Raw genomic sequence first — 72,089 nt, 5'->3', positions numbered from 1 at the left:
AGCAGAGATTCAGAAGATGGAGCATCTCCAAAACCTCAACCTATTCTCCATTACTGCAAAACAAGTACTTATTTCATGTTCTTTTGCTTTTCACAATCAATCCTGATAATTTCTGATATCCTGACTAAGATTTACAAGATAACCATAGCTTGCTTCAAGCCGACAATCTTTGTGGGATCGACCCTTACTCACGTAAGGTATTACTTGGACGACCCAGTGCACTTGCTGGTTAGTTGTGCGGGGTTGCAAAAGTGTGATTGCAATTTCATGCACCAGGGTGTTACAGAGCAGATTAATGAAACTAGCAAATTTTAAGCCAATTATGTGACCCTAATGAGCAAAAGATCCCAAATGCAATTGAACCATGTAGTATTCATCCTAAGACCAAGACATGTACACCTAAGCCCACTTTTCCACCTGACATCATTACATTGAAGCCCACACCAAAGCCCATATCACAACCCAATTCCACTCCTCCCAAACAAAATTCCACTTCCATTGAATCATATTTCAACAAAACCTAATTACACCTAATCCCTAAATTCAGAAAGAGAAAAAATACACAAACTATTCAAACCTGTTGACTTCAAGTTTAACACTTTAACAAAGTCACCAAGAACATTGTATCTGTGACAAGATTTCATGGCAAGAAGGCAGTTACAAAGGCCAATTATTAGGGTTGATGATGACTCCTCTGATTCATATGAATTTGCAGAGGATAATTTGTACAAGCCACACTTGCGACATGAATTTTCAAAATTCAATAGTAAATTTGAAGTAGAGTCATCTAAGAAAAAGAAGAAAACTGTCAACACTTTACACAAGAAAAAAATTTGTTTATGAAGCAAATCTAAACTCCTAACAAATAGCTCAAACTCTGAGAAAGAGGAAAGATATGAATCTGATAAGCTGAGTCTTGGTAATTGAGTGATTTAATCATTATTTTATTATTTAACATATATTTTTGTCTTATGCATGTAACAATATAATATATTTTACTTAATTAATAATGTATAGATTCACTTTTGGGTGATTCTTAAAAGTCAGATGAGCTCAAGAATTCACCAAGTTCTAAGAACGATGCAGACCCAGTTATGAACCCAATCTTCAATGATGCTACCAAGTTTGGTAATGTCAGGTTATAGTTGGAGATGGAATTTATAACTAGAGAAGAGTTTCAAGAGAGTTATTACAAACTACACTACTCCACAAGATTGTAAGGATTAGGTATTTAAAGAATGACACAACTAGAGCTAGAGTTATGTGTAAATATAACGAGTGTACCTGATTAGTGTATTATTCTAATAACAAGAGCCATGCTTTTTGGTAGATTAATATGTTTAATGATGACTATACTTGTGAGAAAAAGATAAGAATACAACTAGGAAGTGAGTGATTGAAATCCTTATAAAGAGAGTTAGGAAACAATCTAATTTTAGGAATTGTGAGAATTTTTATTACTTCAAAAAAAATATAGAGTGCAATTATCTAGGATTAATATCACAAAATACTTAGGAGAAGCTAGAAAGATTATGAAAAGAAGCCCAATATGCTAAGTTTAGAGAATACGTAAAGGGGCTACTAAGGGCAAATCTGAAATCAACTGTCAATCTAGGTGTTAGTCTACAAACTATAAGAGATCTTACTTTTGAAAATTTCTATGTAAGTCTTGATGGTTGCAAGAAATTAAAAGGTTTGTTGGAGGTTATAGACCTTAATTAGTTTGGATGATTCATTTTTAAAGTTTTTTTATTGAGGATGGTTGCTGTGTACCATAGGACAAGATGCGAACAACATATTTATCCAATGGCATGGGTTGTTGCTGTTGTTGAGGATAAAGAATTTAGGAAGTGGTTGCTAGAGCTTTTGCATAAAGATCTTGGAGGCTATAGTAAACATGGCTGGTATTTCATGAGTGGCATGCAAAAGGGATGTCTATTGTATTTTTTGGAAGCACAATATATGAAATATTGAACTCTTTTAAATTAATGAGGATTGTGTATGAGACTCTTTTGAATCAATAGTTTTATTGTTAGGGACTATTTTGAGCATAATAACTGCCATGATGAACACTTAATGTTGGTGAGTTTTTTACTTGTATGGCCTCATATCGGTGTTTTTAGGAGGTTATGCTGGTGTACATCACAGGTTTTATGCCTGACACCTATGACATAACTTCCAAAAGTAATAAAAGGATAAATTGGATGTTTTCAATGGCCTAGAGAATGGGGGTTAAATCTATGGCCTCTTTTAAACTTGAACACTTTAACTTCAAACTGGATTTAAATTAGAGTAGTTGTTGAATCTATGGTGTTGGTTATGCAAGAGACAATTTTGTTTTGTCTCTTGATGATTGATCAATAACAAAACAAACACATTACTTTTGAATACACTGAGATGCTGTGATGTCTATGACATTGATGATATAGGAGACAATTTTATTTTGTCTCATACCAAATGAAAATAGAAACAGGGCAGAGAAGTGTAAATGACACAGCTATGTATTCTAGTTCAATCACCATGTGCAATGTGGCCTACATCCAGTCTCCACCACAACTGTGGTTGAATTTTCACTATCTTTCTCAGAGATTACAAATACCAATTTCCAAGGATTCTACCCAATCTATCCCAGGGACAAACTAAACTTCAAGTCTTCAACCTAAGCTTGATTTGGCTAGGTTCACTCCTAGACTTTTCAATCACTAAGTGCTCACCCAACTTAGCAAGGAAATCTTCTCAAAATCATGAATACAAGACAGAAATACATACAAAAGAGATTGACATAATTTTTTAGCTTTTCTCTATGATTACTCTCTTTGCTTTTTCTCTCAATGGCTTTTACTAATACCTCACATATTGGAGGTATTTTCTTGTGGAGGGCTACTAAGAACTAACCTGGGAGAATGGATCGGCGGCTTCAAAACTAGATTGGAGGACTGTGATGCTGATCAAGCTGAAATATGGGGGATGCTCCATGGCCTCCGTATGACATGGGACATGGGTATGCGCAGAGTGATAGTTGAGACTGATTCAAGGATAGCATTCCAGTGTATAGAAGAAGTTCAAACCTACAATAGGAATATCGTGATTAGAGAGATAAGAGAGATGAAGAAAAGGCCATGGAAATTGGAATTCAAACTTATCTATCGCGAGGCTAACCGCTGTGCTGATTGGTTAGCAAGGTCTAATGTGGATAATGAAGAGTTTTGCTTCATGGATCTTCCTCCTGAAGAGCTTATTCCACTTATAACGGAAGATTTGAATGAAAATTTTGTAACCCGTTCTATAGAGTTATGTTATAGTTAGTGTTTTTTGTCCCTTAGGCTTGGGCCCCTATTTTATACCAAAAAAAAAACCTCACATATTGCATTTTTTCATTAATTGAAAAACAAAGAAGGATAAAACTGAAAAACAGAAAATTCAATGTAAAACCATGAAGGAGAAGAAGGTATAGCTCAAAAATTATGAAGACCTAAATAGTGTGCTCACTCTCCTTACTTTAATTTCTGGCTATTTATCTTTTTAAATAAGAGTAAAGCTTCCAAAACTTGAGTTTGGTTGAACACCTTTGACTTTGTTCATCTTTCCCAAAATTCAGAGTAGAGACAGAGAGGAGAGATGAGACAGCAGCAGTGATTTATGGCTTGTAAAGTTTGCTTGAATCCTTACCTAGTTGTTTCTCTTTCTTCTTTTTTCTTTGACTTCAAAAATCTAAACCATTGGTTCATTCTTTGGCTCCAAGTTTCAATTGCAACCTTTGATTTACAGCAGAGAGAAACAACTTCCATTTCTTCTTCTTACCAAAAAATGATCAGTAGTGAGAAGTGTGGCTTCAACAAGCTAAAGTGCTTGCACAAAAATGGGACTACTATGCTGATTTTTCTTCTGAATCAACCTTTGATTTTATTTTTGCTTTTAGCACCAGCATCTGACTTTTTTTTCTTTTTCTTCTTTGATGCTTAGGCTTAGTGATCACTTTTTTCATTTTGATGGAATCCTTTTTGCTTTCAATGTTGCTTTCCTCCTTGGTTTGTGATCAGTAACATTTGTCAGGGCCACATGGGAATGAAATGTTTACAACTGGTCTTGGACTTAATTAGTTGTAATTTTATTAAACTTGGCCTGCACAAAATTACACACATCACATACACTTTTAGGCTTTCAACCCAAACTACTAATGTTTGTCATCATCAAATTATTATCATTTTTCTTTAAACTCAACATAAGCATATCAAATCCTTGTTGTGGGCATGTGTCAGGATAGCAACTGTCTCAGAGTTCAACAAAAATATGCAAACCCTGAGGAGTCTTAATGAGAAGGCATGAGCATATCTGGACAAAATTTCCAAAAAATCACTGACAAGTGCTTACTACAAAGAAACCCCAAAGAATGATAATGTTTGCAACATGTTTGAGATTTTCAACTCTACCACCAAGCCATACAAGTCCAATCCAATACAAACACTGTTGGAGGAGGTTAGGAGATTTGCTATGACAAGCATAGTTAGAAACAAACTCAAGCTGGCCAATCATGTGAGATATTTACCTCCTATACAGCATAGCAGACTTGCAAACTCAAGGTGCTGATGCTGCCACTCAAGGTGGAGATGTTGCTGCTCAAGGAGATCATGGTTTGTTCAGGTAATCACCTTTGTTCATGAAGTTAATCTTTTTTGGTATTACTGTTATTGTTGTTGTTGATTATTAATATTATTGCAATTATTATTATCATTATAGTTATTGTAAACCCCACAAAATAAATAAATAATTAGTTAATAAATTAATTATTAATAAAAAAATTAGAAAATTCAATTTTTATAGTTTAAAAAAGTAAAAATATTTAAAATATGAATTTTGACACTAATTTTAAAGATTTTGGCATAAAATTAGACCAACGAGCAGAACCGGTTGGACCGGACCCAAAATGGGCCGAAGGCCCAACCCATTCACTCTCTTATAAGTGGCTTCAGCCACTTCTCCCTCAACGAAAGGGAATTCACACTACTGAATGAAGAGAGATGAGAGAAAGGTTAGAGACGCTAATCACCATTAACTTTCATCACCCATAACTTTCAATCCGAAGCTTTGATTGACGAGCCGTTAGTGGCCATGTGTTCGTATTAGAATTCTCTTTAATTCTATTTAAACAAAGTGGTAAGAAATTTTCATTTCTTGCACAGTTCTTATCCTCCTCAATTTCATGGATTTTGAGTTTAGGTATCGAGGAATTGAATGCTTTTGATAGTTTAGGTGAACTCTAATAGCAGATAATCACTAGGTTTTGTCCAATTGATTCGTGGGTAAGGTAAGAAATTGTTGAATCCTTGTAAATTATTGAATTAGTGAAACCTATGATGATTATAGCGATATTATGTGAATTAGATTATGTGATTGTCGATTTGGAGTTCAAGTTGGTGGTTTGGAACGAAATTCAGGTAATTAGGCTTGAGGATTTGATGTTTGGAAGCTTGAGCTTGTGAAAGGAGAGGTTTTGAGTTGTTTTGAGCTTAGAGAGGAATCGACCAATGTATCCTCTTTTGTTAGTATCCTTTCAATACTTTCAGCTTCATGTTTTGTAACCCTTGGCATCACCCTGTCTTGAATATGTATCTTTGGCATCGGTTTCTGTGAGTACAACTCCTTGAAGTATTTTCTAGCTATGTTCTTTATCCTACTTGGCTCTTTTACCAATCTTCCTCCTTGGATCTCTTCAATCCGATTCTTCCTTCTTCTAATAGTTGTCTTGACATGGAAGTACTTTGTATTTTTGTCCACATCTTTGATATACTTGTCTCTTGAATTTTGCCTCTAATATTCTGCTTTGCATTTGTACCACACTTCAATTTGGTTTTACAAAGCCACCCTTCTGACCAGGTTTTCCTCCTCATTGATACCTTTCTTAATCTCCTTATCTGTCTTCTCGATCTCTTCTTCAAAGGACTTAATTTTTTCTTCAATATTTCCAAACTTTTCCTTGTTCTATACCTTTAGAGGGTTCTTCATATTCTTCATTTTCTCAGCCACTGTTTGACCTTCAACCTTATTCCATTCCTCTTTGAACATCTTCTTGAACTGATGGTGAGAAAACCAAACATCAAGGGCTCAAAATGGCTTTGGCCCTCAATCTTTCGACTTTTGCTATAAGATGAGAGGAACATGGTCGGACTTAGAGCACTTCACCGCTCTGACCTGTAAGTTTGGCCACTTCTAGATCTGATGAATATTGATACAAAATCTATCTATTTTACACGCACACCTCCCATTTCTCCAAGTAAACTCTCTCCCTAGTGGGATATCCACCACTTCCATGTCCTGTATTCATTGGTTAAATTCCTGCATTCCTACTGTATTTGCTCTCCTACTGCTTTGTTTCTCTAATCGCAACACTTCATTAAAATCCCCAAAAATTATGGCTAGTACATTTATCCTATTCTTCACCCCCAACCATTGTTGCCACACCTCACTTCTATCCCTTACTGAGTTAGGAGCATAAATTAGCCCCACAAGCACCAAGTCATTCACTTCTTTGCAATGTCCCACTAAACATAACCATCTATCTCCCTTTATTATCTGTTGGACTTGGAAAAAGGAATTTTTCCAAATACAGATCAACCCATTGCTATTGTTTACAACAGGAACCATTTTCCATTGGTATTCAATATTTCCTTAAATCCTACTAATTTCATACTCTTTTATATTATTAGCATTAGTTTCCACCAATCCAATTATTCTAACACAATTTTTACTAATAATTTTTCTAACACGCTCCATCTTACCTCCACTTCTCAACCCCCTAAAATTCTAGAGAACTATCATTGAGATATGTTATCAGATTCACCTACCTCTTTGTCACGCTTCTTCTTGTTTCCTCTACCTCTTATATAAGTTTTGTTCCTTGCAACGGTCTTCTCTGTCTCCACTTTGTCTTTGAGATACTTTTTGGCTACTCTCATTAAGCACCACGAGTCCCACCTTGCTTTCCAAAAGCCACGTTCTGCTTGCTTCAAAATTTAGGTCTTTAATCTCATCATCACTATAATTTATGTAAACAAATTCACTTTTTTTTTTCTTTTTTTCCTTTCTTCTTTCCCTTTTGTCTGCCAGTCATCATTCTTGCTTTCCCCCCAATTTTTGACTTTATTTTTCTTCTGGTGATTTTCTTTACTTTCTTTTTTCTATTCGTGCCCCCAATTTTATTATGCTTAATATCTCTCTGCTCATTCTTTTTAGTACTGCCTGCTTCCAACGCCACATTCTCAAAGCCCAGAGGAATAGATAAATTTGATGGGTTGAAATTGCTTTGTTGTGGTGATATATTTGCTCCATTAGGCCTGCTTTCCATTTCTTTAGCCCATATTTCAACTTTCTCTTTATCCCTTCCATTAGACTTTGATATACTACCCACTTCTATCTCACACAACACTTCCTCGGTCCTCTTATCATCACCAAAGGCCTGTGTTTTTGAGGGACTAGCCCAATCCAATTACCCCACTCCCTCATTTTTTGAATTTCTCGTCCAGTCCCTATCACGACCTGCTTTGTCCCTCATTCCATGCACTGATTGTGTTTCCAAAACCCTAGACCTTTTGTCTTTTCCAGCTGTAGTGTCTATAACCATCGCGGCTCCCACTCCATTAATCACGTTTAGCGATTTTGCTGAAATATGCAATGAGCCCTTTGTTATTCTCTTAGATTCTCCATGTCACTGAATTTGACTTCACCTTCATTAGTGTTCATCATTCTTCCTTCCGGATATGCATACATTACTCCTAACTCTCTCGCATAAATTTGATATTCCTCATCATCAATAACAACATTAGCAAAAGCTTGTCCCATTGGACCAAAATTTGAATTCATTAATACTCTAAAAGAATTAAACAGACTAACTTCATTTTCATCTACTGTGATAACTCTTCCTCACACCTCTCCAATTTTGATCATATTCTCCATTGTCCAACCATGCAATCGAAGCCCAAAGAATTCAATCTAAGATATTCTAAACCTATTCACTTCTCCTCTTGTCCATCTTCTCATTTCCAAGAAATGATTTAAAAGAAAAGGGATTCGGCTGCAACCTCCATATTTTCTTTTGAATCGAACATAATCAGCATCTTTATTAACCTCATCATCTTAACTTCTTCTATAGTGTACCAGTATCTCATAACTCTTTCCTTCATCTCCTTAAACTCAATAGGATACAATGCCTCTCCTATCAAGTTTTTCTCTAGTTTTTTCATTATCCGCTTATTACTATCTAAATAAATTTTAGATAATCCCAGGGTTTGCATATTGCTCCCCACATCCAAGATTCCATCTTTTGTCATACCTTTTCCTTGTTCAAGGGCATTCTTATATGATCTTATTCCTCTACTATTAGCATCTTCATTCCTTTTATTTAATATCATCCTCGTATCTTTTGCTTTGTTTTCTCTATGTTCCGCATCATATCCTCCTTTCATCTCCTTTGTCGATCTCCTTTTTATATTTTGACTCATATACCATTATTCTACTTTCCCACACAATCCAACCATCCAGTTGTCCTATAGCCCTTTGCGCCTCCATCTTCGATTCGTATCTGATGAAATCAAACCTCAACGGGTTCTTCTCCCTCTTTTTTTTGATAGGAACACATCAAGAACCTTCCCAACTGCCAAAAACCTTCCATAACCAGCTGACCGTAGTGTCCAATGGAAGATTATTATCAAACACGGTCACTGTCTTACTTTCTATCCCGTCGAACCATCTATGTGGGTGTTCGTTAGCTCTGCTCTCAACATCTCTCTGCCTCCATGACCTTTATTGTGCGGACGGTTAGTCTAGACGCCAATGGCTTTTGGATTTTCTTCTTCTCACCACTTGCCACTGATCTTTCATTTGCCCATCTCTCTCTAGTTTTCTCTCCCACTCATTCTCTCTCATTGCGAAAACAAATATAATCTAATTACGAAAACAAAATAAAGTCAACCTATTAGTATACATATTATATATTTTTTATCATATTCTTTGTAATAATATTAATATCATAATGTTCAATATTATACATTATAATATTATTCTTATAAATAATAATAGTATTATTGATCATAATATTAATATTATAAGTTATATTAATTAAATTATAAGTTATATTAATTAAATTATCTATAATCAACCAATACTAATTCCTAAACATTAATACATTAATATTAATCCCTAAACTCTAACTCTAATCCATCAATACTAAACCCTAAAATCCATCATTCTTTACTACTTCTTAAACTCTAAATCCTAAACCTACACACTAAACTTTTCAAAAAAATTCTAACCCTATATTGTTTTATTTATTTAATTTTTTTCATTGTCGTATCTTGTTTGCCTTTTTTTATTTGATTCTGGTCATGTGTTATTTTTCAATTTCATATTTGATGCACAAATTTTAAGCCCAAAATTTCAAATTTTATTTTTCTTTCTTATAAAACAAAAATTTCATGTCCTACTAACAATCACACACTCAGTGTATATATACGCTCCAACAACAATGAAACCAACCCTCATCCCTCAATGTTTTAAAATTCAACAAAAAAGTCAAAATGCCCAAAAATATAAGTCTCATGATCATCTTCAATAATTAAACATATTAAGCCTAATCACTCTCCTTAATTAAGAAATGCCTCACGTGATGTATAGTAAAAATAATATAAAAAAATACTGACAACCTTTAGATCTTGTTTCTATAGTGGACATTTGTTGCTTTATGGCTTTGACAACACATATATACTTGTGTTCTCCTTTGCATAATATATACTATTGTGTGTTTTCACACAAATAACACTGTTGTAATAGTTATTATAATGTTAAGTTGAAGTTGTTGTGTTTATAAATTCATCCTTGTTAGTTTTATTTTTTCACAATTTATCGTGAGGAATAATTAACTAAACTTTAGCTATCTTCATCATTACATAAGCAATTTCAAACATTACATGATCATCATCAACACACCCATACTATCTGCTTGTTAACTAGAAAATTTAACAACTAGACACCTAAACCAATTTCAACACTAATTACAAGACACAATAGCATCATTATCATCATCTTCAATGTACTAACACCATTCTCTAAATTTTGCAGTCTCCAACTGAAGAGGAAATGAAGAATATATCAAAATAAATTATGAAGATGAAGATTTAGGGTTAGACTTTTATAATTGAGAATGAACTAATTTGAGTTGAACTCATTGTTTGTTTATATCAGTGTGTTGTTGAGTGCTAAGTTGGTACTTAATAGCACACATCAGCAATATTAACACGACACATAACTTTTAAACTAACATGAATTTATGTTTGTAAGAGTGAGGGGTCAATTTGGTCATTTAACAAAGTCAAAGACTTAAGTGATGTAAGTTAGAAATTTCAAAAACTATTTAGGAATTTATCTCATAATAATTCACGGTATAATAGTTTTGTTTGAATTAATATTAAAATACTAAATCTAAAGTGAAATGGCTTGTATGATATACTCTTTACATTATTTGGATTGGTAATAACATGTTTTTCTTTTTTTTCTGACTTTTTGTAAAGGTTTATATTTGATTCCTCTTCAATATTATAGGAAATAAAGAGTAAACCACTATTTATAATCATAAAAAATTTAAACGCTAACAAAACTAACTATGAAAAAACTAAACTAATAGTATACTCATGAAAGTTGAATTCTGTTAAATAAAAATATCCAATCCTCAAATTTTGATTAACTGTTAAAAAAGCACTTTAAATTTATAGATTACCCTTCCGTCGTCATCTTCAACCTCTTGATACCCTATTTTTCTAAGAACATCGGAAAAAAAATCAAAACTCATATGTGAACTATCCCTATTAACATAACTAACTTTCCTTATACTACCCAAAAAATTTACATTCATCAAAATTCTATTCTTTAATTTGACAAGAAGCTAAGAGAATTTTTTTAATTTAAATTAAATAAATATATAAATTACATAAATACATAAAATGTGAAATATTTATAAAAATGGATACTCTTACACATCTTGGATACTGAGGTTAAGTTAAAAATTGAACATATCTCGGCCTCTAAGACCCCGTACTGTGACCGGGCGACATCGAGACATATCTTGGGTGCACCCGAGATATGTGTTATTATGGAGATTGAGGACTGAACACCTGAGATATGTGGCAACTGAGAAAGAGGTCTCAGTACCCGAGATATATATGACTTGGAATCTCAGCATCCGAGATATGTTCAGACGCATATATAAGGTCACAACAGTCAAGATTGCTGTGCATTTGAATAATTTTATGAATTTTGTTAGTTTTTAAATGCTTAAGTTCGAGTTCCTTAATTAAATATGACCCCTCAAAAATATGTCCGCAATAAAGACATCAATACACTCAATGCTACTTGGCACGTGGTTGGAGCTTTAGATTTTGAGGTTAGCATTTTTCCTTATTTTATTTTTAGTGAATAATTAGTTTAGATGTTTAGACTTTAGTAACTTAGTTAATGTGGTAGGATTTGGTGACAAGACAAAGTTAGGTAATTTATATATATTTAGTCAGGTATAGTATGGTTTGATATTTTGTATAATTAATTGTAACTAATTGTAACTTAAGTGAAGTGAATAAAATAGGTAAGTAATTGCAATTGAAGTTAAATAAATAAAATAGGTAACTATTAATTAATACATTAGAGAAATTAATAGGTAATTAATTGAAATCATGCCCAAATGTGATAGTTAGGTTAGAATAATACAACATGAATGATTTCATTTTCAACCCTGCTACGTTACCGACAGGGATCTGCCAACTTCTGCCAATTTTATTGGGCTGGACCTATCAAACAAAAAAAAGAATCCAATCATCCTAGTTTACCCTAATTCAAATTTTTCACTCACCTTTTCCACCTAGTTATTCTTCACCACCGCTGTATGTTTCCATTCCTCCTCTTTGGTTGCTGAACCTCCCTACCACGGAGACGCGTTGCTAACCTCCTTTCGACACCGTTTTTATCCGCTTGAAGAACGTTGCCCAGCGCCGTCTCTGCTCGAACCAGCGACGTTGCACCGCCACCACCATGATTCTGCCAGGACGCATGCAGTCCGCCACTGCCCTCACGTCGCACCGACACTTTTCTCCATCTTTCGTCGTGGGTTGCTGCTGCTCCTTCACTCCATTGTTCTCTAATAGGTTAGTAGATGCTTAGGGTTTTATCTAATAGATGTTAAATGATTCTCTGCACTGTCCTAGGATTCATAAACTACGATTAGTGGTTCAATTGAGGTGTTCTTTAATCTTTGCTGAATAACTGGATGCTCCTATTTTTAACGAAGTTTACATGTTTGACTTGCTGATTTGAACTGATTTTTTTATGGTATTGGTTCTACTTGTGATGCTGATTAATTTCTTAAAGGTTATTAAGAGGTGCTTCCTTCTCTACTATTACTAGCATCCTTTGATCAGGCTAGTTATGTTGAGTTCTTCTTATTCAGAAACTTCTAGGTGTTATTGTCTTCATGCAATAGACATTGATTTGTCTTCTTTTGGACCTTTTCTTTAATGGATGTATCCTCTTTTAAAACTTGCTTGAATGTGTCTTTAATTAATTAATGTGCCTTTTGTAAGATGTGTCTTTAATAGAGGTGTCTTCTATTTCAATTTCATTTTTATGCACTTTTTCATGGTTCAGATTATACGTAATGTTGTGAGTAACTAAATTTAATTGGTTTATCTCAATATTCCAAGTTTTTTGTTTGATTAATGGATGTTGCTATTGAATGGTTTTATGTCTTGTTGTAATTGTACCTTGTACTTAGTTGATGCTTCCATGGTGGTTTGAGAGTTTCTGAAAAAGGAGAACTTGAGACTTAGATTATTTTTTTTTTGTCAAATTAGTCTTGATTTGAAATTTATTGATTATAGGCTTTGAATGGTCTGAATTATGTAAAAGTATTTGAAGTTGCTCTTGGTATTGAGATTATGTTCCTCTTGTTGAATTTTTTTTTAACTGTGTGTTTAGTTGAAATGTGATTAATGGATAGACTAATTTTTCATAACTATATGTGGGCGGTTGTTTTTTGAGCTGTAATTCTATTTTAATTTAGTATTAATCGGAGTCTTTTGTTGGATGTGTCTTTAATAGAGGTGTCTTTTGTTTCCATGATTTATATTTTACGTAAAATTGTCAGTAACTGAATTTAATTAGTTTCGTTCAATGTTCCAAGATTTTAGTTTTATTAATGGATGTTGCTGTTGAATGATTTTATGTCTTATTGTCATTGTATCTTGTACTTAGTTGATGCTTCCACGATGGTTTGAGAGTTTTTGAAAAAGGAGAACTTGAGACTTAGATGATTTATTTGTCGAATTAGTCTTTGTTTAAAATTTATTGATTTATAGGCTTTGAATGGTCTGAATTATGTAGAAATGTTTGAAGTTGCTCTTGGTACGGACATTATGTTTCTCTTGCTGAGTTTTTTTTTTTTTAATTGTGTGTAGTTGAAATGTGATTAATGGATAGACTAATTTTTCATAACTATTTGTGGGTGGTTATTTTTTAAGCTATGATTCTATTTTAATTTAGTATTAGTTGAATTTTTGGCTTTTGTTAAACACTTGTTTAAAACTTATATGGATGTGTCTTCTATTTAAAACTTATAGAGATGTGCCTTTTGTTTAAAATTTGTTTGGATGTGTCTTTAATGGATATGTCTTTTATTGGATGTGTCTTCTGTTTAAAATTGGCTCGAATATGTCTTTAATAGATGTGTCTTATGATTAGAACTTCGATGTTGCTTTGAGAGACTTGTGGACTTTCTTTTGTTTCAGGCTTAGACTTTTCTTATTTGTTGGACTTATTAGTGCATGTCTCTATTGAGACTCTTGTGGAATTTTTTTCTGGTGTGGATGTGTTTTCTCTGTTAGGACATTGGTGTGTATATTTTGTATTTGTTAAATACTTGCACTATTACATTGCAACTTTGTCATCGTTTTCCTTTTTCTTGTGTGTTTATAGGGGAAGTATTCTCAAGATCAATGCTTTGGGCGGCCATCTGGCACGGAAGATGTTGTTCGCGTGTATGCCAAGGTATCTTCACAAGAAGCAGCAGATAACCTAGCTAACTCCATAGCTAAACTTGTGGACCAATTCTTGGGTTGACGTGCCTCTTCTCTGCGTTCATCATATATATAAGAACTTTGATTTTTCAAAGTTTTGTAATCTTGAAGTGAAAAAAATTTCTTAAGAATTTAATTTTATAGAGCATTTTACCAATTGTTGAGATGATTCTAAATAAAATGATTATCCATTATCTTACATGAACATGTTAGATCTGATTTTTCAATCCTTTGGATTTGGAAAAAAAATCCTATTGTGATATATTAGAACTGACTGATTTTATCATATAGATTAGCAACATTAAGCTTATTATACAGTTTTAGTAGAAAGATTATTGTTGAAGAAATTGTGAAAAACGTAACTATAGTCTATCTAATTACTTCATAGAATTTTAAATTATTCATAATATACTTTATGAATTTGTATTTGCAAATATGGGCTTCACCAGGGTATTCATAGCCAAAGATAGTACACAATGCTACCAGAAATTAACCTCAAGTTTTTACTGTCTACTTAAAAGTAACATTGGTTATATACTATATATTATTACAAATCGCCCCCTAAACAGAATTCAAAAGGTACTACTTGCACAAGTAATTCATACTCAACAAGCACCAGCCTTGTCAAGTGTATCCAAAGCTACCATAATTTTGAATCATTATAATCCTTAGTTAGAAAGGTAGGCTTTACTTCCATCAGTAAATGCTCTACATTCCATTTGGTTATACCAACAACAAGCATCCCAGCAGCCACTCTAGCTTTGATCCGTGAGATAAAATCTTATGACAACAAAATAGAATGAAAGTCAAATGCAAAAGTTGAATTATTGATACCACAATCCAATAACATTTAGGTAAAGAACAAAAATCATTATGGCATAGAAGAATGCAGACCTCAAATATACATGTGTGATACTTTGATGCTTTGAGAGCTTCAAGACCTTTAAAGTAGAAGCTGAAGAAACTAACTACTCTTTTATGGAAGGCATAAGCCGAAGAGTACAACTCCAATCATATAACGAATCATATCTTAATTGCTCATGGAAGATAAATAACAAAAAAAGCTAGAATTTAATTTTCAACATAAAAAAGTAACATCCACAAATCAGTGGATTATACATGCTTGAATTCAATTTTCAATCCAAAGAAAACTACATTTCAACATAAACAATATATTATAGACTTGAAAATATTGCTTATACCTTAAGATAATCACAATTTATGTTAATTAAAAAAAGACCATAACAAATTGACAGTTAAAGAGTTAAAAACACATTCTGAAACCTAAAACTTTCAATCTAATTTATAATATTCACATTTTTAATTCCGCCATTCATGGGGCAACAACTTCACAACAAAGGTCGAATCATATACCAAAAATGATCTCATACCTAAATTTTCATTAGCAACAATATAACACAAAATCAACAAACAATGCAAATTCCAAAATGAACCAACAACCAAAAAAAATAATAAAATCATAAATTTTGACACAGATCCACCGTCTGCCACATTCATCATCATGGTATATAATAGAAATAACATGTAAATTGGAACAACCAAAATAATTAAAAAATATTGATTTTTAAATTAAAATAGAGGAAAAAGAAAGAAATCGGAAAAGAAAAAATAAAAGAAGATGAATTGGCTCACCGAAAGGAAGTAGAAAGGATTGAAAAAGTGGACACGAGAGAGAGGGAGTGTGGTGTGGTGGTCGGTAGCAACGCGAATCACGAGGAGAAGGATGCTACAGTGGTCCTGCGGAGGAGGAAACAGCGCTTGCAAAGAGTGCGTTGCAGTTACGGGGGTTGGTTGCGGAGGGCACAGGCGCTCCGTAAAGGATCGTCGAGGTGTAGGCCGCGGTGGCGCAAATGCGGGCTTGGCCTTGGGTATGTGAGTCACGAATGGCGAAGATGCGACAGGCGAACGGCGTGGGTGCGAGTGACGCAAATCAACCGGCGGCGCGACAGGAGAGTAGCGACGTGCGTAGCGCACTGTAGAGGCAGGGATGCGGCGGTTTGCGTGATTGATGAGCGGATAATTTATACGCTTTTTGGCATTGTTTTTAGGATGATTAAGCTACTTTTAGGGATGTTTTCATTAGTTTTTATGTTAAATTCACATTTCTGGACTTTACTATGAGTTTGTGTGTTTTTCTGTGATTTCAGGTAAATTCTGACTGAAATTGAGGGATTTGAGCAAAACTCTGAAAAAGGCTGACAAAAGGACTGCTGATGCTGTTGGATTCTGACCTCCCTGCACTCGAAATGGATTTTCTGGAGCTACAGAACTCCAATTGGCGCGCTCTCAACGGCATTGGAAAGTAGACATCCAGGGCTTTCCAGCAATATATAATAGTCCATACTTTATTCGAAGAATGACGACGCAACTTGGCGTTGAACGCCAAGTACACGCTCCTTTCTGGAGTTAAACGCCAGAAAAACGTCATGATCCGGAGTTGAACGCCCAAAGCACATCATAACTCGAAATTCAACTCCAAGAGAAGCCTCAGCTCGTGGATAGATCAAGCTTAGCCCAAGCACACACCAAGTGGGCCCCGGAAGTGGATTTATGCATCAATTACTTACTCATGTAAACCCTAGTAGCTAGTCTAGTATATATAGGACATTTATCTATTGTATTAGACATCTTTGGTCTCAGTTTTGTTTTATTCTTCATCCTAAGAGACTATTGATCACGTTTAGGGGGCTGGCCATTCGGCCATGCCTGAACCTTCTGCTTATGTATTTTCAACGGTGGAGTTTCTGCACACCATAGATTAAGGGTGTGGAGCTCTGCTGTACCTCAAAGATTAATGAAGTTCTATTTTCTCTTATTCAATTCTCTATCTTATTCTTATTCCAAGATACTCATTCGTACTCAAGAACATGATGAATAATGATGAGTTAGATAACCCTCATTACTATTCTCACTGATGAACGCGCGTGATTGACAACCACTTCCGTTCTACATGCAACAAGGCTTGAACGTGTATCTCTTAGATTCCCCAACAGAATCTTCGTGGTATAAGTTAGATAGATGGCGGCATTCATGAGGATCCGGAAAGTCTAAACCTTGTCTATGGTATTCCGAGTAGGATTCTAGGATTGAGTGACTGTGACGAGCTTCAAACCTGTAACCTGCTGGGCGTTAGTGACAGACGCAAAAGAGGGATTCTATTCCAGTAGGGGAGGGAACCGACCGGTGATTGGTCGTACTGTGACAGAGTGCGTGAGCATTAGCTTTCACTGCGAGGATGGGATGTAGCCACTGACAACGGTGATGCCCTACATAAAGCTTGCCATGGAAAGGAGTAAGAAGGATTGAGTAGAAGAAGTAGGAAGGCAGGCGTCTGAGAGCTCTACAGCATCTCCATTCCACTTATCTGAAATTCCTACTAATGAATCTGCATAAGTATTCTATCCCTTTTATTTTATCTATTTTATTATTTGAATCTAATTAAGTATCATGTTTAATCCGCCTAACTGAGATCTACAAGGTGACCATAGCTTGCTTCATACCAACAATCTCTGTGGATTCGACCCTTACTCACGTAAGGTTATTACTTGGACGACCCAGTACACTTGCTGGTTAGTTGAGCGGAGTTGTGAATTCCAATAAAGAAAACCTCACACAGGTGCTGCCCCTTAGAAGCCTTCATCTCAAAATAATTAGAACATGGCAGTGCCATAAATAAGCTTTCATTCAAAATCCAAGAAACATATAATGTGATCACAATTTCGTCCACCAAGTTTTTGGCGCCGTTGCCGGGGATTGTTCGAGTATGGACAACTGACGGTTCATCTTGTTGCTCAGATTAGGTAATTTTCTTCTCAAAAATCTTTTTCAAAATTTTTCTTTTTATTTTTCGTTTTTCCAAAACTTTATTTTCGAAAATAATTAATAAAAATACAAAAAAATTAGAAAATCCTAAAAATCAAAAATATTTTGTGTTTCTTGTTTGAATCTTGAGTCAATTTTTAAGTTTGGTGTCTTGCATGTTTTTAAAATTTTTTCTTGCATTTTTTTTTTTCGAAAATCCATGCATTCATAGTGTTCTTCATGATCTTCAAGTTGTTCTTGATAAGTCCTCTTGTTTGATCTTGATGTTTTCTTGTTTTGTGTCTTTTCTTGTTTTTCATGTGCATTTTTGCATTCATATTTTTCATGCATTAAAAATTTCTAAGTTTGGTGTCTTGCATGTTTCCTTTGCATCAAAAATTTTTCAAAATTATGTTCTTGATGTTCATCATGATCTTCAAAGTGTTCTTGGTGTTCATCTTGACATTCATAGCATTCTTGCATGCATCTTGTGTCTTGATCCAAAATTTTCATGTTTTGGGTCATTTTTGTGTTTTTCTTTAAAAATTCAAAAATCAAAAAAATATCTTTTCCTTAATTTCCTCCAAAATTTCGAAATTTTGGTTTGACTTGGTCAAAAATTTTCAAAATTAGTTGTTTCTTACAAGTCAAGTCAAAATTTCAATTTTAAAAACCTTATCTTTTCAAAATCTTTTTCTTATCTTTATATGTAATTTTCGAAAATTCACTAATAATTAATGTGATTGGTTCAAAAATTTGAAGTTTGTTACTTTCTTGTTAAGAAAGGTTCAATCTTTAAGTTCTAGAATCTTATCTTGTAGTTTCTTGTTAGTGAAATAAATAATTTCAAATTATTTTTGAATTAAATCTTTTTATCTTTTAATTTATCTTTTTCAAAAAAATTTTATCTTTTTCAAAATTTGATTTCAAAATATCTTATCTAACTTGCTATCTTCTTATCTTTTTCAATTTTGATTTCAAATCTTTTTCAATCAACTAACTAACTTTGTGTTTGTTTCTTATCTTTTTCAAAACCACCTAACTAATTTTCCCTCTTCTATTTTCGAAAATATCCCTCTCTTTTTCAAAAATTCTTTTTAATTAAGTGATTGTTCCATGTTTTAATTTTAATTACATTTTATCTCTAATTTTCGAAAATCACTAACTCCTTTTCAAAAATTATTTTCGAATTTTCTCTTCTCTTTTATTCTTCTATTTAATTATTTAATTACTAACACTTCTCTTCACCTCTCTTCATCCAAAAATCCGAATCCATCCTTCCTCTTTCTTATACCCCTTTCTTTTTCTACTAACATAAAGGAATCTCTATACTGTGACATAGAGGATTCCTTTTTCTTTTCCTGTTTTCTTCTCCTTCATATGAGCAGGAACAGGGATAAAGGCACTCTTGTTGAAATTGATCCAGAACCTGAAAGGACTCTGAAGAGAAAATTAAGAGAAGCTAAATTACAACAATCCAAAAACCTCTTTAAGAGAAACAACCTTTCAGAAATTTTCGAACAAGAGAAGGACATGGCAGCCGAAAATAATAATAATAATGCAAGGAGAATGCTTGGTGACTTCACAAAGCCAACGTCCAAGTTTGATGGAAGAAGCATCTCCATTCCTGCCATTGGAGCCAATAACTTTGAGCTTAAGCCTCAACTAGTTGCTCTAATGCAACAAAACTGCAAGTTTTATGGACTTCCATCTGAAGATCCTTATCAGTTTTTAACTGAATTCTTGCAGATCTGTGAGACTGTAAAGACGAATGGAGTTGATCCTGAAGTCTACAGACTCATGCTTTTCCCTTTTGCTGTAAGAGACAGAGCTAGAGTATGGTTGGATTCTCAACCCAAGGATAGCCTGGACTCATGGGATAAGTTTGTCACTGCATTCTTAGATAAGTTCTTTCCTCCTCAAAAGCTGAGCAAGCTGAGAGTGGATGTTCAAACCTTCAAACAAAAAGATGGTGAATCCCTCTATGAAGCTTGGGAAAGATACAAGCAGCTGACTAAAAGATGTCCATCTGACATGTTTTCAGAATGGACCATATTAGATATATTCTATTATGGTCTCTCTGAATTTTCGAAAATGTCATTGGACCATTCTGCAGGTGGATCTATTCACCTGAAGAAAACGCCTGGGGAGGCTCAAGAACTCATTGACATGGTTGCAAACAACCAGTTCATGTATACTTCTGAGAGGAATTCCGTGAATAATGGGGTACCTCAGAAGAAAGGAGTTCTTGAAATTGATGCTCTGAATGCCATATTGGCTCAGAACAAAGTGTTGACTCAACAGGTCAACATGATCTCTCAAAATCTGAATGGATTGCAACATGCATCCAACAGTAATAGAGAGGCAGCTTCTGAAGAAGCTTATGATCCTGAGAACCCTGCCATGGCAGAGGTTAATTACTTAGGTGAACCCTATGGAAACACCTATAACTCATCATGGAGAAATCATCCAAATTTCTCCTGGAAGGATCAACAAAAACCTCAACAAGGTTTTAACAATGGTGGACGCAACAGGCTGAATAATAGTAAGCCATATCCATCATCTTCTCAGCAACAGACAGAGAATCCTGAACAGAATAATTCTAATTTAGCTAATATAGTCTCTGATCTGTCAAAGGCCACTTTTAGTTTCATGAATGAAACAAGATCCTCCATTAGAAATCTGGAGGCACAAGTGGGCCAGCTGAGTAAGAAAGTCATTGAAACTCCTCCCAGTATTCTCCCAAGTAATACAGAAGAAAATCCAAAAGGAGAATGCAAGGCCATTGATGTGATCAACATGGCCGAATACACTAGGGAGGAGGAGGACGAAAATTCTAGTGAGGAAGACCTCCTGGGACGTCCCTCAAGCAAGAAGGAGTTTCCTATTAAGGATCCTGAGGAATCTGAGGCTCATCTAGAGACCATAGAGATTCCATTAAATCTCCTTCTGCCATTCATGAGCTCTGAAGACTATTCTTCCTCTGAAGAGGATGAAGATGTGACTGGAATGCAAGCTGCTCTATACTTAGGAGCTATCATGAAGCTGAATGCCAAATTGTTTGGTAATGAGACTTGGAAAAGTGAACCTCCCTTGCTCATTAGTGAACTAGATACTTGGATTCAGAAAACTCTACCTCAAAAGAGACAAGATCCTGGCAAATTCTTAATACCTTGCACCATTGGCACCATGAGCTTTGAAAAAGCTCTATGTGATCTGGGGTCAGGGATAAATCTTATGCCACTCTCTGTAATGGAGAAGCTGGGGATCATTGAGGTACAACCTGCCTTGTTCTCATTACAACTGGCAGACAAGTCAGTGAGACAAGCTTATGGAATAGTAGAGGACGCCCTAGTAAAGGTTGAAGGCCTTTACATCCCTACTGATTTCATAATCCTAGACACTAGGAAGGAAGATGATGAATGCATCATCCTAGGAAGACCTTTCCTAGCCACAGCAGGAGCTGTGATAGATGTCAACAGAGGTGAGTTAGTCCTTCAATTGAATGGGGACTACCTTGTGTTTAAGGCACATGGCCATCCCTCTGTGACAAAAGAGAGTAAGCATGAAGAGCTTCTCTCAGTTCAAGGTCAAGAAGAGCCCACACAGTCAAACTCTAAGTTTGGTGTTGTGAGGCCACAACCAAACTCTAAGTTTGGTGTTCAAACCCCATATCCAAACTCTAAGTTTGGTGTTGGGAATACCACACTTAAATTGACCTGATCATCTTGTGGCTCCATGAGAGCCACTGTCAAGCTATTGACATTAAAGAAGCGCTTGTTGGGAGGCAACCCAATTTTATTTATCTAATTTTATTTTATTTTGTTTTGGTGTTATTTTTGTGTTGAATTAGGTACATGATCATGAGGAGTCACGAAAAAATCAAAAAAATTAAAAACAGAGTCAAAAACAGAAGAAAAAAATTTTCACCCTGGAGGCAGCACAGGCTGGCGTTCAACGCCAGTAAGGTGCATCTATCTGGCGTTCAACGCCAGAACAGAGCACCATTCTGGCGCTGAACGCCCAAAACAAGCAACAACCTGGCGTTTAACGCCAGGATGCGCACACAGAGGACAATCTGGCGCTGAACGCCAGAAACAAGCATGAAACTGGCGTTCAACGCCAGAAACATGCATAACATGGGTGATGAGCGGATAATTTGTACGCTTTTTGGCATTGTTTTTAGTATGTTTTTAGTAGTTTTAGTTGAGTTCTTAGTATATTTTTATTAGTTTTTAGTTAAAATTCACTTTTCTAGACTTTACTATGAGTTTGTGTGTTTTTCTGTGATTTCAGGTATTTTCTGGCTGAAATTGAGGGATCTGAGCAAAAATCTGATCCAGAGACTTAAAAGGACTACAGATGCTGTTGGATTCTGACCTCCCTGCACTCGAAGTGGATTTTCTGGAGCTACAGAAGCCCAATTGGCGCGCTCTCAACGGCGTTGGAAAGTAGATATCCTGGGCTTTCCAGCAATATATAATAGTCCATACTTTGCCCAAGATTTGATGGCCCAAACCGGCGTTCAAAGTCACCTACAGAAATCCTAGCGTTAAACGCCGGAACTGGCACCTAAATGGGAGTTAAACGCCCAAACTGGCACCAAAATGGGAGTTAAACGCCAAGAAGAGTCTCTACACGAAAATTACTTCATTGCTCAGCCCAAGCACACACCAAGTGGGCCCGGAAGTGGATTTTTATGTCATTTACTCATCTTTGTACACCTTAGGCTACTAGTTTTCTATAAGTAGGACCTTTTACTATTGTATTTTCATCTTGGTTCTTCTGGTTCCCTCCTTGGGGCCAAAACCAATGATCACTTTTGTTCTTATGTATTTTCAACGGTGGAGTTTCTACACACCATAGATTAAGGTGTGGAGCTCTGCTGTACCTCGAGTATTAATGCAATTACTATTGTTCTTCCATTCAATTCCGCTTGTTCTTTAACCAAGATATCACTTGTTCTTCAACATGATGAAGGTGATGATTGACGCCCATCACCATTCTCACCCATGAACAAGGTGACTGACAACCATTCTTGTTCTACAAGCATCTGAGGCTTAGTGAATGTCTCTTGGATTCCTGATTGCACGATGCATGGTTGATCGCCTGACAACCGAGTGCTCGCCTGACAAACGAGCCAACCATTCCGTGAGATCAGAGTCTTCGTGGTATAGGCAGGACCTGATGGCAGCATTCAAGAGAATCCGGAAGGTCTAACCTTGTCTGTGGTATTCTGAGTAGGATTCAATGATTGAATGACTGTGATGTGCTTCAAACCTGTAACCTACTGGGCGTTAGTGACAGACGCAAAAGAGTGATTCTATTCCGGTAAGGGAGGGAACCAAACCGGTGATTGGCAGCACTGTGACAAGAGTGCGTGCATTAGCTTTCACTGCGCGGATGGGAGGTAGCTGCTGACAACAGTGAAACCCTACACGAGCTTGCCATGGAAAGGAGTAAGAAAGGATTGGATGAAGGCAGTAGGAAAGCAGAGAGACGGAAGGGAAGGCATCTTCATGCGCTTATCTGAAGTTCCTACCAATGAATTACATAAGTATCTCTATCTTTACCTTTTATGTTATTTTCGTTCATCACCATTATACATTTGAGTCTGCCTGACTGAGATTTACAAGGTGACCATAGCTTGCTTCATACCAACAATCTCCGTGGGATCGACCCTTACTCACGTAAGGTATTACTTGGACGACCCAGTGCACTTGCTGGTTAGTTGTGCGGAGTTGCAAAAGTGTGATTGCAATTTCGTGCACCAAGTTTTTGGCGCCGTTGCCGGGGATTGTTCTTGTGTATGGACAACTGACGGTTCATCTTGTTGCTTAGATTAGGTATTTTTTTTTCAGAGTTCTTTAAGGATGAATTCTAGTGTTTCAAGGTGATGTTCTTATCATCACCAAAGCTGATTGATCATCATCAATTTAGCTCTTGAATGCAATGTCTTGCTGAAGCTTAGCTAGCTATGTCTAATTCCTTTAGACTAAAGCTTTAGACTAACATTGCATGATTCCTGGAATTCTCATTAAGAATTTTGATACCTTTATTTTCCTTTTCACCTAATTTTCGAAAAATAACCAAAAAAAAAATTACAAAAGCATAAAATCCAAAAATATGTCTTGTTTGAGTCTAGAGTCTCATCTTAAGTTTAGTGTCAATTGCATGTTTCTGTTCTTACTGCATTCATGCATGTGTCCTCATTGATCTTCAAGTTGTTCTTGATGATTTCCTTGTTTTGATCTTTGAATTCTATTGACTTAAGTGTTTTGTTATATGCATTCTCATTTTGTTAGTGTCAATGGTATACAAACTGCTAAGTTTGGTGTCTTGCATGCATTAAGTACATTTTGATTATTCCTTATTATAAAAATCCAAAAATATTTTTAATTTGTGTCTTTTCAAGTCAATAATACAGAGAATTGAAGATTCAGAACATACTGCAGAGGAATTATACAGAAAAAGCTGGGCATTCAAAAATGCCCAGTGAAGAAGACAGACTGGCGTTTAAACGCCAGCCAGGGTGCCTGGCTGGGCGTTTAACGCCCAAAAGGGTAGTAGTTTGGGCGTTAAACGCCAGAATGTGCACCATTCTGGGCGTTTAACGCCAGGATGGCAAAGGGGGAAGATTTTGTTTTCAAAATCAATTTTTCAAAGTTTTTCAAAATCAAATCTTTTTCAAATCATATCTTTTCAATCAAATGTTTTCAAAATTAATTTCTTTCCTTTTTCAAAGATACTTACTAACAATTAATGATTTGATTGAACATTTTTTGCCTTTTCTGTTGAGGAAGGTTTTATGTTTGAATCATATCTTTTCTTGTTAGGCAAGTCATTAATTTTTCAAATCATATCTTTTTAAAATTGTTTTCAAATCATATCTCTTTAAAATTGTTTTCAAATCATATCTTTTCAATCACATCTTTTTAAAACTAATCATATCTTCTTAACCACATCTTTTTCAAAATAGTTTTCAATCAAATCTTTTTTATTTCTAATTTCAAAATCTTTTTCAAAAATCACTTGATTTCTTTTCCACTTTTATTTTCGAAAATCAATTAGTGTTTTTCAAAAATGTTTTCAAAATCTTTTACTTAATTTTCGAAAATTACTTCCCTTCTTCTCACATCCTTCTATTTTTGGACTAACTCTATTCCTTAATGCAAAATTCGAACTCCATCTTCTTTGATAAAGTTCGAATTTTCTACTTCTGTCTTCCATTTTTCTTCCTCTGACACCTCAAGGAATCTCTATACTGTGACATAGAGGATTCCATATTTTCTTGTTCTCTTCTCTTTCATATGAGCAGGAACAAAGACAAAGGCATTCTTGTTGAAGCTGACCCTGAACCTGAAAAGGACCTTGAAGCGAAAGCTAAGAGAAGCCAAAGCACAGCTCTCTTTAGAGGACCTGACCGAATTCTTCAAAGAAGAAGAAGACATGGCAGCCGAAAACAACAATAATGCAAACAATGCAAGGAAGGTGCTGGGTGACTTTACTGCACCTACTCCCAACTTCTATGGGAGAAGCATCTCTATCCTTGCCATTGGAGCAAACAACTTTGAGCTTAAGCCTCAATTAGTTTCTCTAATGCAACAGAATTGCAAGTTCCATGGACTTCCAATGGAAGATCCTCATCAGTTTTTAGCTGAATTCTTGCAAATCTGTGACACAGTCAAGACTAATGGAGTTGACCCTGACGTCTATAGACTGATGCTATTCCCTTTAGCTGTAAGAGACAGAGCTAGGACATGGTTGGACTCTCAACCTAAAGAAAGCCTGGACTCTTGGGAAAAGCTAGTCAATGCCTTCTTGGCAAAGTTCTTTCCACCTCAAAAATTGAGTAAGCTTAGAGTGGAAGTCCAAACCTTCAGACAGAAGGATGGAGAATCCCTCTATGAAGCTTGGGAAAGATACAAACAATTAATCAGAAAGTGTCCCTCAGACATGCTTTCTGAATGGAGCATCATAGGTATTTTCTATGATGGTCTCTCTGAACTGTCCAAGATGTCTTTGGATAGCTCTGCTGGAGGATCTCTTCATCTAAAGAAGACGCCTACAGAGGCTCAAGAGCTAATTGAAATGGTTGCAAATAACCAATTCATGTACACTTCTGAAAGGAATCCTGTGAACAATGGGACTAATCAGAAGAAAGGAGTTCTTGAGATTGACACTCTGAATGCCATATTGGCTCAGAATAAGATATTGACTCAACAAGTCAATTTGATCTCTCAAAGTCTGTCTGGAATGCAAAATGCACCAAGCAGTACTAAGGATGCTTCATCTGAGGAAGAAGCTTATGATCCTGAGAACCCTTCAATGGAAAAGGTGAATTACCTAGGAGAACCCTATGGAAACACCTATAATTCTTCATGGAGAAATCACCCCAATTTCTCATGGAAGAATCAAGAGAGACCTCAACAAGGTTTCAATAACAATAATGGTGGAAGAAACAGGTTTAGCAATGGCAAGCCTTTTCCATCATCTTCTCAGCAACAGACAGAGAATTCTAAGCAGAATACTTCTGACTTAGCAACAATGGTCTCTGATCTAATAAAGACCACTCAAAGTTTCATGAATGAAACAAGGTCCTCCATCAGAAATTTGGAAGGACAAGTGGGTCAGCTGAGCAAGAAAGTTACTGAACTCCCTCCTAGCACTCTCCCAAGTAATACAGAAGAAAATTCAAAAGGAGAGTGCAAAGCCATAGACATGGCCGAATATGGAGAGGAAAGAGAGGAGGAGGACGCCACTGAGGAAGACCTCAGTGGGCGTGTACCAATCTCCTCTGAGTTTCTCAATGAGGAACAATGGGAATCTGAGGCTCAAAATGAGACCATAGAGATTCCATTGGACTTACTTCTGCCATTCATGAGCTCTGATGAGTATTCTTCCTCTGAAAAGGATGAGTATGTCACTGAAGAGCAAGTTGCTAAATACCTTGGAGCAATCATGAAGCTAAATGACAAGTTATTTGGAAATGAGACTTGGGAGGATGAACCCCCTTTACTCACCAAAGAACTGGATGACTTGTCTAGGCAAAAATTACCTCAAAAGAGACAAGATCCTGGGAAGTTTTCCATACCTTGTACCATAAGCACCATGACCTTCAAGAAGGCCTTGTGTGACTTAGGGTCAAGTGTAAACCTCATGCCCCTCTCTGTAATGGAGAAATTAGGGATTTTTGAGGTGCAAGCTGCAAGAATCTCATTAGAGATGGCAGACAATTCAAGAAAACAAGCTCATGGACTTGTAGAGAATGTTTTGGTGAAGATTGAAGACCACTACATCCCTACTGATTTCATAGTCCTAGAGACTGGGAAGTGCATGGATGAATCCATCATCCTTGGCAGACCCTTCCTAGCCACAGCAAAGGCTGTGATTGATGTTGATAGAGGAGAGTTGATCATTCAAGTGAATGAAGAATCCTTGGTGTTTAAAGCCCAAGGACATCCCTCTATCATCATGGAGAGGAAGCATGAAGAGCTTCTCTCAAAACAGAGCCAAGCAGAGCCCCCACAGTCAAACTCTAAGTTTGGTGTTGGGAGGCCACAACCAAACTCTAAGTTTGGTGTTGAACCCCCACATTCAAACTCTAAGTTTGGTGTTGGGAGGTTCCAACACGGTTCTGAGTATTTCTGAGGCTCCATGAGAGTCCTCTGTCAAGCTAATGACATTAAAGAAGCGCTTGTTGGGAGGCAACCCAATGTTTTATAGTTAACTATTTTCTTTTGTTATTTTATCTTTTTTGTAGGTTGATGATCATAAGAAGTCACAAAAACAATGAAAAAAGCAAAAACAGGATGAAAAATAGGAAGAAAAACAGCACACCCTGGAGGAAGAAGCTGCTGGCGTTTAAACGCCAGTAAGCCTAGCAGTTGGGCGTTTAACGCCCAGTCTGGCACCATTCTGGGCGTTTAACGCCAGAAAGGGGCACCAGACTGGCGTTAAACGCCAGAAAAGGGCTACAACCTGGCGTTAAACGCCAGGAATGGGCACCAGCCCGGCGTTTAACGCCAGAAATGGCTCAAAAAGTGGATTTTGATGCCATTTGGTGCAGGGATGACTTTTCCTTGACACCTCAGGATCTGTGGACCCCACAGGATCCCCACCAACCCCACCACTCTCTCTCTTCTTCTTCACCCATTCACCAATCACCTCAACATCTCTTTCTCTTCACCACTCACATCCATCCTTCATAAACCACCACTTCTTCCCCTTTTTGGCCGAACCACAAAGTCATCTCCCTCTCCTCCATTTCTTCTTCTTCTACTCTCTTCTTTCTTCTTTTGCTCGAGGACGAGCAAACCTTTTAAGTTTGGTGTGGTAAAAGCATTGCTCTTTGTTTTTCCATAACCATTTATGGCATCCAAAGCCGGTTCAACTGAGAAGGCATGACCTCAAGCCCATCACTAAGAAGAAGATGGAGCAAACAAGAAACCCTTCTCATCAAGAGATCCCTGAGATACCTCAAGGGATGCACTTTCCTCCACAAGACTATTGGGAGCAACTGAACACCTCCCTAGGAGAATTAAGTTCCAACATGGGACAACTAAGGGTGGAGCACCAAGAACACTCCATCACCCTCCATGAAATTAGAGAAGATCAAAGAATCATGAGAGAGGAGCAACAAAGACAAGGAAGAGACATTGAGGAGCTCGAGCACTCCATAGGATCTTCAAGAAGAAGAAAGAACCGCCATCACTAAGGTGGACCCGTTCTTTAATCTCCTTGTTCTTTATTCTTCTGTTTTTCGAATTTTAGTGCTTTATGTTTATCCATGTTTGTGTCTTATGATCATTAGTGTCTTAGTGTCTATGCCTTAAAGCTATGAATATGAATCCATCACCTTTCTTAAATGAAAACTGTTTTTATCACAAAAGAACAAGAAGTACAGGATTTCAAATTCATCTTTAAAACTAGCTTAATTAGTTTGATGTGGTGACAATACTTGTTGTTTTCTGAATGTATGCTTAAACAGTGCATATGTCTTTTGAATTTGTGGTTCATGAATGTTAAAATTGTTGGCTCTTGAAAGAATGATGAAAAAGGAGACATGTTACTGAGGATCTGAAAAATCATAAAAATGATTCTTGAAGCAAGAAAAAGCAGTGAATACAAAAAAAAAAAAAGAGAGAAAAAGAAGGAGAAAAACGAAAAAAAAAAGGGGAGAAAGAGAAAAAGAAAGAAAAAGAAAGAAATAAAGTTGTGATCCAAGGCAATAAGAGTGTGCTTAAGAACCCTGGACACCTCTAATTGGGGACTTTAGCAAAGCTGAGTCACAATCTGAAAAGGTTCACCCAATTATGTGTCTGTGGCATGTATGTATCCGGTGGTAATACTGGAAGACAGAGTGCTTTGGGCCACGGCCAAGACTCAATAAGTAGCTGTGTTCAAGAATCATCATACTTAACTAGGAGAATCAATAACACTATCTGGATTCGGAGTTCCTAAAGAAGCCAATCATTCTGAATTTCAAAGGATAAAGTGAGATGCCAAAACTGTTCGGAGGCAAAAAGCTACTAGTCCCGCTCATCTAATTTGGAGCTTAGTTTCATTGATAATTTGGAGTCTATAGTATATTCTCTTCTTTTTATCTTATTTGATTTTCAGTTGCTTGGGGACAAGCAACAATTTAAGTTTGGTGTTGTGATGAGCGGATAATTTGTACGCTTTTTGGCATTGTTTTTAGTATGTTTTTAGTAGTTTTAGTTGAGTTCTTAGTATATTTTTATTAGTTTTTAGTTAAAATTCACTTTTCTGGACTTTACTATGAGTTTGTGTGTTTTTCTGTGATTTCAGGTATTTTCTGGCTGAAATTGAGGGATCTGAGCAAAAATCTGATCCAGAGACTTAAAAGGACTACAGATGCTGTTGGATTCTGACCTCCCTGCACTCGAAGTGGATTTTCTGGAGCTACAGAAGCCCAATTGGCGCGCTCTCAACGGCGTTGGAAAGTAGACATCCTGGGCTTTCCAGCAATATATAATAGTCCATACTTTGCCCAAGATTTGATGGCCCAAACCGGCGTTCAAAGTCACCTACAGAAATCCCAGCGTTAAACGCCGGAACTGGCACCTAAATGGGAGTTAAACGCCCAAACTGGCACCAAAATGGGAGTTAAACGCCAAGAAGAGTCTCTACACGAAAATTACTTCATTGCTCAGCCCAAGCACACACCAAGTGGGCCCGGAAGTGGATTTTTATGTCATTTACTCATCTTTGTACACCTTAGGCTACTAGTTTTCTATAAGTAGGACCTTTTACTATTGTATTTTCATCTTGGTTCTTCTGGTTCCCTCCTTGGGGCCAAAACCAATGATCACTTTTGTTCTTATGTATTTTCAACGGTGGAGTTTCTACACACCATAGATTAAGGTGTGGAGCTCTACTGTACCTCGAGTATTAATGCAATTACTATTGTTCTTCCATTCAATTCCGCTTGTTCTTTATCCAAGATATCACTTGTTCTTCAACATGATGAAGGTGATGATTGACGCCCATCACCATTCTCACCCATGAACAAGGTGACTGACAACCATTCTTGTTCTACAAGCATCTGAGGCTTAGTGAATGTCTCTTGGATTCCTGATTGCACGATGCATGGTTGATCGCCTGACAACCGAGTGCTCGCCTGACAAACGAGCCAACCATTCCGTGAGATCAGAGTCTTCGTGGTATAGGCAGGACCTGATGGCAGCATTCAAGAGAATCCGGAAGGTCTAACCTTGTCTGTGGTATTCTGAGTAGGATTCAATGATTGAATGACTGTGATGTGCTTCAAACCTGTAACCTACTGGGCGTTAGTGACAGACGCAAAAGAGTGATTCTATTCCGGTAGGGGAGGGAACCAAACCGGTGATTGGCAGCACTGTGACAAGAGTGCGTGCATTAGCTTTCACTGCGCGGATGGGAGGTAGCTGCTGACAACAGTGAAACCCTACACGAGCTTGCCATGGAAAGGAGTAAGAAAGGATTGGATGAAGGCAGTAGGAAAGCAGAGAGACGGAAGGGAAGGCATCTTCATGCGCTTATCTGAAGTTCCTACCAATGAATTACATAAGTATCTCTATCTTTACCTTTTATGTTATTTTCGTTCATCACCATTATACATTTGAGTCTGCCTGACTGAGATTTACAAGGTGACCATAGCTTGCTTCATACCAACAATCTCCGTGGGATCGACCCTTACTCACGTAAGGTATTACTTGGACGACCCAGTGCACTTGCTGGTTAGTTGTGCGGAGTTGCAAAAGTGTGATTGCAATTTCGTGCACCAATGGGCGTTTAACGCCCAGAACGTGCATCAATGGGCGTTTGAACGCCAGAATGATGTATGAAGGCATGTTACATGCCTATATGGTGAAGGAATGGTATTTGTTTTCACCTCAGGATCTGTGGACCCCACAGGATCCCCACCTCAGGATCTGTGGACCCCACAGGATCCCCACCTACCTTTTCTTTTAATCCTAATCACACTCCCCTAATCCAAATCTCATTCTCAATGTCACACTTCCCAAAAACCTTCACCTATCACCTCAATTCCTCTTCCCAATTACCCCATTCACCATTCACATCAACCTTCTCTTCCCCATACACCCCACCTACCCCCACTACTTTCAAATTCAATTTCCCACCCATTCCCACCCAAATTGGCCGAACCTATACCCTCCCCCCTCCCTATAAATACCCTTCCATTCTTCATCATTTTCACACAACACAAACACCTTCCTCTTTCATATAGCCGAACCCTCTCTTCTCCCTCTCTTCCAATATTCTCTTCTTCTTCTACTCTTCTTTTCTTTTTTGCTCGAGGGCGAGCAAACTTTAAGTTTGGTGTGGTAAAAAGCCTAAGCTTTTTATTTTTTTTTCATTCACCATCAATGGCACCCAAGGCCGGAATTTCCTCAAGAAAAGGAAAAGGGAAGGCAAAAGCTTCCACTTCCGAGTCATGGGAGAAGGAGAGATTCATCTCCAAGAGCCACCAAGACCACTTCTATGATGTTGTGGCAAAGAAGAAAGTGATCCATGAGGTCCCTTTCAAACTCAAGAAGAATGAGTATCCGGAAATCCGACTTGAAATTCAAAGAAGAGGTTGGGAAGTCATAGCCAACCCCATACAACAAGTTGGAATTTTAATGGTTCAAGAGTTCTATGCCAATGCATGGATCACTAGAAACCATGATCAAAGTATGAACCCGAATCCAAAGAATTATCTCACAATGGTTAGGGGGAAATACTTGGATTTTAGTCCGGAAAATGTGAGGTTGGCGTTTCATTTACCTATGATGCAAGGTGATGAACACCCCTACACTAGAAGGGTCAACTTTGATCAAAGGTTGGACCAAGTCCTAATGGACATTTGTGTGGAAGGCGCCCAATGGAGAGTAGACTCCAAAGGCAAACCGGTCCAACTAAGAAGACTGGACCTCAAGCCTGTAGCTAGAGGAAGGTTGGAGTTCATCCAAAGATCCATCATCCCTACAAGCAACCGATCTGAGGTTACTGTGGATCGGGCCATCATGATTCATAGCATCATGATTGGAGAGGAGGTAGAGGTTCATGAAGTCATATCCAATGAACTCTACAAAATAGCTGACAAGCCTTCATACATGGCACGGCTAGCCTTCCCTCACCTCATATGCCATCTATGTTATTCAGCCGGAGTTATCATAGATGGAGATGTCTCCATTGAAGAAGACAAGCCCATCACCAAGAAAAGGATGGAGCAAACAAGGGAAGTTCCTCACGGCTCCCAAGGAGAACATGAGGAAGTTCATCATCAACAAATGCCTCATGGAATGCACTTTCCTCCCAACAACTATTGGGAGCAACTTAATACCTCCTTGGAAGATTTGAGCCATAATGTGGAACAACTAAGGGTGGAACACCATGAACACGCCCTCACTCTCCAAGAAATAAGAGAAGATCAAAGAGCAATGAGGGAGGAGCAACAAAGGCAAGGAAGGGACATAGAAGAGTTGAAGAACATTATTGGTCCTTCAAGAAGAAGACGCCACTAGAGGTGGATTCATTCCTTGTTCTTTATTTTCTTTCTGTTTTCGGTTTTTAATTATTGTGTTTATCTATGTTTTGTGTCTTTATTTCATGATCATTAGTATGTAACCATGCCTTAAAGCTATGAATAAAATCCATTAGTCCTTCACCTCTCTTAAAAGAAAAATGTTTTAATTCAAAAGAACAAGAAGTACATAATTTTCGAAATTATTATTGAATTTAGTTTAATTATATTGATGTGGTGACAATGCTTTTGTTTTCTGAATGAATGAATGAACAGTGCATATGTCTTTGGATATTGTTGTTTATGAGTGTTAAAATTATTGGCTCTTGAAAGAATGATGAACAAAGAGAAATGTTATTGATGATCTGAAAAACATCATGAAATTGATTCTTGAAGCAAGAAAAAGCAGTGAAAAAAAAAATGGCGAAAATTTTAAGGCAAGGATCCAAGGCTTTGAGCATCACTGGATAGGAGGGCCCAAGGAAAATAAATCCAGGCCTAAGCGGCTAAATCAAGCTGTCCCTAACCATGTGCTTGTGTCATGAAGGTCCAAGTGAAAAGCTTGAGACTGAATGGTTAAAGTCGTGATCTAAAGCTAAAGAGTGTGCTTAAGAGCTCTGGACACCACTAACTGGGGACTTTAGCAAAGCTAAGTCACAATCTGAAAAGGTTCACCCAGTTATGTGTCTGTGGCATTTGTGTATCCGGTGGTAATACTGGAAGACAAAATGCTTAGGGCCACAGCCAAGACTCATAAAGTAGCTGTGTTCAAGAATCAACATGCTTAACTAGGAAAGTCAATAACACTATCTGAAATTTTAAAGTTCCTAAAGATGCCAATCACTCTGAACTTCAAAGGAAAAAGTGAGATGCCAAAACTGTTCAGAAGCAAAAAGCTACAAGTCCCGCTCATGTAATTAAATTAATATTCATTGATATTTTGGACTTTATAGTATATTCTCTTCTTTTTATCCTATTTGATTTTCAGTTGCTTGGGGACAAGCAACAATTTAAGTTTGGTGTTGTGATGAGCGGATAATTTATACGCTTTTTGGCATTGTTTTTAGGATGATTAAGCTACTTTTAGGGATGTTTTCATTAGTTTTTATGTTAAATTCACATTTCTGGACTTTACTATGAGTTTGTGTGTTTTTCTGTGATTTCAGGTAAATTCTGACTGAAATTGAGGGATTTGAGCAAAACTCTGAAAAAGGCTGACAAAAGGACTGCTGATGCTGTTGGATTCTGACCTCCCTGCACTCGAAATGGATTTTCTGGAGCTACAGAACTCCAATTGGCGCGCTCTCAACGGCATTGGAAAGTAGACATCCAGGGCTTTCCAGCAATATATAATAGTCCATACTTTATTCGAAGAATGACGACGCAACTTGGCGTTGAACGCCAAGTACACGCTCCTTTCTGGAGTTAAACGCCAGAAAAACGTCATGATCCGGAGTTGAACGCCCAAAGCACATCATAACTCGAAATTCAACTCCAAGAGAAGCCTCAGCTCGTGGATAGATCAAGCTTAGCCCAAGCACACACCAAGTGGGCCCCGGAAGTGGATTTATGCATCAATTACTTACTCATGTAAACCCTAGTAGCTAGTCTAGTATATATAGGACATTTATCTATTGTATTAGACATCTTTGGTCTCAGTTTTGTTTTATTCTTCATCCTAAGAGACTATTGATCACGTTTAGGGGGCTGGCCATTCGGCCATGCCTGAACCTTCTGCTTATGTATTTTCAACGGTGGAGTTTCTGCACACCATAGATTAAGGGTGTGGAGCTCTGCTGTACCTCAAAGATTAATGAAGTTCTATTTTCTCTTATTCAATTCTCTATCTTATTCTTATTCCAAGATACTCATTCGTACTCAAGAACATGATGAATGATGATGAGTTAGATAACCCTCATTACTATTCTCACTGATGAACGCGCGTGATTGACAACCACTTCCGTTCTACATGCAACAAGGCTTGAACGTGTATCTCTTAGATTCCCCAACAGAATCTTCGTGGTATAAGTTAGATAGATGGCGGCATTCATGAGGATCCGGAAAGTCTAAACCTTGTCTATGGTATTCCGAGTAGGATTCTAGGATTGAGTGACTGTGACGAGCTTCAAACCTGTAACCTGCTGGGCGTTAGTGACAGACGCAAAAGAGGGATTCTATTCCAGTAAGGGAGGGAACCGACCGGTGATTGGCCGTACTGTGACAGAGTGCGTGAGCATTAGCTTTCACTGCGAGGATGGGATGTAGCCACTGACAACGGTGATGCCCTACATAAAGCTTGCCATGGAAAGGAGTAAGAAGGATTGAGTAGAAGAAGTAGGAAGGCAGGCGTCTGAGAGCTCTACAGCATCTCCATTCCACTTATCTGAAATTCCTACTAATGAATCTGCATAAGTATTCTATCCCTTTTATTTTATCTATTTTATTATTTGAATCTAATTAAGTATCATGTTTAATCCGCCTAACTGAGATCTACAAGGTGACCATAGCTTGCTTCATACCAACAATCTCTGTGGATTCGACCCTTACTCACGTAAGGTTATTACTTGGACGACCCAGTACACTTGCTGGTTAGTTGAGCGGAGTTATGAATTCCAATAAAGAAAACCTCACACAGGTGCTGCTCCTTAGAAGCCTTCATCTCAAAATAATTAGAACATGGCAGTGCCATAAATAAGCTTTCATTCAAAATCCAAGAAACATATAATGTGATCACAATTTCGTCCACCAGTGATGGGAGCCAGGACACTTTCGAAGCTGCGATGAGAAGAAGCGGAGACGTTTTTTAAGAGGTTACTATTTTCCTAATCCTTATATTTCAAATTCTATTTAATGCTAATTATTTAAATTTTATTTTTTTAATTTAAATTAATAATTAATTACTGTTGGCAAATCTTGGCAGATTCTAACTTGGTTACGAATACTTTTTCTTTAATTTTTTACATATTGCTTGATAGTTCTGTCTTTAGTAAGTGCTATTAATATTAGCAATACAAATTATATTCATAATGTATCTGTTGCATTTATTATCGATGTTTATCTACTTGTTTATATTTTTAGTAATGGTTAAATACAATTAATGGTTTAGACGAGATTAATATGCGAGAGTAAATATTATGGATATTGTATAGATCACAGTTACTGTTGCCACGCTATGTGACCCTAGGTCTCCCCCACCGGACATCCTATTGCCTTATATTAGGAAGACGGGATTTGGACATGCAGTAGAGTTAAGGAATTTCATGTTTGACAATTCCTTGATCTCTGCATTTGTCGAGCGGTTGAGACGCGAGACCCACACGTTCCACCTTCCATGGGGTGAGGTCAGCATTACGCTCTAGAATGTTGCCTACTACATTGGTTTGCACACTGATGGAGAGCTAATTGGGGGTTGTACCAGAGACTTCTAATGATGGCATGGACACTCCTTTGGAGTGGGTTGAGGATTTATTTAGCGCCAGGCCGCCATCACAGCCAAAGGGAGGGAAGCGGGTTTTTGAGGTGAGGATAACCTTGCTGAGGGACAGGGTTTCATAGATTCCAGGTGAGGTAGCTCCGGATACACTCTGTCATCACGCCCGGTGCTACTTGATGATGCTTATTAGGGGATTTCTATTCATCGACAAGTCTGCTACACTTGTCCCTTTGAGATGGTTGCCGCTACTGCGGGATTTCTATCGTTGCATCCAGTTGTCATGGGATCTACACTGCTTTGTCATACGTACCACTCACTGTGCACTGCGACAATGTGTGATGTGACCGTCATTATGGGTTGCATGTCACTTCTTATCTCCTAGATTTACCATAGGTTCCCGTGTTTTAGTCTGGCGGGATATAACATCGTTAGGTTCCCACTTGCAGCTATGAATGTACATATTGTAAATAAATTTTAATTTAACAAGTAGTAGACATTGGATGTGTGTTACTTAATGTAATTAATTAAATTCTGTTTGAATATTTTTATTCTGCGTGGGTTGGCAGGACTATGACAATAAAGTAGAGATCGTCATGATGGCAGGATCCAGACTCTACGTCGTCGCATCGATGGCCTCACATTTAACCAGGTACGACCTTTTTTGGTTTCTATATTATTTCATGCATTGGTATGTCGCTCCTAATTATGGTACTTTAATACTATGTGAACATTTTTTATGTACACCATACGAGGATCTCCAGCTACGTCAAATTGCGCCCAACTGGTTTATGAGTGAATTGCTTGCAACTACAGTAGTATTTAAGCCTATCTGACTCCAAAACTCTGTACTCCATATTTCGTCGAATACTGTAATTCTCCACCACTACTAGAACTGCATCATGGTTCTTGAACCTATGGCCAACTCGGAATTCCATCCCACCATCCGTATTGTAATCCTCCCCCTCACCGGCATTCAAAAGATCATCCGGTTGCATTGCGTCCAAATTCAAAGTGTAATAATGACTAGGAACTTCTGATAATCGAGGAATGGCCAAGGGGGAGGCAGGAGAAATCGACTAACACTGCCAGTGGGAGTCTCCGGCACATACTCATCAACGGAAGCAGCTAGATGACTTGGACCGGACAACATAAGTTGAATTACCCTCACTGTCGGTGTTGTTGGCACTATCATGAGACTGGGCATAGTGGATAGGTGTGGCCTCCAGGGGGACAACGTTAAGACTCGAAGGAGACAGCCCACTACCACCAACCACGTCACAGACTACAGCATACAACTCCATAATATGTTGTGGCATTAGTTGTACATGTACGTTGGACATGACCCTCACATGCTGATCCCCATCAATCCAAAATAACCTGTTGGTAAATCCACCATTCGGAAGTACGTGCAAAAATCTATATGCAACCTGTCCAACCTCTTTGGTACCTATTCCCCCCATATTGCTTAGTATGACCGTTTTTAGCGCATGTAGGATATCAATCCGGTTGATGCGCAACATGATAGTCTTATCAGACTCGAAAATCACTCCTTCATCACTGTGTTTTACTATCCTATTGGGATAAATCACAACAAAAAAGAATTAATTATTCTCCACCAAAACAAAACAAAAAGAAGAGGAAGAAAAGATTGACTTGTGAATTGTGAGAAGATGGTTGAGGAATGTGCTCTATAGATAGAGTTATTCTCCAATATATTTTAGGTGCAAAGACACCTAAACCATAATACACATATCTCAGGTGCTGAGATCCAAATTACACCATTGACTATATCTCGAATATTGAGACCCCAATCAGGCAAATCTTATATATCTTGGGTACTAAGACCCTTTTTTTTAGTTGCCACATGTTTTAGGTGCTGAGTTCCCGATCTCCATAATAACACATATCCCGAGTACACTCAGGATATGTCTCGGCGTTGCCCGGTCACAGCACGGAGTCTCAAACACCGAGATATGTTCAATTTTTAACTTATCCCTCAGCATTCGAGATGTGTAAGTCAGTAAGTGTACGCATTTTTGTAAATACATCACATTTTATGTATTTTCACAATTTATATATTTATTTAATTTAAATAAAAAATACGATGCTAAGAATGGACATAGCGGTTAAAAAAAGCATCCTCACACTATGCGTATTTTTAATTTCGTTATTAATTTATTTTTCAAAATTAGATAGAAAAATGTGATGTTGCTCTAAATTGGAATAAGTAGACAGAAACAAACCAATTAAGCTCATCAAAGGACAAGTCAAGCACATCAACACATTCAAAAACTGCATTAGAGACACCAAAATCATCAACGAATCCACCATTGTTGAACTCAATAAAATTGGAGATAGCCCTTTGCAACACATCAACCACATATCTCACTACCCAACAAATTTAGACGGGCCACTTTGAGACACTCTAATCTAACAAAATAATTATTACCATCGTCACAAGCAAGAAACACCACTACTACCAGAAAGAATAAAATGGATGTGATAGTGAAAGACGCCACAGTTGCCTTTTCTTTTTCGTCGTCTACATTAGAGTTTGTTGGACGGAACCTATGCTCTTTTGCAATTCCGATGATGTTAAGATTAGACCCTTTTGTGCTACCACATGCCCACATCCCTTATGCGCTCCATGCTTCTTGCATTCTGACTCTGCTTTAACATTATTGGAACCTTTTTCCCTTAGTGCCATGCTTTCCGTATCACTGACTCCTAAGTTTACTTTTTTAGCTAAAGGGTAACGATTTGAAGACATATGAGTACTTTGATTAAAGGTTGGATTGGATTTTCAATAATTTGGATAATCTCTACTCTTCCTAATAATTTGTCCCTTAAAATGGGTAATGGTAGTTTGTGTTAATGGGAATGAATTGATTTGAATTTTTGGATGCTTTAAGAAAAATTAGGTTTTAAAAGGTTGAAAAGGAGGATTGAAAGGTAATTTAGAAATTTAAATTGCTTTTTAACAAAGTCAACAAAAATTTGACGATTAGATATTTTTGTATAACAGAGATTGTCTTTTATAGGTATAATATTAGTTTAATTATTTTTTTGTGGTTAATTTCTTCAACGTTCAAATCTTTGATGATAAAAAATGATGATCTACTCAGAAATAAATTATATTTGAAGTTTGACATTAAGTTAATGAATAAATTATCAAAATTGTTCATGAAAGATTATAATGCTGACAAATTTAACCATAAAAAAATTAAAACTAACTTATAAACATAAAAGATAAGTTCTAGTAGACAAAACTATCCAAATTATAAAAACTTTTTAAATTACCCTCTAATCTAATCTAACTATTTCAACTCTGACTCTATCCTATCTCCAATTTAAATATCTTCCATCCACACATTTTTGGTAGAGCTCAACAAGTCTTTGGGTTGCAACTTACAAGTTTAAGATTAATATTCTCTTCAAGGGTAAGTGGCTTTAGTTTCTTCTAGGTGTGGTACAAAGGGATTGAATCAACGAAAATTGATAGGAAATCTTACTTTAATGGAAAATTGAATGAAGAATTTTTTATGTTGCCATTGATTCATTTTAGTAGTCTCATGGGACAAAACACACTAATTTTTACAATCATAAAATTTACCTATTAACATCAAAATTTAAATACTCTTTCATTAATCAAATCTAAAATACTTCTAAATTTATGGATGTGAAGAGGGTTCTATACGGGAATCGAATTGATTAGAAAGAAAAAGATTTGAAAAAAGAATTGAAAGATTAGAAATGAAATAGAGTTAGGGTTTAAGTGTTGTTAGATTATGTTAGAAAAGATAATTTATAATTTTTTTGATAAATTTTTAGAATATAGATAGTTTTGTCTATTAAAACTTATTTTTCATGATTACAAGTTAGTTTTAATTTTTTTATAGTTAAATTTGTCAGTTTTAATATTTTGTTCTTACGGCTTGGTTTGATAAAGCTTTTTGAAGAGGTACTTGTGCTTTTTAATTTCATATTGTGTTTGGTAAATAAAAAAGACCATACTTGTGTTTGCAGCTTTTAAAAGATCGGAGTACTTTTGAAAGCACTTAAGATAGAGTTTTTTAAAGTTGGATTATGTTTTTCAAAATTTAAAAGTCTAATATAACCTCATATGTTAATTAATTTTCAAATTTAATGCTTATATTTATGTCTATTATAATATTTTTAAATTTTAAAAACTATTTTATTAAAGGCAATTATTGTTGCTTGTGTTTATTTAAACCTATTTTTAATTTGATTTACCAAACATAAATACCATAACTTTTAAAAAATTATTTTTTAAAAATTAATTTTTATAGACTACTTTTAAACAGTAAAAGTTTACCAAACTAAGCCTGAGTTAATTATTGGGGATAAGTATTGTTTTGGTCCCTAACGTTAAGGGTCAGAATTGAAATCGTCCCCAACGTAATTTCCGATTTAGAATCATCCTTTTAATATTTTTTTCGTATTAAAATCGTCCTTTTAATTTTTTTTGGACAAAAATACCCTCACCACTACCAGCACAATTACCTCCTCCACCACCACCAACACCAACACCAACACCAACACCAACACCACCACCAATACCACTACTACCACAACCAGCACCAACACCACCACCAACACCAACACCACCAATACCAAACCAAGAAGCAGAAACAGATAGCAAGAAAGCAGAAGCAAAAAAGCAGGAAAGCAAGAAAGCAGAAGTAAAAAAGCAGGAAAGCAAGAAAGCAGAAGTAAGATGCAGAAGCAGAAAGCGATGCAGATGAAGTGGTAAAGCGGCAAGGAGGCGAGGCGGCAAGGTTGCGAGGCGGAGGCGGCGAGGCGGCGGCAGTGGCTCGCGTCTCCTCTCTCCCTCGCAATCCCCAACAGCGACAGCCATGGCGATGGCGACGGCGGCTCTAAGCATCGCCGCCGCCGTCCCCTTCCCCCCCTTTCCCCTTCCCCTCTTCCCTTCCCCCCACACACGCGTTGTTTTATTTTTTTAATTTTATAATTTTTTATTAAAGTAGGGGTATTTTAGGAATAAAATTAAAAAATTTATTAAAAGGAAGATTTAAATACGAAAAAAAAACGTTAAGAATAATTCTAAATCGAAAATTACGTTAGAGACGGTTTCGATTATGACCCTCAACGTTAGGGACCAAAACAATACTTATCCCTAATTATTGTAATAACATTTCTAACAATGTAATTTCATCTTTCTATTCTGTGGGCTAATTATAATTTTTTTCTTTTTTTTTTGTCGGGTGTCCCTTGTCAGTTGCCACATATACTACTAGATTAAAAAACTGAAATTAACTAAGAGTTTTTCTTAATTTAGTTTTTTTTAGGTTAAAAAAATAGAAAAAAAAAACTCGAAGGAGTTAACCCATCTAACTCGTTAGTCGTTAGCTCCCCCCACAAATAGATTTTCTTGTGTACTAAGGGGCCCAGACCAACCTATTTTTTTTAACTCAGAAGCTGGCTCGAACCGGAGTTGGCTCCAACCCGGCAGCCTGCCGTTTTACAGCTACACTAAAATCCTTGTAACTTGTAAGCAATGAATGAGTTTCAGTTCCCTTCCCTCGTCATCCTTCCACCCAGTGGCATCCACTAAAACCTCACCTCTCAAGCTAAGTCATGAGCACCCTCCAACTCGCTCTATCTTCTTCTGCTTCTTCCTCTTACTCACTCTTCTTCTCTCCCCTCTCCAAACGCAACGCCCTCAACTCTCTCCTCTTCTACAAACGACGTCGTCGCCTCCCTCTCTCTCACTCCCACTCCCACTCCCACTCCCACTTCACCCCTCACTTTCTCAGACCTCGCCTTCTCTCTTCAGTTGCTGCATCGGAGAATGGAGCCTACAACAATTCTTCTCCTGAGATTGCAAAATCTTTCGACTTCGCTTCGGAGGAACGTATATACAGTTGGTACACCTTCATCACTACTTGTTTTTTTGAGTATTGAAATGTCTTCAAAATGGAAACAATGATTTGATTACAGTTACTGGATTGGATGATAGGTGGGAGTCTCAAGGGTATTTTAGGCCAAATTTCGACCGAGGAAGCGATCCTTTTGTGGTATCAATGCCGCCTCCTAATGTTACCGGTTCCCTCCACATGGGACATGCCATGTTTGTCACCCTTGAGGTCCTTATTTTCTTTAAAAATATGTATTTATTATGTTTAAATTCATAAATGTTGATGCATAACTTCATGTAACAATGTACTGTGTACTTAAGTTTCAATTGACGCCATGGGAAATGTTCCATGTGACGCATCTACAAGTTTTGTTTGTTTGGGTTTATAATGCTTTCCTCTATTTCCATAGTTCCAAGCTTCCATTTTTTCCTGATTTTGTGCTATTTTGTTTTGCAAATTTAGCAAAATGATTGGTTCAATTTGCAAATTTTGGAAATTTATTCAAATAACTGGTACAGTTTTGTCAGCTTTGGTTTTAGTTTCTTGCATTCTTAAAAGTCTTCAACATATGCTTGCTTGGAATTTATGTGGACATGATGTGTAGTTGATAGCATTTCTGGGAAAACAAGAAGGAAAAAAGATTTTTTGTTCCTCTTTTTTATGTTTAGCTCTGCTTGCTTGACCACATAGTGATGCTATTTTTATAGTTTTTGTCATTTTTTATGTTAGGTGGTACTAAGTTCTTCTTGCTTTTGAATCGTGCACTACTAAAATAACAACTTACATTTCTTCTTGTGATTTTTCTTGCAGGATATTATGGTAAGATACCATCGAATGAAGGGAAGGCCAACACTTTGGCTTCCTGGGACTGATCATGCTGGTATTGCTACTCAGGTTTGTCATCAAACGTTCAAATAATGCAAGGCTATTTTTGTTTTTAGTAGTACTCTGTGGGATGTGTTACTAATTTCTTTTTGTTTAGTGGATGTAATGGTCTAACAAGGTTGTCTGTAGCATCCATGAAATTACGTATTTTCATAGCTCCAAGAAACATAGGTTCCTGGAATGTGTAGTGTCTGATTATTGGAACTACCTGTAATAGTGAGTTTGTTGTGTACCTTGGGGGGATTTTTATTAATATGCTTTAGGAATTCCAACACAACAAGTGGAACATGTTCTTAGTATTGATTCACTGAAGCTGTTGTTTTTCCACTTTGAATTTATTTTCTTCTTCCACCAGCTGGTTGTTGAAAGAATGCTAGCATCTGAAGGGATAAGCAGAGCTCAAATGAGTAGAGACGAATTCACAAAACGAGTCTGGCAGTGGAAAGAAAAGTATGTTTTATCTTGCATCTTTGCATATCTTTCTGCCATCTATATTTTGTTATTGCACAACCAATGAAACGTACGTTTTCAGTTTTTGTATAATAGCAATGTGTGTCTGTGCATACAATGTCATCTCAATGAAAAATATAAAATACAAGCAGCCTTATCAACAATACCAGGTTCTCTGAGTATCTGTTACTGTTGGCCAAATTCCCTTGAAGACATGGGCTGAGCACTGATGGGAGGTCATAAAGACAGTTCTACACTATAATTATCTAAAGATTGAGATGGTTTCTTAAAAAGTTATGCATTTTGTTTCAGCTAAATGGATCATACTTGAGCTTACTATTAGAGTTGAAGTACTTTCTAGCCTTCTAGGCAGTTTATTCCCTGTTGCGGGTACATGGGTGATATCCACCGAGTGTGTATTTAAGCGAGAAAGTTTCCTTTTAGTAGTGTTTTCTGAAGTAATTGTTTCAAGCAGAACTTCTAATCCAATGATAGAGTGTATGATAGGTTCCATAGGATTACTGCAGAGGATCTAGATCCCTCTGGACCTGTATTAACTGCCGTACCTACTGGAGGATAGGTTTACCATTTTGCCCATGTTTCTTGCTGAGCAAGCTATCCAAATACAATTCTATATATACTTTATTATGAGGCTAGAATAACAAAAAGATAATTTCACTCGTTATTCTCTCTCTCTCTCTCTCTCTCTCTCTCTCTCTCTCTCTCTCTCTCTCTCTCTCTCTCTCTCTCTCTCTCTCTCTCTCAGAGCTCGAAGCTTTAGAGGCAATGAATCCTCATGGCAAAACCACAAGTCTTTTGGAAAGGGCAATCCTCTATTCTTCTCCATTAGGATTTCCTTCAACCATCCTTTGGGTTTATCTTGTTTCAACAGTATGACAACAAGGTTATCTTTTAATCCGACATGGTTTTTCCCCCGGATATAAAAATTACATTGAACTAGGTTAACATTCAAGGCACTTGTATATGCCACGTGAGTATTTCACAGTTAAAGATGTCACCTATTATTGAATTGCTGTCTAGGATTACTAAAATGTAGACAGGCAGTAGTGTATATTTGGTGTAAAGCCCATGTCTTGATGTGGATTCTTTAAATGATATGATGAAGAATTAAAATATTGTTACATGATCTTTCTCCTTCATTTTTATGTTTTGTTCTTTGGATTAGAAGGGTTCCTTATCCTCCAAACTCCTTCCTAATTCTCTCTGCATCTTAGTAAATTATTTCTTCTATTCAAAAACACTTTCTACCTCCTTCTTTTCATATTGTTCATATTACTCTGTTATATATCAGGTATGGTGGGACCATCACGAATCAGATAAAGAGACTTGGTGCTTCTTGTGATTGGAGTAGAGAGCACTTTACCCTTGATGAACAGCTAAGTCGTAAGGCAGTTTTCTACTAATTGGAACTCTAGCTAACCTAGAAAGTCTATGAGCTTGTGTTGAAAAAATTATGGTGATCACAATAAGAAGGCAACAATTATTGTTGCTTGTTTTTTCTCTTTGGATAACTTAATTACACTATGTTCTTCAATAGAAACTTGTCCTAGACTTGTTATGCTTGGGAAGAAGTTCTTGGGTAGCAAAAGAATAGGGGGATTAAGAGAATTGGAGAAAACATTAAAAAGATTGAGTTGGTTTTGAGGAGGGGCATACTGCCCCATTACTAAATGCCAAGCTGTTTTCTAGTTAGTTGGGGAAGAGAATTGGGATATGCTGGGAAAGGGGTATTTTAAATTAGGGGGAAGTGTGTGTGATAGCTAGCATTGGATTGTGGACATTTGGGAGTGGCACAGTCCCTTTAAATCTAGGAATTTTCTTGAGTTTCACATCTTATTTCTCATGGATATCAACCCAAGGATGTTGATGATACTGAGGGTCTGCTTGGTTTCTAGTTTATTCACGTATTTTCTTTTCCTGTTTTCATTTTTAATGTTTTCTGTTTTCGAGCTTTTGTGAAGTAGAAAATGAAAATTGAAAAAGGAATTATATTGTTTTCACTACTTTCACCTTTTTCTTCACAAAATTTTGAAACCAAATATTGAAAATGAAAATAGAAACCAGACAAATCATAAGTTTTTCTTGATTTCTGGCACTTTTTATCGCTTTCAAACATTCTATTACTCTGTACTAGTTTCCAAATGTCAACATAATGTATCTAAAATTGTCTTGATGTTGTTTATCCTGCACCTCTAGCCTGTTGTTTATTCATGTTGCACTACGTACTGATACCTTGGCTTACAATTTTTGCAGAAGCTGTAATTGAGGCATTTATTAGGCTTCATGAAAAAGGCTTGATTTATCAAGGTATAAGATGAAGTTAAAATATGGTAGTAACATCACATTGGGTTCTAGTTCTTCCATGATGCTAGTAGCAAACTGTGGAATTGTGGAACAGTTTAAAAGAAGACTTATTAAATCTTAAGATACTTTTTTTATGAAAAAAAGTTTAACAAATAAAATGGTTAATCACATCTGGAATGTACAATATCTGTTATGGACTATTGATATATTTGATATTATGGATTAATTATTAGTCCTTCCCCACTAATAAATACTACCACATGCAGGGGGCTAGTTGTCATTTTGCTGTTATTTTCTTTTTATTATTGAAATCTGTTTATCCAATATCCAGAGTGTTGTATAAGCATAAAATTATCCAACTAGAGGGTCTTATATTATAGGAATGACGTACTGCTTGCTTGGATATGACAAGTCATTTTGAACAGTGCTCCTTATTATTGAACTTTCTGTCTTTAAGGATTGTAGTAAAAGAGTAACTTCTTAGAACAAGAGCTTGATTTTAAGCTTTTCTCATCAAATTGTTAACCTTGATTTTGGAAGCATCGTTTACTTCCGAATCAAAATTTGCTCATATGTATATTATCCTAATATAACACTTATCCTGATACATTAACTAATGGGGTATGATACGAATACCCATATGCTCCCCATTTCAGGTTCATATATGGTGAATTGGTCTCCTTCTCTACAGACTGCTGTTTCAGACCTGGCAAGTAGCTAGCTTTCATCTCGCTTGTACTTATGCATGATTTTGTCTTCAATGTGAGGATTGAGCTTTTCTTGATTTCCCCAGGAAGTAGAATATTCAGAAGAATCTGGACACCTATATTATATAAAATATCGCGTTGCTGGAAGGTATCAACCTTTTAGGAAATTGTGTTTTGTTATTCATCCATAACCCCACTTTTCTCCCTGAAGCATGTTTTAAACATAACTCTGGTCTAGCTCAGGTTTTGATAATCTTTATTTAAATTTTGCAATTTTCATCGAATTTGTGTGGCCCATTCTCTGCAATTAAATATCAAATATTTGGTTTGGAAGAATTCCCTGGTCCTTGAGTATGTCTGCTGAACCTGCTTAATGTGGTAATTGTGATCCAGAATGTGTGACTTTGCCTTTATTCTTGTATTCATTTTCTGAACTAGTGGAACCCGATAATCTCTTTGCATTTCTTCTCATGAGTATTTAGGGAAGTCTCAGCTCTCAATTTTCCTTGTCTGATTTGCAAAGTGGCTGGATTCCCTTGTTTAAGATGATGTTATTTTTTTATTTGTTTTTTACTTGCTTTTGACTTTCGTGTGTCTGAAAGTAGTTAGTTTGGTCAGAATTGCAAATATATAGTTTGAAATCTATTTCTTTCTTGGGGATGCATGATATTAAGAGTTGATTTGATGTCAGTCAATGATGAACCAGATTTAGGATCTTTCTATTTGAATTTGATTATTGTTTAATATGCTATTATTACCATATTTAGAAATGAGCTATATGTGTTGTTTATATTTTCACCTTTCTAGATTTCCATTACAATTTGCATTGATAATTTGATAATTACTCATTTTGAAGGAGTGACTTTCTGACAGTAGCTACAACACGACCGGAAACTTTATTTGGTGATGTAGCTTTGGCAGTTAATCCAAAGGTGGGATAGATTTTTTGTCATTGCATGCTTCTGCATCTAATAATATTTGTACCAGCAATAGCTGAGATGTATGTTATGGTAAAGGGTTGGTAATTGAAAGGCATTAGCATCAGCACTTTTGTGACACTGCATTTTTTCTTTATTTCTGGTTTATTTACTCTGAAGGTCCCTATAGTTTCACTCATTTTCATTTAGGTCATTGTAATTTAAATGTTCATAATCCTAAGATAGCCTTGGAACAATGGTTTAAGTTGTCTTTGTGTGACCTCAAAACCATGGGTTCAAGCTGTGAAATAAGACACTGATGCTTGTCTAAGGTTAGAGTGCCTATATTATACTCCTTTGTATGATTCTTCTCCAGACCCTATATAGTGTGGGATGTTTGTGCACCATGCTTCCTTTTTAGTTTAAATGTTCATAGTCAATCCAAAATATTGGACAAAAACTTTCAATCAAGTTTCTATAATTTAACTGTTTCTAATATAGTCCCTATGTTATATGAAGGTTTTTCAATTGGATCCCTATAATTTAAAAATTGTGATTAAATCTTCACCTTTTGATAGTGCTATTGAATACAAACAAGTAAATCTCTCACCTGTCTGAACACACATTTTTAGAGCTCACTGGTTAGTCTAAAAAGTCTCTGATATCTGAAAATCAGCATGAAGCTAATCGGTGAAGTTATGCTATTTCATGCTAACAAAATATGACATGGAAAACATCTTTTTCCTTATATTAGAGTTTTGGCTTCCTTGGAAACAGTAAAAAATATTCTCGTTGTTTGAAGACAAACCCATTGTTCAGCCAACATTTGAAGTTAAAAGAACTTGTCCCAAATATTACAGATATCTGATGAATGCCCAAATCTTAATGAACACAATTTTGGTAGCTAGAAAGGCACAAAGAGGTATGTTAGGAGATAATGTTTGATCTCCTCAACCTGTGAACGATCAGCTGTGTTAAAAATCTATTAGGTTACAAAAATAATATCAAAGCATAAACAACCGAGGACCTTCATCATGTGAACTGGAAACATTTACATGCTTAAAGCTTTAAACACAATACAAGTGTGTCCTAGAGTTATAACAGCATTTTGGTTAAGGTCTAAGGTTCTCATGATTGCTTTGATACTATTAAAACTACAATTAACTAGAGATTGAATTTGGAAAAAGGCTGAAAAAAATTGAATACCCTCACTGCATGCAAACAAGCTAATATGGATGGGAGATGTTTTAAAGTTGAAGAGCGTTCAGAAAACATATGGGGAAAGGATGCCTAATATATTAAATTTGCAGGATGAACGTTATGCTCAGTTTATTGGTCAGATGGCAATTGTGCCTCAGACATTTGGCCGTCATGTTCCTATTCTTGCTGACAAGGTATGAAAGCGCACTATGTCTTACCCCCCACCCCCCGCCCCCCTCCTTTTTTTTTTTACCCCCCGCCCCCCTCCTTTTTTTTTTTAAATATTACTCCAATGCTGGATAAATGCATACTATTGTAATCTAGTTTTTCTTTATTGTTAAAGATCTTCTATCATACGGAGTTTATGACTTGTATTTGGCTTTGGTGTCTGAGTGGTTTCTTGATAAAGTTGGTCCTTTGAAAAGAAAATATAAAGTTGACTTTTTTTTTCAGGGTCTTCTTGGTTGTATATACTAAGTTGTTTGAATACTTTATTTATTTATTCATTTGTATTGGTTTATTTCTTTTTCTTATATTTTTCTCTTGCCTGTTATGGTAAAGGAGGATATCTTGTCCTCCAGCATTGGTACTATTGCTTTCTTGTTTAGTCGAAGTTTCAAAAAGTAATATTTTTTTTTCTTATTGTATTAAGAAATTTTTTAATTACTTTGGATGTTTCTATAGTTTCATCTAATTTGTGAATAGGTCCTCAGTTGATTTTTTTTTAAATTTAGTTTTTTAAAAACATTTGTAATTAAGTGCTCGCTGACAGTTACTGTTCAATTTGTAACTAGGTACTGCTGTTGTTTTCACTATTACCAGTTTTTCCTTAACAAAATCTTGTAAACAAAAAACATTGAAAATGAAAATATAAACCAATTAGTCTCTTAAATCATGTCAACTGCTGTTTTTGTGCATCAGTTTGGCTTTGCTTCATTGTCTGATGAATATCAATTTCAGCTTGTGACTTTTTAAAGTCTTTTTGCTTCCCTATTGTAAGAATCATTCAGATTCTCATACATTGTTAAATTTTATTTCATTTCCTTGTTTACTTGCTTACTTATCAGAGCCCTTTCTTTCGTGTCTATGCTTTAAGATGCAACCTTGTTTTACGTTGGCTGTCGCAGGCCTAACACAATCCAACATGGCTTCAAGGACGTCATTGCGTCATGGCCATGTATTGGGATGCGACATTGTTTTGTGTTGGCAATCGCACACCGAACAACCCCTCGTTTTTCCGGGCTTGGGACCGGCTATGTAAACATAAGACGAGCTTTTTTTTTTTTTTTTTTTTTTTTTTTTTTTTTTTCAGAAAGTCTTAACACAATTTTTCACATATTTCTTTTAGCCTTATGCATAATGTTAGAGACATTGCTTCCCAGATAAATCGAATATGAATTCCATGATATTGGTTGGCTTTGTGTCACAGCATGTTGATAAAGAGTTTGGAACTGGAGTGTTGAAGATCAGCCCAGGACATGATCATAATGATTATTTTCTTGCTCGGAAGCTCGGACTTCCAATACTCAATGTAATGAACAAGGATGGAACACTAAATGATGTTGCTGGCTTATACAGGTATTTGCCAGAGATCCATACTAGCTGTTGAACATTTAGTCCTTTGTGATGGCTCTGATATTTGTATGCAAAACCTGTATTACTAGTGGCCTTGATCGTTTTGAGGCTCGAAAGAAACTATGGGCAGAGCTTGAGGAGACAGGATTAGCTGTTAAAAAGGAACCACATACTTTACGAGTTCCTAGATCTCAGCGTGGTGGAGAAGTGAGACAATGTTTTCATAATTAGTTTTTAATAATGAGTTGGCAATATGTTCATTGACTGATTAAATCTTGTATTGGATATGCTGCCTCCCACTGAGTGTTTTTCTCCTTCTTTCAATTAGGTGATAGAGCCTCTTGTCAGTAAGCAGTGGTTTGTAACTATGGAGCCTCTTGCTGAGAAAGCTCTTCAAGCTGTTGAGAAAGGAGAGTTGAAGATAATTCCAGAAAGATTTGAGAAGGTGTGTCTTGTTTACTTATATTGATATATACGTACTTGATTTACTTCTACAATCAATTGGTACATTATGGCGTAATTGCTTAACTGTTGTCCATCTTTTTTTAATGCTTTCTTTGCCTCAAATACTTGAATTCTGAGGCCAGAAGTGTAATTTTGATATCTTATTGGGTGGCTTGGTCAAACTATCCATGCTGTTATTCTTGTGTACCCTTTGATGAATTTATAGAATAACTCCTCCATTTTTCCCATATATCTTGCTTAGTCACCGGAGCCCGACCTTGCCAATCTTCAGTCTTAATACATTTTATTATTGTCGAGTTCTGTTCTTGCTTGGATGATACAAATTTCTCTACGTTTGTAACAGATTTACAATCACTGGCTTTCCAACATTAAAGATTGGTGTATAAGCAGACAACTATGGTGGGGACACCGGATACCTGTTTGGTATATTGTTGGGAAAAACAATGAAGAGGAATATATAGTTGCTAGGAATGCTGATGAAGCACTTGAGAAAGCTCACAAGAAATATGGAAAGGATGTAGAAATATATCAGGATCCTGATGTTCTTGACACTTGGTTTTCAAGGTATGTTTTATATGCAACCATGACGGGCATGTTGTGATTTCCTTCCTGAAGCATGACTAATCTGTTCTGAGATGACATGGAACCTTAAACTGATGTTATAAACAATGTCTTTGGTCTGGTTCATTTTTAAGTTTTGAATCCTGATCTATACATGATGTTATGTTTCTATCTTCCATCAGTCATATTTATGGGCTAATTATATTTATGTATGTTGTTTTATATTTGATCAGTGCACTATGGCCATTTAGCACTCTTGGTTGGCCAGATTTATCAGCAGAGGATTTCAAGAAGTTCTATCCAACTACAATGCTTGAAACAGGGTAAGTGCTTAGTACTAGTTAAGTGCCAATAATAGATAGGTTTCTAGTTATTTTTTAACAATAAAGGACTAGTCAGGAGTTGGTGATATATATACACACAATTTCATCTTGGGAAAGGAAGTATCGTCATTCACTACTTTTGGTAGTTCTCTTATATTATTTATTTAATGTGAAACAAGGAGTTCGCAAGGACTGAGGAAAATATGATTAAGGAATTGAGAGGTAAGAGATCCTTCATGGCATTAAAGGATAATTAACCCAAGACGAAAACATCAGTGGACAAAATCCCTTTCCATATTTGCTGCATGATCTATTCTGTATTGATCTGCATGAATACTTTTCCTTGAGTCTTTCGTATCATATTTACTTAAGAACTTAAAAGTGATGTTGCACTTAATTATTTACAGGCACGATATATTGTTCTTTTGGGTAGCAAGAATGGTGATGATGGGGATCGAATTCACGGGAACTGTTCCATTTTCTTATGTTTATTTGCATGGACTCATTAGGGATTCACAGGTGACTTTACCTTCACCATTTGGTTGTATTTTGAAGTTACCATAGTGTCTGGAAAATTGCCATTTTCCCAAAACTTTCTCAGTGGCAATGGCGATCTTCATAACTTATTGCTACTTTATGTAGGAAAGTTAGTATTTATGTAAGATCCAGAATGCATTATTACAATGAGCTCTGTTGACAACTTAACAAATTCTGTGTCAATTTTTATTAAAGATATACAGATTGCTGAACACTTAACTTTGATATGCCTCTGTTACTTTTCTATAAACATAATTTGGTTGAAGATTTAGGGACTATAATATCATTGTCATACATCATTAGAAAGTCCTCGTCATGTTATGTGGATTTACAGTTTCCCAATATTTTACACAGCCACGCTATGTGATCTCTTCCTTTCTTTTTCCAAGTTATTGTAACTAGGATCTAGTTATTATAGAAGCATCTATTTTGGTTAAACATTTGTACATGTTGCATGTTCTTCAAGGCTATGTTTGGATTTTATCTTTGAGACAGAAATATAGAGACGGGATTCACAATCTTGTTTGGTTTTGGAGGCATGGACATAAAGCATCCGTCTCTTTCTCTGTCTCTTCGTCTTTGTATTGTTGCCTCAGAGGCATAATCTAAATGCAGCCCAACAAATTAATGCAGCCCAACAAACTAACTCTCAGACAGTGCAAACTTCTATACATTGTTGGCATTTAAAATTTCAACTTATTTACCATTATAAATTTACTTATCAACTTGGTCTTGCTTGTAAGATCTGCTATTCCAGATTAATTTTTAACTTTGAACTAATTTCAGGGGAGAAAAATGTCCAAGACATTAGGAAATGTGATTGATCCCCTTGACACAATCAGAGAGTTTGGGACAGATGCTTTACGATTCACACTATCTTTAGGAACAGCTGGCCAGGTATGTTTTCTGATCAGATTCATGAGGATGTTTCTTTGCTTATCAAAAATGGTGATGGGACATCTGTTTCTTTCAGGACCTTAATTTATCCACTGAGCGGTTGACCTCGAATAAGGCGTTCACCAACAAATTGTGGAATGCTGGCAAGTTCATATTGCAGAACTTGCCTGATCAAAATGATGGACCTGCTTGGGAAAGCTTATTGTCTAACAAGGTGAGGAAATTTTCTTAGCTTCCATGCTATAAATGTTTGTGTCTGTATATGTGTATTTTGGAGGATGTATGTGTTTGTATCGAGATGTTGGCGTGTATATAAGTTCCGGGATAATACTATATATACTGGAAAGTGTTGCTCTGATTTTCATGAATATTAAGAAGTTGGTGAGTCCTAGACTCCCAGTATGTTCTAATCTGCTGACAGCTTCAAAAGTAGTGATTCACTTTTTTCCACTCAGTTGCTTGCATATGGATGGATGAATATCCTTTTGAAACTTTGACCTGAATATTACCCTTGAACAAACGAAGCAAGAAATAAACTACAGTTTGAATTTTTTAACTTCTTAGCATTGACATATTATTAGGTATGAATATTGTTGGCATTTTCTTTTTTGACACGGAATTTTGGTTTACTTTTTATACTGGTACTTTGATTCCAACTGTTTCAATTGATGTTTAGCAAATTTAAATGAGAACATTGGTTGTAACTATTCTTAGTTAAGACTGACTCATTTATTTATTTTCAGTTTGATTGTGAAGATTCTGTACTTAATCTCCCTTTATCAGAGTGTTGGGTGGTAAGGCACTTTATCTATAAATTTTTATCAAATTTTGCAGAGCTGCATGATAATTTTATTCAATTCCAGGTGTCAAAACTTCACTTGCTTATTGATTCTGCCACCGCAAGCTATGACAAATTTTATTTTGGAGAAGTGGCACGAGAAACATATGATTTCTTTTGGGGTGACTTTGCAGATTGGTATGTTACCCTTTATAGGTTCATAATGCTATGTATATTATGACTTTGAAATCCAAAAGATCTTAATACTTGTTTATAACATCCGAAATCTGTGATCTTGGCTTCTCCTCTTTTCTTTATGATTAATAGTCTGCAAATTCTTTAACCTTCTTGCTATCTTAAGGTACATTGAGGCTAGCAAAGCACGCCTTTATCACTCTGGAGGCAAATCAGTTGCTGCAGTAGCTCAAGCTGTTCTTCTGTACACATTCGAGAACATACTCAAACTTTTACATCCTTTTATGCCATTTGTAACTGAGGAGCTATGGCAGGTAACTGATATATACCTAACAAGCATGACTTCTTCACTTGTGATATATATATATATATATAGTGCTCTTCAGTTTAATAAAAATTAGTTGTGTTGCTAAGAAAGTTATCTGGTAAGTCATACATGGTTTACCTTCAGTTTTTTCAAATTGATATTGCATATTTATATTTACATTGAAATTAATCCTTTATCATATGTCAAATTTATTAGTAGCAGTCTATGTCAATATTTTTTCAATATCAGTGATCATAAGACGATTGTTTTCTGAAGTTTTATTTTTTACAATTAACAGGCACTCCCCAACCGGAAACTTGCCCTTATTGTATCACCTTGGCCACAGACCCAACTCCCAAGGAACACCAGCTCTATAAAAAAGTTTGAAATTTTGCAAGCTTTGGTGTGTATATTTGTATTTTGTATATTCTCTTGTATTTAAGGAATCAATTTCCGATTAGTAGTTTGATTTATGTTAATCTTGTTATATGCAAACTTTGTTTTAACATTTCAAGGTTAGAGCTATCCGGAATGCTCGGGCAGAATATTCAGTTGAGCCTGCAAAGCGGATATCAGCATCTGTGGTTGCAAGCAATGAAGTTATCCGATATGTAGCTGTAAGTGTGGTTTAATTTTCATTTTCTCATTTCTCAATAACCAGACCTAATACCTGTCATTTACTTTTTCTTCTTAGTAGCACTAACTGGTATCTTTTGCTTCTTGCAGGAAGAAAAAGAAGTTTTAGCTCTTCTCTCTCGGCTTGATTTACAAAATCTTCATTTTACGAATTCTCCTCCAGGCATGATGATTTCTGCTTGATTTCATCCTACTTGAATGAAGGCTGACATTGCATCTTTCCTTCACTTTATCCAATCAACTGTTTTTCTTGTTTCAATTAATAACTGGTTGCTGATTCAAATTTGTTGGTTTCTTTGGTGGATTGTTATTCAGGAGATGCAGATCAATCAGTTCACCTTGTGGCTGGTGAAGGACTAGAGGCATATCTCCCTCTAGCTGACATGGTTGATATTTCTGCTGAAGTTGAACGTCTTACAAAGCGCCTTTCCAAGATGCAAAAGGAATATGATGGATTCAAAGCTAAACTTAGTTCCCCAAAGGTATGAAATGTTCTCTACAACCTCCAGAATTTCTGAAGTGTGCAGATGTTGTCTTGCTACACGGTTCAATTGTGCAATTCAACTTAGTTGCCAAAGATTTCTGCTCTGCTATTTTGTTCCTATATTATTCTCATCAGATCTTGTTATTGTTAACTTGCTAGCTTTCATCAAATTATATTGTTAGTATGCTGGAATTTTCTACTATTGCAAAGTGTCTAATTGTATTATGGTATAATATTAAGTATAAATTCCTCTAGAATAAATGCAATGAAGTATTGGTGCCAACTACTGTTTTCTGTCCCGTTCTTCAGTTTGTAGAGAAGGCCCCGGAAGATGTGGTCCGCGGAGTGCAAGAAAAAGCAGCCGAAGCTGAAGAGAAGATCAATTTAACCAAGAACCGTCTTGCCTTCTTGAAGTCAAACATTCTAGTTTCAAATTAGGCTTGATCAGTCATCAGTGTGCTATGAGTTCAACTCAATGTCAATCATCTTCAACTTCATCTGCAGTAATGGTTACTCGATTGGCATCTGTTGTTGTAAGTCCTCCTTACATATTAGCTGGATATTTATCAGTTCCTCTAATTTTCATCAATAGAGTGTACACATTTTTCAAAACTTTGGTGGTTCCTGTGAACATTAAAAAGTAAAAACTAAGGAATTAAGTTGCCTCAAGGGCTGAACAAGGAACCAGCGCAACAGCGTACACCGGGACCTGCTATTATAAATGTACAGTTAGTGTTGCAAACATTATTTTTTGACTACACTGATGCAATAATTTTTTTCCATCATTTTCCTGGGAAATTTAAATATTACTTCTAATTGTGCTAGGCATTTATGCCGTTTTGTTAATACACTTTAGTATAAACCAGATGTAAACCTACGAGCCGGACTGAAATGAATTCATGTTTGGTTTAGAAAAATAATTCCATAGACAATATATTGATAATTGAATAAACTACCATTTGTATCCACCAAAGTTCTAAATGCTGACAAAATGTACCCACAAAATAATGAAATTAAAGTTGTACCAATGAAAGATCCGTTATGTGCGACAAAATCATGCAAACCATAAAAGCCTATCCAAAAATCCTAAACTACCCTCCTCTCCACCACTGCTACCATCATTCGCGCGCTCTCCAAGTCAACCCCCACCGCAGCCAACTCTCTCTCTCTCTCCTTCCAAATCAACCCAGGCAGCGTCAAAGAGGGCAGAGGGTTTGGCAAGCATGGCGGTGAAGTCGATTCTGCAGCTAACATAGAGGATCTTGGGCTGCGTTTGTTTAGTGTATTCTTTAATACATAGACATAGACATTGAAGACAGACACAATATGACACAAATTTTTTAAACTTGTTTGGTATACAAATACAAAACACAAGACACAAATCACAATCTTGTTAAATTTCAATATTACCCTTATTGCAATCTGTTACCAGTACCATCACTACACAACTACTATCTCAACTAAACCATTAACAATCAGCCACCATCTCAACAAAGAATAATTACCAATAACAATCTAAAACTAAATAACAAATTTAATACAACAAATATCAACAAAAAAAATCAATCTAACAAAATTAATACAAGATTATTTTATCAAAATTTAATAAAAATTCAAACAAAAAAATTAAATTATACAAAAAATAGTGCCAGAAAGAAGAACGGATCTAGAACATGGTAATAAAATACGGATCTAGAAACACAGTGCGCGGAAGAACGGAGAACGATCTGAAAAAATGGTGAAAGGCGAGAGAACAGTGCGCAGATCTGGATCCTCGACGAAAAGTGAAGCAGAGGCAACAATCGCAAAAGGTGACGGCGGCGAAGAGACGATCGTGAAGAGACAAAAAAAAAGTGAGGGAGGAGAAAAAGGAAGAAGGGATAGGGTGGCAGCGATGGTTTGGGTGGAAGAAAGGGAGGAGAGGCGGTGGAAGGAAAGGAGGAAGAGAGGCGGCAGTGATTTTGATGGAAGGAAAGGAGGAAGAGACGGGCGGCTGACTAGTGGTACGACGGGCGGAGAGGTAGTGGTGGTCAGAGTGACAATGGTAGTCTGTATTTTGGAGGTGGAAGGGAAAATGGATGAAAGGAACTGAGGAAGGAGAAGAATTTGAAGGGTAATTATGAAAATTAAATGTTAAAAGTAGTGTGTCTATGTCTCAAGTTTAGTGTTCCACCCCTCTCTGCTATACACAAATTTTGTGTCTTTGTGTGCGTTTGTGTATTCCTGTGTCTATCAAAATTTTGTGTCTAACTAACCAAATGGAAAACGTGTACTTCTGTGTCTATGTCTTGAGTAGACATACCCACTAACCAAACGCACGCTTGTTGTGGCCACCGACATAGGAGATCTTAGTGCCGTTAGGGCAGCGTTTGATCTCACTGCCGCCATAGCGGTAGAGAAACTTAGCGTCATAGTACTCCATGTTTTGATTTTTGTCTTTCTGCGTTTCTTGTGTGCAATCTAGAATGCACGTGGTGTATTTGGTAATGGAAGTCTTTCAAATATGAAATAACCCCCTTTTTTTTCTTTTTTCCTATCAGCAATGAAGTTACCTGGAAGCTTCTCTTTGCAGTGGGGGTCGATTTAGAAGGAGAGAGAGAGCCCTTTGGTTGTGGTGGGAGTTGATTTGGGGAAAGAGAGAGGACGATGGTAGTAGTGATGGAGAGAGGGTAATTTGAGATTTTTGAATAGTTTTTTAGAATTTAGATAATTGTCGTACAAAACTGATCTTTTATGGATACAATTTTAATTTCATTGTTTTGTGAAAACATTTGTCAATGTTTAAAACTTTTGTGAGTATAAATAGTAGTTTATTCTTGATAATTTAAGGTCTAATAACTATCTCAAAAAGAAAAAGAATTGTTTATAGCAAAAGAAAAATTTAGTAGTATAAAATACAGAAGTAACATGCATGTACTATTTATTTTAACGAAAAAGTTACACAACCAAGCGAAATACCTAACTAAGTTCAACCTAAGTTGTTATGTATTTTATATCTATGCCTCACTTATTGTGCATGCATTTTTTCTTCTACTTATACTCTTGCTCCTTTTCTTCTCTCTTTTTTTGTCCCTCATTTTTCTTTCGATATCGTTGACATTGTCACCACTACTACCACAACTTCCTTCTCTTCCTCCTCCTCGTCCTCTTTTATTATCATCATCATCATCATCATCATCTTCTTAACGATAATAAAAACATATCATTTAGTTGTAAATGACACATGATTTTTTTATGAATAACACAAAAAACTTTTGTGAATAATACAAAAATATTCAAAGGACCACAAGTTTAAAACTGACTCACTCAACCACAAAATACATTTAAATGTGTTTTAGATTCAAAAGACATATCAAATTGTTATAAATGATACAAAAATGATTAAATTTTTAAATCTCTTATATATTAGTTTAATACTACACAATAAATTTAGTGATAACAAAACACATTATTTAATTAAAAATGACAGAAATTTTTGGTAAATGATTTAAAAAATTAAAAAAAAAAACACAACCAAAACCTTAACCCACTCAACTTACAAAATACATTCAAATATATTTTAAAACTAAAAAATTACATCAATTTATTGTAAATGACACAAAAATGGCTAAATTTTTTATATATGAATTTAATACTACCCAACTAGTTCAATAATAAGAAAATTATATTATTTAGTTGGAAATAACATGGTTAAAAAAATTTCTATATCACCATTAAGAAATTTCGGTGTCAAAATTAAGAAATGTCCTTTACGGATAAAAAATTTCGGTGCTCATCATCTTCTTCTTGTTGTTGTTTTACATTTTAATAGTTCTTATAATCTTATTTCACCCTCTTAACAAAAATCTGTCACGGTAAAAAAATTTTGGTGTCAAAATAAAATTTTCTGTGTCATGGTTAAAAAATTTCGGTATTATTTTCTGGTAAATTATTCACAATATCATCATCATCATCATCATCATCATCTTGTTTCACATTCTCATAGTTCTTATTTCACCCTTCTTCTTTTTCTTGTTCTTCTTGTTTCACATTCTTATAATTCTTATTTCACCCTCTTAATAAGAACCTGTGTCACGGTTAAAAATTTCGGAGTCAAAATTAAGAAACTTCCTGTGTCACAGTTAAAAAGTTTCGGTGCTATTTTCTGATAAATTATGCACAATTCAAAACTCTCATTCTTCTTCTTTCACATCCTTATAATTCTTGTTTCACCCTCTTAACAAGAACCTGTGTCACGTTTAAGAATTTTTGGTGTCAAAATTAAGAAACTTCTTGTGTCAATTAAAAAGTTTTGATGTTATTTTCTGATAAATTCTGCATAACTCAAAACTCCCCATCTTCGGTGCTATTTTCTTATAAAATTTTCCTAACTCAAAACTTCCCATCATCATCATCATCATCATCATCATCATCATCATCATCATCATCATCTTCTTCTTCTTCTTCTTCTTCTTCTTTTCTTGTTCATCTTTTTCTTCTTGTTTCACCTTCTCATATTCTTTTATTTTTCCCTCTTAACAAGAATAAAATAAGAAAAAAAAAAGAAGAAAAGAATCAAACAAAGAAAAAGAAAAAATACATAATGCTGCCATAACCACCAGGAAGAGGAGGAGGAAAAGAAAAAAATGCAGCAACAATAGCAATAATAAAAGAACGACGATAAGGAGAAAACACGCAAAGAAAAAGAAGGAAAGTGAAAAAGAAATGCGTAATTCATACACTTGTTGTGTGAGCTATTTTTATTGGGTTTGGGCCAATTTAATTGGATTTAGTTGACAAAAACACTTGGATGTGTATTGGAATCATTATTTTAATAAATGGGATATACTAACCATAACTACGATACTAATATGGTCATATGGATGCATCCTTATATAAATCTTGTAAACTCTAGTAATACCCCTTTATTTTCCTGAAGCCTGGTTTTTGTAACAATGACCTATAAAGATGGAGACACGATTTAAGTTGTTAGAAAAATCAAGATGTTTTATGCTTTGTAATGAGTTCAAGGAATATCTGATAACCTATATGATAACAAACATTTGATTAAGATATAATTAATTGAGTATATAAATTAGATATTCGAAGTATTACATGAAATTTTTAATAGAATTCGAATTTCAACAAGAAATATATCAAAAAAATAAGCATTTATTGTAATATATTATTACCAAATAAGAAGACAACAAACAAAGAAAGATTTCATGTAATTAGATTTGGAAGATTCATTCTTGAAGATTGACCTTCACTATACAGTTGGCAATCCTACAAAGATGAATTTAAGAAAAAGAAAACAATCAAGTAGCAATCCATAATATATTCAAAACAACAATTGATTGAGGAATTTTCTCCAAGAATCAGATCATGCTATGATAAGAAGTTGCAGCACCATGCTATCAAGTAAAAGAAGAAAGATATTCTCAAATCAAGCTGACGGTTATAGCATTAAAATGTGCAATGACTACTACATCAAAAAGGGAATTGATTCCTACATGAAGAAGAGATTAAGCTTCCTATATATGAGGGAATCATTCAAGGAAGAAGCAACCAACTGAAACACATTGAGAAATACAACCTTTGCTAATTTTATTCTTCCTTTCTATTTGAATGTGTTCTAATTTCTCTATTGTCTAGAATTAAGTTCATATTGAGAGACACAAAAAATAAAGAGAGTTAGTTCACACAAAAGCTATTTTATACTTTTGTTTGAGTGATTGTTTCGAAAGTGTAGATTAGAGTCACTTGATTTTCCGTATCTAAGTTGGGTTAGCACTTAGAGGTTACTAAACTTGGGTAGCTTAGGTGAGTGCCAAGAGTGTGAATCTCTTGGAATTGGTGTTTGTAATCATTCTTGATTATACCAGAAATTTTACCAAGGTTCATGGTAAAGATTGGATATAGGTCTCATTGCATTGGAGACTAAACTAAGAAATGTCATTGGGTCATCTTTTTCTTTATCTTTGTTACTGCAAATTTGGAAAGAGATAAAAATCAAAATAATCTCATAATTTATCAGTTCTGCTACATAAACCGTAAATGTGGAGTACAAGGTCCATGACAACCATTGTGGCTTACATGTTGACCGAAGGACAATCATGTTATAAACCTCCTTTCTTCAATGGAACCAATTATTCTTTTTAGAAAGAAAGGATGAGAATTTTCATGCAATCAACTAACTATAACATATGGAAGTTCATTGTGAATGGCTCAAATGTTCCTACTGAATGCAACAATGAAGATAATGTTGTTCCAAAGGAAGATTTTGAATGAACGACTGAAGAAAAGAACAAAGTAGAACTAAATGCCAAAGCTATCAATATGATGCATTGCGCCATTTGCTTTGAGAAATTCAGAAAGGTCTCAAGGTACAAAATAGCAAAAGAGATATGGGACAAATTGCAGCTCGCACATGAGGGAACCGAGCAAGTCAAAGAAACCCGTATTGACATGCTTTTGAAGGAATATAAAATATTATTCATGATAAAAGATGAATCAATTAATGCAATGTTTGAGAGGTTCTCCATCATCATTAATAACCTTGATGCAATGGGAAAACACTTCTTTGAAGAAGAGCTCGTTAGAAAGATCTTAAGAAGTTTTACCAAATAATGGGAGATCAAGAGTACTACCATATCTGAAGCTAATAATCTCAATAAGATTACTTATGATGAATTGAGAGAAAAGCTATTGGCCTATGAATCTACACATCTCATCAATAACAACAAGAAAAGGGAGTCATGTTTAAATAAAAAATCACATAAAAAGAAGAAGAATATGAAGACAACTTATCCGATAATAACATGGAATTCATTGCTAGAACATTAAGAAAGCCAATGAAATAAAAGGGCAGAGGCTGAGGTTCATATCCAAAAATTACAAAGTTATTTGTTATTGCTGCAATGAATCAAGTCATTACAAGGCAGAATGTCCACAAAAGAATAAGGTATTGATGGCCTCATGGGAAGACTTAGAAGCGATGATGAAGGGGATAAATCTGATCGTGAAGCTCATGTTTGTTTCATGGCTTTTGAAAACAAGAAAATGAGCTTTTGAAAATTGAACTAGAAGAACTTAAATTGAAGCATTTGGCTGCTGCATCAATTGATCTCATTGTTGAAAATAAAAGATTGCATGAGAGAATCAAGAGTTTAAATAAAGACGTAGCAAAATTTGATCAAGGATTTAAAAATTTGGACAAAGTTCTTGCTAATCAAAGGCTTCTATTTATAAAATCTAGTATGGGTTATGAAGAAGAAAGAAAACAACATGTTTTCAAAAATGATTTTGAAACTTCTTCTAAAAATAAAAGAATCGAATCTGTTTTCAAAAAGAAGCAAAATGTTACTTCTTTCAAAAATAATAATCGTTACAATGTGAAATATTGAGCAAAGAGAAACACTTGCAGCACGTGTATTTGAGTTGGTCATTCCTCTGCCCAATGCTTTATTTTCGAAAAGAAAATTAGTGATAATGTTTATAAGATTTTTCATGATTATAATGCTCTTGGACAACCAAAAAAATTTAACATAAAAGGATCCAAATGAATTTGGATACCAAAAGTTTCATAAAAGAGGTTGCAGGTTTGCCTACATCTAAAAGAAAAAAAAATTGATATTTTGATAAGTGGATGTTCAAAGCATATGATGAGATAGTCAATTTTTTTCATCAAGCTAAATAAGTATGGTTGAAAATTTGTGACTATTGGAGTTGATGAAAAAGATAAAATCATTACAATGGATAAGATTATAGAATATTTGAAGGAGATACAACAAATGCATCCAATAATTAAGAGAAGACAACACCATTGCATCATTGTCACTTGAATTAGAAAATTCTACAAAAGACTTATGCAGGAGACAAAATTCTGAATCATTTTCTATCGTAGCAATATCCTGAAGCTAAGACCAATATTGATCTATTTGAAATTAATGTTCTTTTATATAACTAATGTTTTTTCTAGTTTTGTCTCTTAGGTCAATATGAGATTATCTGAGCGTGATGAATGGGATAATTTCTCAAAATAGTGGTATAAGTCTTTTCATGGATATCTTGGATACTATAGTCCTTTGTTGTTTTCTTAATATTATTTTTGTGGGTCGTGTGTGTTTTCTTAATAAAATGCCTCTAACAATTTCTTTTATAGGCCCTGATATTGAACATTTTGCTACAGATAGCTTATTACTTTATGTTCTCTTATCAAATGTTCTGATATTTTAGCATGCCTTAATGCTTTGCTTTCATCTTTATATGATTTGATACATGTATGATTTGCTTTTATGATGTTTGCTTTGATTTTATACAATGGGTTAAGTACGATTTTGGTCTCTTATGTAGAGGTCGAAAATTTTTTTTGTCCCCAACCTTATTTTGCATACAAACTCATCCCTAAAGTTCGTGTTGGTTTTAAAATGGTCCTTCGGACAATTATACCCTCAGTTCGTTGCTATCTATTATTTATTTTTTATCAAATAATAATAATAATAATAATAATAATAATAATAATAATAATAATAATAATAATAATAATAATAATAATAATCGAAACAAATAAAAAAGGGATTGTTGTGTGAAAAGGAGAAGAGGATCGTCTTCTTTGAAAGCTCAGAGGAGAAAAGCAGCGCTAGGGTTCAACAAAGCAGAGGTAGGGTTCAACAATGCTGCGTTGATGGCTTCCCAGAGTTCTAGATCATGTCGTGTTCATTCACCTGGGAAGTAGTTGGTATGCGGACATGGAGAGAGGCCGATTCTGTGAACCTCAACGACGAAGGATAACCCAAGCCGAAGATTTTGGGGTTGCGTATACTATGAGGAATGTTGTTGTTTCGACTTTGTGAGCATGATTTTGGGCATTTAGGTTTGTTTCACTTATGTTTCTGGGTTATGACAGGTTCAAGATGCTTGTGATTTTTTTCGTTGGGCAAATCTAGAAGTTAGAGGAGCTCAGCAGGATACTGAAATTACAAGAAGCAGGGGAAAAATTACAAGCTTAAAAATAAGATTGAAGGATGTTGAATGGAAGCTTAGGATTGTTGCTACTTTAGGGATTGTTGGATGGATTGGGTTTTTGTTTTGTTGCTGTAGAATCCATACAAGTTAAGGTAATCGTATGGAATGCACTTAAATTTCAGATGATTAGTTAGTCAATTTTAGGAGATTATTGTGTTCTTTTGGTAAATTTATAGGAAAATTTGTGATGTTACAATGGGTTTAATGGTGTATCATTTGTGAACCTGTTTGAATCTATGAATGAAAGTGATGTCTTAATTTCCAAGCTTAAATCAGAAGCTCTATATTGCAATATGTAGGGATGAGATCTGTAAATGTGGTAATGACCTAATGACCTAAAGGCCAAATTCAATTCAAGACAACTTAAAACATTGACCATTCAACCCATGGATAACACAATTCATAATCCAAACCATAGGTTACAGTAGATGTAATGTCACTTAAACAAAAAACATAATCCAACATAGTGTGCATAAAGATAGTTCAAAACACTCAACAACCTAGAACCAAATATCAATATCGGAGTCTTTAACAAAACATTGTTTCCAAGTTTAGTAACAGAGTCATAACAAAAAAACCATAACAAGCAAAATCTAAAGATTTCCCCATTCACTAGGAGGTAATTTTGCCATTAGCTTGAGTTTCTGCAGAGGGACATGTAGTGCACCAGTCTGAATGACAGAAAAATGCCTCTTTCTCTCAATTAGTTGGCTGAGTGAGTGTTTCTTGTTAGAGGAGGTTGCTGCTACTGCACTTTTCTTCTTGGCCAATGATTGGGTTGAAGGTGCTTTAGGGTTGGACTGAGCTGGTGCAGCACCTGATTTTTTGGGCTGGGCTTGGATCTTGGGCTATGTTGAGGCATTATTGGGCTGAGCTGCTAATTTCTTGGGCCTAACTGCTGGTTTCTTGGACTGACTTGTTGGAGGGTTAGGTTGTGAGAATGAAGTCTTTCTAATTTTCCCTCTCTGAACTGTTTGACCAAGGGGTTATGAGCATGAAACTTTCCAACCTGTCTTAGGACCTTTGCCAGCTTGTTGTGTTGAGGTTTGGACCTAACAAGGAAACAACAATTTCATAACAAGAATCACAATTAAATACATAAACAAAATGTGACATAAATACATAGGATAAACCAAACAGAACACTAAAATATAATGGCACATACACTTTTCTTAGGCTTTGTGCAGCCCCCTTCTTCTGTCCTACAGCACCACAATTAGAGCATCTTTGAATTTGACCCCTCCGGGAGAGGTGAGTCTGGCTTCTGTTCTCATCTCCGGGACCTCGCTTCCTCTTTTTCATTGGTCTGTGACTTGGCCTCCCATATGGAGGTGGCATGACATCATCATACTGGGTTCTCTCCTATAAATCTGGTCCGTTCAGAGAGTGTATCACTTCCTGGTAGCACTTCAGTTAAGCATCCTTCTTGTAGTAGTCATCCACATAGGATTCCAAATCTAGCCCTTTGAAGGTGATACAACTGATGGCATGAAGACATGGTATCTCGCTCATCTGTCACCTCCTGCAAGAACACTCAGAAGTAGCCAGATCCACAACAAATTTATCTAACCCACACATCACCGCATATTTACTAGCAACTGACCAATATGGCCTCCAGTCCCTAGCTAACTTTTCCTTTTTCTCCAATTTCTTCCTAATTATTGGCATGATATTTTTCTGGTATAGTTGAATCCTATCTCTATTGACAGTCCATCTAGTAATGAGATACACCCTAATGTCCTCTAACATAGTTACAATGGATTTTTCTCTTACCTCAACTATGACAATATTAAAACTTTCACTCATGTTATTAACAAGGGTGTCACATTTTGAATGAAATGTAAATCTAAAACGGGACCAAAACCTAGGTGGAATGCTGTTTAAATGTCGAAATGCCCCCTCATTCTTTCGTCTCAGTTATTTCATCTCCTTCTCCCAATCCTTCCAATAATTTGACCTTGCACACTGCCACATTCTGTTCTTCAGCTCCAATCTAGGAAATTTCTTCCTGAAATTGTTTTACAGATATCTCATGTAGAATTTGTTCTCCACCCCTGGTATGACCTCCTCAAAATCTAGTAACAACTTCTACAAAACGAAGATGAGCATGCCAGTGTTAGTCCAGTAGTCATTGTATCTAATTTGAACTAATCGTTATTGTTAAAACACCACATTAATGTTAAATTTATCATTACTTTTGCTTATCAGACATGAAGATGCATCTTCCAATTTTTTTCACCACCAAATCATCAGCAAGATGGTGAAGAAACCAAACCCAGAAGTCCTTTGTCTCTGCTTCAACCACTGCATAAGCAATCAGAAGGATTTGGTCGTTGGGGTCTTTTTCTATTGCAATCAACAGCTGGTCACCCTGGGAGTCTTTAGGAAGCATCTGTCCAAACTAATAAAGGGTCTACAGTGTTGGAAGCTTTTCTTGCATGCATCAAAGCATACATACAGTCTCTGGAATACACAGTAGTTCATCAAGTTTGGGTTCTGGATCTCCTGAGCAAAATCTAGGGACTGAATCACTTTGAGGACAACGGATGACCCTGGATTCGCTCTTAGAAGTTTAGCACAATAATCGTTAATCCTCTTATATTTCTCCCTAAATGCACCCTGAATCTGGCTTAGTGGCTCTTGCTTGGTTTTTGCTGCCATCGATTTGGTCACAATCAGATTCCACTTCTTGTGTGCCTTTGCCACCAACTCCTTTATCTTGATTCTTAAATTAGACTTCACCTTCTTCTTAAACTGCTTGCCTAGCCATTTGGAGTACATTATGCCAACCTTGTGTATTTGCATGCAAGTATATTGCAAATTCATGCTCCTTAATTGCCATGTTGACTCCTTCCCAACTCTGTGTGCATAAAGCCAAAAAGCACAATCTTTCTAACAAAAAACCCTCACCAAATCACACTTCTTAAACTTGATACTTCTAGCTGTATGAACTGCATAAGCCAACACAGTATCCTTAAATTCTTGCCTAGATGCATAAAGTGTTTCTACCTCCCATTTGTAGTTGGTCATGTCCTTTTGAGGTTTATGTACTGAAAACCTTTGACCCCTACAATCTGATCCACCATCAGCATCCTCCTTAGGATCATCAGCTTCTAAGTCATCTCTACCAATCATATGGTCTATTTCCAATTCATCACTATATACCCCTTCCTCATCACTTAGCTGACTTGTCCCAACCCTCTTTCCCTTGGCAGCAGTAGCCATCTTTGGCACAGAATTAGTTTCCACAAATCCACTGTCATATTCATACTCTTTCCCAATATCAGTGAAGTGTATGTCATTTGCACTATTCCCTTCCTCATTGGATGGAGAATATTCAAGGTCATCATTGTCTTCATCACTGGTTTCATGTCAATCTCCTCCAATCTGTCCTCCACCTCCTAACTCTCCTGAATTTTCCTTATTATGTGCCCCATTTCCCTCAACTGCTTCAATGACAGGGTCATCAAAAACAACTATATGAAGACCCGCACCATTATGTTCCTCACTTTCAACACCCCAATTACTCCCCCTACGTCAAAGTAACCAACTTCTGGAAACCCTTTCGCATCCCCAACATCATGGACCACAAACAACTCTACCAATCCCCTCATCCCAGCTATTTTGCACATTTCAATCACATCTGAGTCACCTTTCAACATCTTCAAATTATTCTTCGAATCATCCGCAGTTAGATCTTTATACCATAATGCTGCAATGTTGGACTACAAGTATCCAAATTCCAAATTGTCTTAACTCTTCATAGGCCTCAAACACAGACTACTGATTGCCATCAATGTCTTTGATAATTGTAGTTTGCCCCTTCAAATACTTAAATACCATGTTTTCATATCCGAATGCACCCCCATAATGCACCCTTATGTTAATGTACACTATCTTCTGCTCAAACAACCCTGTTATTCAACACAATACATTACTATAACAAACAAGAAAGAAAAGAAATAGATCATCACAAACCCTAGCTTTATCTACAGTCAATGCAACCCACATTATTAAACCTTAAACAACTCAAATGCAGCAACATTGTTGTCAAGCTCAAACCACCCAAATGCAATAAATAGTTGACATGAAGCGACAATGTATCGAAAGTAACCATACCTCAACAACTACTCTCTGCAGCGATCAACATAAGTCACAAATGTCACACCGCACCCTCGGTGGAACTTTCAACAACTAAATCTCTTCAACCACTAGCATAGACTCTCTTTGTAGGAATGTTTTTGAGAGTTTCACACAAACTTTTCAGATACTAAGTGTGTTCAGGAACATTGTGAGTTATTTGAGGAGGAGGAAATGATTTCGCAAGAATGACATTAAGGGAAACAAACCAAAGGGGGCGAAATTGTCTTTAAAAAGTTTTTTTTTTTGTGGAAAGGACCATTTTAAAACAAACACAAACTTTAGGGATGATTTTGTATGCAAAATAAGGTTGAGACGAAAAAAATTTTTGTTCTCTACGTAAGGGACCAAAATCGCACTTAACCCTTATACAATTGATTGAGATGTTTTAACACATCATGTCTTGATATATCTCTATGTATTCTCACTGTTGCTATTGCTGCTGCTGGTTTTATGTTTTTAAGAGACTATTTTAGTTCTAATCTCTTGTTTCTATTATGTTGTTGTATGACTGTAATGGCTATTTTCTCATATGTCTTTAGACTATTTAGACTAATGTTGTAATGCAAATGCTTTGTTTTCCTTTCTTGATGACAAAAAGGAGAGAAGATTGAACCTATGTTTACTTGATGTTATAATTGTTTTAAGCACATAGATTGGGGGAGCTTGCTACATTATCAAGGATGCTTATCTTATTCCCTCTGTATCAATCAGAATGTTTGTCATCAAAAGAGAAATTGTTGAATTTAGAGAATATCTAATAAACTTGATGAAGACAAACATTTGATTGAGTACATTAATTATATATTCCAAGTGTTATAGGAAATTCTTAATAGAATCTGAAACAAGAAACATATCAAGGAAATAAGCATTCATTTTGATATATTTTTACAAAATAAGAAGGCAACAAAAAAAGAAGATTCTATTTGATCAAATTTGGAAAATTCACTCTTAAAGATTGATCTTCATTTTATAGTTAGCAATCTTCCAAGGATGAATTCAAGAAAAAGAAAGCAATTCCATAATATATGCAAAACAACAATTGATTGAAAAATTTTCTCCAAAAATCAGATCATGCTATGAGAAGAAGTTGCAGCACTATGCTATCAAGTAAAAGAAGAAAGATATTCTCACATCAAGCTGACGACTGTAGCATTAAAAGGTGCAACGGATACTACATCAAATAAGAAAATGATTCCTACATTAAACAAGAAATTAAGCTACATATATATGAAGGAACGTCCAAGGAAGGAGGAACCAACCGAAACATATTGAGAGATATAGCCTCTGTTAATTTTGTTCTTGCTATTTCAGTGTGTTCCAATTTGAAAGTGTACTAGGATTAGAGTGCACTTAGTTCTCCTTATATAAATTTGGTTAGAGAAGTTACTAAATTTAGGTTAGCTTAGGTGAGTGACAAGAGTGTGAGTATCTTAAAATTAGATGTTTGTAATCATTCTTGATTATAGTAAAAATTTTACAACGATTCGTGGTGGAGACTGGATGTGTATCTTATTACACTTGGAGATTAAACTAGGATATATTGTTACGTCATCTTCTTCCTTGATCTTTGTTACTGCATATTCAGGAAGAGGCAAAAATTAAAATAATCTCTTGATTTATCAGTTTCACTGCATAAATTATAAAAATATTTATTACTTCTGTTTTTTTATTTAATCTATTTTTCAGGTCATTAGAAAATCTTCACTTTATATGCTGTAATTAAAAAATTAACTAACTTTACAAAAAACATATTGAGAAACACTTATTGGTATGCCTTTTGACATGCGAGTATAAAATTTCTACTCCTGTTAAAACAATTGGAGGCATAAATTTTAAGAGCTTGAACAGCCTTATTAAAAGCTATAGTTATGAAATTCTACATGAAATGTACATTTTGCTAGAACTATGCATTTATCATTAAGATTGTTATTGTGGCTATGACATTTTGACAAGGCCAATACTATGGTGCTGAAAGGGAAATTTTTCAGTTGGTGCTGAAAGTATGTGTCATAGGAGAAAAGGCAACACGTGTTTACCTTGTTGGTAAAGTCCAGGACAACTCTGCAGTATGCCCAGAGAGTGCTATATGAAGTAATTAATTAGTTGATATCCAACTCATGTGTTAATGAAGATGATTATGATCTTGGGCCTTTTTTGATGATCCAGTAACAATTTGGTAAAATAATTAGGCTGACATTATCGTTTTTTTTGTTGTATTATTGAACAAAGATGAAGTGATTAAAATATATGATGGGTTGTATTGGTGATGGAGTTATAAAGGAGTTTTTTTTTAATATATTTTTAGAAGTTTTTTATTGAGTTGATAATTTTTTGTCAGTTTGACATAGTATGCATTTCTTTTTTTTTATTGAGGGAGATGGTAATTGTTAATTTAGTTATTGAAATTGTCATGACAAAAAAAAATAAAATTGTTAAAAAGAATTTATTTTACTAAGCGTGTGTTTAGATTGAAGTTTGTAGAAGAGAGCTTGCATAAAATTGATTTTGATTAAAAGTGAGCTGAGATTACCGTAGTTTATGTTTGTCAAGTTTTTATATCAAAATGGATTGTAGTAAACTAAGAAGTCGTTTAGATTATATTACTCAAAATCACTTTTAGATAAAAAAAATTATTAAAAAAGACATGAATTTAAATAATTATTTGATATTATGTTATCTTTTTATTTTAGGTATTTAAATAAATTTTATTAATCAAGTTTGTAATAAAAAATAATATTTACTTATTGAATTAAAATTAGCATAAGAAATTATTAAAATATATTTTATATCAAAAATATAAATAATATATGAATAATATATGAAAATATAATTTATGAAATTAGATTACTCATAATTTATTTACTATTGTTTTGGATTATAAATGTTACTTTGATATGACTCTATTGTTAGTTATAGTTAGTTTTTTATTTACTTCTTAGTTTTATTTAATAAATATATTTAGGATGGAGGGATTCATTTGCTTAAGATTTAGGGTGAATGAGTTAAGGGTTTAGGAATTTGTGTTTAAAGTCTTAAAATAACAGTTTTTATTGTTTCAGTATAAAAATCATGATGATGGATTAAGCATCTATGATGATATAACTTTTTGAAACTTATTTATATATTTGTGTGTATATATTATGTAACTTTGAGGATGCTTAGAAAATTTTTCCAATTTTTTTTTACTATTTGACAATGATTTAAATTTAAAAAAATAAATATAAAAATATTGTTAAAATATAAAAGATTGTGGTCTTTTTAAAATTTTTTAAGATTTTAAAGTGTTAATAAATATTGTATAGTTACTAGAAAAAATTATAAGTCTCATCTATTTGAACAGTATAATGTTTAAATTATTTATAAGTATGAGATAACGTTCAATTCGTCTCTAAAAATTTTAGAAT

At 35.6% G+C, this 72,089-nt stretch overlaps 1 protein-coding gene and 1 non-coding gene across 3 annotated transcripts; one reads left to right on the top strand and one right to left on the bottom strand.

The window, feature by feature from the left end:
- Positions 1–25,784: 25,784 nt before the first annotated feature.
- On the bottom strand, positions 25,785–25,892 carry LOC130938583 (small nucleolar RNA R71). The gene has a single exon (XR_009069743.1). It is a non-coding gene; the product is annotated as a small nucleolar RNA R71 (small nucleolar RNA).
- A 16,061-nt stretch (positions 25,893–41,953) lies between these two features.
- On the top strand, positions 41,954–56,320 carry LOC130935481 (valine--tRNA ligase, chloroplastic/mitochondrial 2). Of its 2 annotated transcripts, XM_057865243.1 has the most exons (26): positions 41,954–42,303; positions 42,396–42,522; positions 43,105–43,188; positions 43,535–43,629; positions 44,942–45,033; positions 45,904–45,957; positions 46,611–46,663; positions 46,748–46,809; positions 47,518–47,593; positions 48,889–48,972; positions 50,208–50,356; positions 50,443–50,560; positions 50,682–50,798; positions 51,162–51,382; positions 51,613–51,702; positions 52,110–52,221; positions 53,026–53,136; positions 53,213–53,350; positions 53,880–53,930; positions 54,000–54,112; positions 54,276–54,423; positions 54,715–54,819; positions 54,932–55,033; positions 55,143–55,215; positions 55,368–55,534; positions 55,846–56,320. In XM_057865243.1, the coding sequence occupies exons 1-26, from the start codon at positions 42,014–42,016 to the stop codon at positions 55,972–55,974; spliced, it is 2,961 nt and encodes a 986-aa protein (XP_057721226.1). In that variant the 5' UTR covers positions 41,954–42,013; the 3' UTR covers positions 55,975–56,320. The 2 variants fall into 2 exon arrangements, with proteins under 2 accessions (XP_057721226.1, XP_057721227.1); XM_057865244.1 differs by lacking the exons at positions 41,954–42,303; positions 42,396–42,522; positions 43,105–43,188; positions 43,535–43,629 and having other exon boundaries at positions 44,942–45,025.
- The last annotated feature ends 15,769 nt before the right edge of the window (positions 56,321–72,089 follow it).

Source organism: Arachis stenosperma, chromosome 6 (assembly GCF_014773155.1).
Source record: "Arachis stenosperma cultivar V10309 chromosome 6, arast.V10309.gnm1.PFL2, whole genome shotgun sequence".
Classification (NCBI taxonomy): domain Eukaryota; kingdom Viridiplantae; phylum Streptophyta; class Magnoliopsida; order Fabales; family Fabaceae; genus Arachis; species Arachis stenosperma.
This window is presented reverse-complemented; position numbering and strand designations above follow the sequence as displayed.

Coding starts and splice junctions, on each gene's coding strand:
- LOC130935481 (XM_057865243.1), top strand. CDS start 42,014: ATGAGCACCCTCCAACTCGCTCTATCTTCTTCTGCTTCTTCCTCTTAC. Junction 51,383..51,612: donor CTTGACACTTGGTTTTCAAG/GTATGTTTTATA, acceptor ATATTTGATCAG/TGCACTATGGCCATTTAGCA. Junction 54,820..54,931: donor TTGAAATTTTGCAAGCTTTG/GTGTGTATATTT, acceptor TAACATTTCAAG/GTTAGAGCTATCCGGAATGC.